Raw genomic sequence first — 60948 nt, forward strand, 5'->3', positions numbered from 1 at the left:
AGTTTTTTTTTTTTATTATTCTGGGTTATTTGACTTACTAAAAGCTTAACGTCTCCCCTGCCATTGGAATAGATATTTCTTGTCTTTTAGGAGTATTTATAGATCTATTGTGTTTTAACAGTATATTGCTAGAAAGTCGATTAGTGGGCGGTATTGGCCAAAATATTCACAAGGGTTTTTTTTTCTTTCTTTTTTTCTTTTTGATTCTTGTATTTTCCTTATTGGGTATTTTTGTTGTTGTTGTTGTTTTATTGCTTTAATCATTTTGGCAGTTTTTGAGCTGAACCATGGTAATTAGTGTGGAGTGTTTTTTTTTTTTTTTTGCTTTATTGGGTTATATATATGTGTGTGTGTGTGTGTGTGTGTGTGTGTGTGTGTGTGTGTGTGTGTGTGTTTGTGTGGGGTGATTATCATTAATTTTTTTAATTATTTTTAATCATTATGGTGGGATTGGATCCAGCCTGTATAATTGTCATTGAGATTTGAATTTATTTTTTAGGTTTTTTTTTTCTCTTGTGGATTATTTATCGATGCTATCTGCTAACAAACTTCTTATATTTTTTTATTATTAATAAAGTGTATAAATCTTGCTCCAACTTCTGTGCTGTCTCCCCTCATTCAGTGAGGCTTTTTCGGGGATGGGAGAAAATTAGAATTTTGAGTCATTGTGGTGCCATTTAGGTTAAAGGGTTGGGATTGTTATGATAGCCCTTGATAGAAGTTGAAGTTGGTGAGCACCCGATGCAACATCTGGCAACATAGACACACACACACGGTCGCCAATCCACCTACCAACGTGTGATTTTGGACTGTGGGAGAAAACCAGAGCACCGGGAGCACACGGGGAGAACACACCAACTCCTCACAGACAGTCACCCGGAGTGGGAATCAAACCCAAAATCCCCAGGACCCTGGAGCTGTGTGACTGTGACACTACCTGCTGCACCATCGTGCCGCCCCACATGACACTTACAACACCTTTTCCAAAAACTTTGGGAAACTGTCAATTTTAAAAAATGCAATGATGTGCAAACCATTTAATCCCTTTAATCAACTTTTAATCCATTTAATCAAAACTAAAGACAGTACAAAGACAACATTTTAAAAGTTAAAACTGAGAAAGTTTATTGTATTTGGAAAATATTTGCCCATTTTAAATTTGATGCCAGAAACACATTCCAAAAGGACAGGGACTTGTTTACCATTGTGTTGCATCACCTTCTTTTAACAACACTCAACAGAACAACGACACCAACACAGAGGTGTCGTATACAAACTTAAGGATTTTGCAAGAAGTGGGGTAGAACAGCCATTTGTGTGCAGTGTGTAGCAGGCACGTGCACAGATAGACAGACACCTAGTGGTGCTCAAGCACCTACCCTTTTGCCCTGATGAGAAAAGTGCCCTTTCGTCTGAAGCCCAATTATTTTTATCATTCATCAGTATTTAAAAATAAAAATTACTCTCTCTGTCATCAATTACCCCACAGGTGTTTTGAATTCTGACGGGCATTTTTTGTGTGTTCTTCTTTGAATTCTGCCGCAATCAGATCCGCGGCGCGCACAAGCTCCCGCCTGGCCCCTTCCCCCTCCTCCTCCGGTTAGCACCCATGCAGTGCTGAAGGCCGGGCCAAACCACTGCTACACACTTCTCCTCTGACGCACAGCATCAGACAGAGAGATAATGACAGTGTTGTGCAATCCCTGACGTTGTTTACTACAAGAGTAACCACAACACTACATTATAGCTTTGGAAACATTACGTGGCTACTTGCCCGAAGTTTCCTTTAAAAAATAAGGGGGGGTTGCATGAAGGCGTCACACCCACTGAAAATGCTTGCATTACAAAGAGCATCTATGTATAACTTTTATTTATTGTGTTAACAAAAATATATGTAAGTAAATTATCCAACTGTGTTTTTTTATTAATCGTTTTGGCGATGGGTGCCCTTTTTTGGCTTGAGCATCTACCCCCACAAATGTCTGTGCACGTGCCAGGTGGATAGAGCAGTAGGGAGAGCACACTTGGAGGCACCAGTGCTGATTGTCCCTAATGTGCAGACTTCAGAGAGTCCTTCGTGTGGTATGTGATGGCCTTTAAGTTGTCAGGACCAATGTCTTAAAGTATGTCATGACCACAGATGTAAGAGCAATGGGTTTGTAATCAAGAAGAAGAAGAATCATCCTAAAAATTGTTATAGATTTTCAGCACTACGTCTCTGAAAAAGAGTGAGTGCTACTTTAATATAACGTAGCGACTGTAAGTGTAGGGCTCACGTTGATTGGCTCTACCTAGGCCGTGGTGGAGAACGCTCATTGGCTGCAGCTTATATTGACAGCATCGTTGAACATTGAGCGCTGCGCTTGAAAGGTAACAGCCCAATGAGAGCAGAGGGCGGAGACCAACGGAGAAAAGGGGGAGGGGTTACGGCGTCGAGATGGTGGCCCACAGAGAGAAGTTGAAGAAATATCACGGGTTTTGTTTACGATTTGCAGAGATTTGGGGCGTTTTGGGGGGAAACATGTGCGTCTTCTTTGTGATATTTATGTATCTTTTCGGTTTAAGCTGCGGTAATAACGCATACGAGCCTGAAGAGTTTCTAAAGCGGGAATACTCGCTCATAAAACCGTATCAAGGTAACGTTAACCGCCGTTAGAATTCTCCTTTCCACCTTAAATGGTAACTTGCTGCTGTTACAGTGTTCCTCTGCACCATGTAAGATTTAGAACTAGAAAGCTACAACTTCTTGTGTATGTTTATAACAACTCATGGTTAAGTAGAAGTACTATATTTTTTAAACTGGGATTTCTTGCCGAGTGTACTGTGATTTCGCAACTGAACGACGGTGTTGTAACGTCGATGGAAATCAGAGTACAGATTTGTATCACCTTAGTTTATTGTTTAAGTATGGCTAATGTCGTGGATTAATATTTTCTAATGTAAAATATGTTACGTTTCCCGAAAACAATTTTGTGTAAAAGTTCACAAGCCACGTTGCCGGTTCAAACGAAGATTAAAATGGTTACCAATAAGTTAATATAATGTACTTTTGGAGTGGTTCAATGGAAATACTAAGTTCAGAATAAACACTGATGTTAGTGAATGTAATATGACGTCATAATCGAAGAAATATATGTATATACTCTGCATATAGAGTTGACAAATAAAGAGACCCATCCCGAATAGTTATTTTAACCCATCCACTTAATTAAGTTGAAGATTTGAAACTTTGGCAGAGATGGCTATAGCTTGAAATGTTAAATCTAATTTATTTTTACTGCATTATTTTCAAAAATTAATAGGCTAAATTTATTGAAGTATGGATTTAGTTTATAAAAAATACTTCTCCTATATATCTTCATGTCAAGTGAAATGTTCCTGTGTTTGTATTTGTGTAGGTTTGGGCTCCTCTAGTTCTTCACACTGGGACTTACAGGGAAATGCCATGATCTCTCCTGAGCATGTGCGACTGACCCCAGATCTCCAGAGTCGACAGGGTGCTGTATGGAGTCGACTTGTGAGTGTGATTCACACTAGTACAGCATACCAAATTTTGCATAACTCCTGCATAATGAGTGAAATTTGTATAAAATGCATCCATTGGTGGGAACAGTTGTTGAGTACACACAGTTTATATAATCCCCAAAATAAAAACTAAAATGAAATGGGACCCCAGAGCAGCTGAATGTGAGCTTCACTTCACCATGCTCAATGGCAAGCACAGGCTAGAGGGGTACATCCCTGTGTTCTTGGTCTGTGGTACAGTGGAACTTTGCTATCTGGACTTATAGAGCTCCATCAGATGTCTTTAGAATCAGATGGGAACCTGAATTAATTCTAAAATATCATCATGACCTACTACTAATTTTGGCTGAATTTAGCTCAGTAGCAGCACACTATGTCCAAAACAAAGCATGATTAATAATTTTTCTTTCTGTCTGGATTTATGTACACACAGCCATGTTATATAAGGGACTGGGAGCTCCAGGTTCATTTTAAAGTCCACGGACAAGGGAAGAAGAACCTTAATGGTGATGGACTGGCCATATGGCTGACGAAGGAGAGAATGCAAGCAGGTATGCTTTTATTTTTTAAATTAAAACCTCATGAGCAGTGGAAAAGAAGTGAAATAAACAAGACTAAAGTTTCTAAAATCTCTAGAGGGGCCCAGTGGAATTGTTCCTAGAAAATCTAACTGATGCAAATTGATTTATTTGAGAGTCTAATAACTTTGCATATACAATACATTTTGAGTTGTGATTTAAAAAAAAAAAAGAATTTAAATACATAACTTGGAGCTGGACGATATGGCCAAAATTTATATCATGATATTTGTTACTTCAGGTTGATTACAATTTAAATCTGATATCGATATGAATAATATGAAAGCGAAAAACGTAAAAGCATAACAGACACTTTTTTAAAAATACCCTTTTACTTTAAAATGTATTGCCAAGAACTGATGGCAGTGCCCTGTAACTTGTCAGTTAGTGACAGATGCTGTAATAATGTGTACTAAAATATTGAACGTGTTTAAAAGTCATATATAGTTTTTGTTGTTGAATTATTGCCCAGCCCTAATATAACAAAAGTGACAGTTTTATCAATGCAATATGAAGTTATTTACAGATGTATTATTTATTTTATTGTTTGAAATGTGTAAACATGCTCCCTATAGCTGATATGTTCATGTTCTGTGAATTGTTTTTTATTCCCCCCTGCTACACACATCCCATCAAGGCCCTGTGTTTGGGAACATGAACCTTTTCACTGGTCTAGGCATATTTGTGGACACATATCCTAATGAGGACAAGCACCAGGAGGTATGTAATTATTTATCAGAGAGCTGTGTTCTCTTGCACTCTAGATTTTTTTTTTTATTATGTACATTTTAATATAGCCTCACTTTTATAACATGCATCAGTCACTCTATTTACTGGGTTGAAATAGGTTAATAGTTACAGTTTTTAATGTTTCCACAAGATGTAATTTTTGGCCTTCTTTTACATCTGTTCACAGTCTCAATAGTGCATTTCCCAGTCTGAAGTTAGAGGTGGGTATGTGTGTTTATCGTAAATAAATTACGTTATAATATAGGTCTCTCTCTGTGTCTCTGTGTCTGTCTCTTTGTGTGTGTAGAGGGTGTTTCCCTATATCTCAGCGATGGTGGGGAATGGATCATTGGCTTATGATCATGATCGAGATGGAAGGGATGTGGATCTTGGTGGCTGCTCAGCTTCTGTCCGCAACGTTGACTTTGACACGTTTTTGTTGATCAGATACATCAGAAACACTCTCTCAGTAAATATATATATACACACACACACACACACACACTTAATCTTTATCAGACTTTCTCACCTGGTGGGTCATGATTAAAAAGTTGGGGCATGGACTACTCCTGAATAATTTTATTATTATTATTATTATTTTTTTTTTTTTTTTAAATGCTTAGCTATTCAGATATCTTGTAATTTCTGCATAAGTTGTACATTATGTTAGCTGTTACCATGATAATGTGGACGTTTAATGAAAAAGTAGCTGGAACAGAGCTTATCTGACCTGCTGCCATGTGGATGGTCAGAGAGATCAATACTCACTGTTGTGTTATAGTCTGTCTCTCGCTCTGTATTTGTGTGTCTCTGTCCATTATTCACATCTCCAGTGGTTGTGACCCACCTGTAGCATTTACTGGCGCTACCTTTTGTTTGTGAATTAGGATCCATATGTAACAAAAAATGAAGCATAAACTGTGAGCTCATCTTTGTCCTTAAGGTCAAATGGCCATGGAACAAATAAGTATCTGAGATAATGGTGGTGAAGCTGAGGTGATCTGATTCAGAAATATCCTATATTTTTCTATTCCCAAACGATATGGCAAAAATGTAGACCGAATACACCAAATGTTCATTACTGTACAATATTTATATTTTATATATATACAGCTCTGGAAAAAAATAGACCACTACAAAATTATAAATTTCTCTAGTTCATTGTCTGTAACCATTTATCCAGTTCACGGTTCCGAAAAAGTTTCACCCTTGGGAGTGTTTATTTAAGAGATGCAGCCTGATCTATGGCGTCAGATCCCGTTAAAAAATTTGCGAGTGGAGAAATTAATTTAATGCTAGGTAAACCACGTCAAGCAACGAACAGTGCTTTCGCAAACAGGAAAACATTTCACAGGAGGAAAATACATTTTGAGTGAAAGAAAAACCTACCAGGTTCTCCCTGCGCACGAGGGAAAGTTTCTGCACGTGTGTAATCACCATACCAGACAAAATACAGCCCAAAACAATAAATACACACACAAGCATTTCAAACCTGTTATAGTCTTGTATACATTCTCACATTCATGCGGTCACCCGTTCATTTTCTGCAATAGCATGAGTATACGCACCTGATAGCGTTTAGCTGGCTGTGCTAACCGGAAATGGAAAAGAAGGTTTATTGAGCTCTGTTATCGTTTTTGAGCAAAAATTTATCAAATGAAACAAATCGATATCTTATTATCGCCCAGTACTAGTTTAACAGCATTAAATAACTCAATTAAAACTTACTGCTGGTGTCTTCCACACAGATTATGATGGATGTAGAAGGAAAGCAGGAGTGGAAGGAATGTCTGGAGGTCCCTGGTGTCCACATGCCTCAGGGCTACTTCTTTGGAGCCTCATCACTTACTGGGGACCTTTCAGGTTTGACCAGAATTTCTTTCTTTTTTCTTTTTTTTTTTTTTTTTTGACAACCAGTGTTTCTTCCCCAGGAAATACCACTACAGTACATCAAACACATCAGATGTGCGTCACTTCTGACTTGTAATGTAAATAATCAGATTAAGAAAAAAACAGTGTGTAATACAGAATGTTCAGCTTTTCAGCAAAAAAAAAACTATTAAGAAAAAAATGTATATATAATATTTATATATTATGAAATTTCCAGACAACCATGACTTGATTTCCTTGAAGCTTTTTGAGCTGAGTGTGGAGCGGAGTCTGGAGGAGCTGGAGAATGAGGAAGAGGTTTTGATTCCCAGCGTCGACTACAGAGATATTCCTGGTAACTCACAGGCATCATAAACATTTGAAATGGCAATTCACAATATCCATTTATCTTTTAAAATTTTTATTTTGGCTGTAGTTCTTTTGTGGTAAAGATCGAGAAAGATCATCCTCAAAGCTGAAATTCTGAGAAAGTAGTTTATGCATTTTTTAATTATGATTTTTAATTGGTTGAAACTGCTTGGAAAACAATAAATAAAACACTTCCTTAGACCAAGGAGTGACGTATTGTACACTCTTAGGACCACTTTTAACTTTATTAAGATTAAAAATGCCTGTTTATAAAATTCAAATTTAAAACTTGTATTAATTAGGCTCAGTTATTTCATATTACTCATAAACCCTTTGCTCTTACTTTTGTTGCAGTGGAAGTGGTGGACGAAAGGATGAGCACACTCACACTCCTTTTCCTGTTCATTTTCTCCGTGGTGGGACTGGTGTTGCTGATTGTTGTGGTGCTTATCATCTACCAACGCTGGAAAAACCGTAGCCGAAAGCGTTTTTACTGAGTGTGAGACGGACTGTGGGTGCAAGGGAGACAAACTGAGGGAGAGGTAGAGAGGGTGTGTATGTGTGTGTGAGTGAGTGAGAGAGAGAGAGAAACTAGTCACTGCTGCAACAAACTGACCGTTACCTCTGAAGTGCAAACTAGATACCGAGCCATATATGACCCCTACTGAGAGAAAACCAGCCGCCTTTTAAGTTACTAACATTTTATAGCACATTACAATGTGAAGAAGTGTGTGTGTTTGATTGTGATTGTGTGGAGATCAAGCCAAGGTGAGGTAAAAGCAGTTTCCTCTCTTTTTTTTTTTAAATTTATTTTAAAATTTAAAATTATTTTAAAAATTATTTAATTTTATTTTGTGTGTGTGGTGGAAATGTGAACAGATGTGGTTAAACAATGTATGGAATTTCCCTTTAAATGCTGGGTTTGTGTTAGTAATCTGTAATCATTTTGACATGAAAGGGTTTAAACAAACGTTTCTGCTTTCTGCCAAAAAATTTGTGTCTCCTGCTGTGAACCTGGAACCCCACCACCCTCCCCCAAAACCCCCAAATTTGCTCTGGTTCAGCTGGAGTATGTGTTTTGATACCAAGTACTAAACTTTCTCTTTTTTTGTTTTTAAAGTGTTGAACAGGGGGCAAAATGCACTGAAATCAATGTTTTTGTCTGTCCCAGTCATGTTAGTTATTTTTAACAGCTTATAGTCTGTGAATTGCAGATGAAGTTATTTCTTTGATCCACATTTTTCTTTGGGCTGGAATAGATTTGCTATGGTGATTTAGAAGGGCCGGGTCATTATAGTCAAACCTATGATTTAAAAAGTTTTATGTTAATACTGTGAAACAGGTGGTTTTTTATTGAACAGTAAGGTGTGCGCAGGGTTGAACTGGGTTAAATGGGTATGGCGAGCTAAGAACAAATGAATCTGGCATATTGCAAGTCACATATGTCCCTCTGGGGCCTTATTTCAATGCTCTGCTTGCACAAAGTGCATGAAGTGAAAATTTCTACTAGTTATTTTGTTATAAGTGGAAAACAAGTATTATTGGGCTGATTCATGGGCGTGCCTACAGGTGGAATTCTGTACCCATCCAGAGGTATCTGCCTGTCCAACAAAACAAAATGAATGAAATTAAATTGTCGTCGTCTGTGTTAATCCTTCGTTTGTCTGCAACACCCCCAGGTGACAAATGTGTTTTTGTGGTATTCTGTAACTCTAGCTCTTCTGGATTTGTAATGAAATGGTCTATAAGAGAATGTGTAATTGAAAGCAGGACAGATAGGTCACATTACTTGGCCACTTCTATACTGCGCAGATCAGAAGGATGGTAGAAAGGGCAGCTTTAGGAAAAATTTAGAGGACACCCCTGAGTGTATGATTTACATACTTTGGCTACCAACAGTTTACGATGCATCTGTTGAGGATTGTTTAATCTACACGATTTAAACACCACCAACCCCCCCCCCCCCTTCGAAAAAGTGTGTTCCATGCATGCAATTGTTCGGATTGTCACTGTTAAAATGGTTTCACTTTTCAAATGAATGTTTCACAACAGCCAGAGGTGGAACTTTTCCAGTGAAAGCACCTCACCGGGTTGTTTTTGTTATTAGTCGGCTACTTGCAAGTCATCTTGTCTTCCTATGACCTCTACTACCTCGGCATCAGCCTTGGTTTTTTTAAAGCTTCTCAGGACCTGGGCAGATGCATCCCTAAATATTGTTGATCCATTCAGTGGTGTGTCCATGCGCTGTTCAGAGAAGGATAATGTTCTGTCATAGTGAGCTGGAAAGTTGTTGCCATTTAAAAGCCTTAAACAAAAATAAAACTGAAGCAGATCTGTAGCTACTGCCAGCATCTAATCCAGTTTGGATTATCAAAAGGAAGTTAGCCTTATGTCACTAAGCTGCACATGGTTCATTCGCAGTGGAGTTGTAGATGTTTTTGTCATTGTCTATTTACTTGAGTTTTGTTTAATTTTGAACAAGTTGTATGTTCAAGGGCAGATTTTATATCTCACTCTCATCAAATCTGTGCTTTCTGAAGTTGCTGGATCTGAAAATGAAACAGAATATATTTGGCCAAAGTTTAGTCTTTTAATTAATACCACTATTGTAAAATCACGTGTCTGTGTCAAATCGTTCTAACGAATTTTTTTTTTTCATAGAAACAAAAAGTTTCAAAGCCAAGTTAATTTAATTAGCATTTTACTGAGAATTAAAAGCCCAAATTCGTCCCATAGGTTTAGCTGTGTCTTGTATGTATTAGTTACAGGGTCATGAAAAAAAACTATACTACATTATGAATAATTGTCCATATTTATCAAAAAAGGAATAGGGTAGTTAACGTTCCCTTGCAAGTTTGTTGAAATTAACAAAAATATCTCCAGCCAAATTCTTAACAGTAAATCTGCCTTTGTCCACCAGAGGGAGCTGATGTAGAAGTTCCATTTGCAAAAATGTGGACCAAAACTTTCTCAGATGTATACGAATGAGTTTAAGACTTGGCTAAATCAAAGAAAACCAATAAGAGAGTTTACAACTAAAAAAATGGAAAGAACAGACCATTTCTTTAATTTCTAAATGATCTCATTTGTATTTGTACAGCGGCTTGGTACAAAATAAAATGACAATACCGAATTAATAAACACTGTGTTTTTCACTGTGCCATGTTATTGCAGTTGTAAAAAAAAAAAAAAAACAGCCCATTCTTATTTGGCCTTGCTTGTATTTCTCTGCGTTTTGTGTGATAGGCCACTGCTAAGTCTGCATCCTTGCAGTCCTTGCCAATGGCCATTGTAAGTGCACTTGGAGTCCCTACAGCCTCATTGTCCTTGTGTGCAGGTAAGAGGTATGTGGAGAATGTTAGGATGTAACTGACTGGGGCCCTAAATTTATTACAACATTCGAGGTGTCACACCTACTTCTCTGCACTGGTAGTTATGTAAAAGTGCTAAATGTGTAATATTTGGGTCTAGGCTATGAGCTTAATATTTTAAAAGTTTCTGTCTCACTTTTCTGTGAACGCCCTGAAGCCCAATATGGGGGAAAAATAAATGCAAAATTGTTTAAAGTGATATTAGAAATATATTTTCCATTGTTTTGATGTGTTATACAAGCAGAAAAAAATGTGGAAAATAGACTCAAGAATGCAGATTCTACTTTTTCGTTTCATCTTACCATTCAGGGCTTCAGTATTTATTTGTTTTAAAATTTTGGGTGATCATTTGTGCGGTGATTCCATATTTGTCAGGGGTTGCTTTGACTTTGGCCAAAATACCACAAGGATCAGACAACACAGCTCCTTTCTCCCCCTTTGTCTAAACAGCCGTGTTCAAAAAGACCAGTTTCAATTCACTGTGTAATTATAATCATACACAAGGTGTATAAGATGTAAAATATCCTATGCCAATCCTTTAGAGCTTCACATAGGGCCCACCACTCTCTTCCTACCTGCAGCCACCAAAATTACTGCTGAATCCTACACCTCAACACTAAGGATGCTGTGGGCGTTTATGATCCAGTCAGCAACTGGCTATTCTTAACAACTTCTGTTACTCATTGAGCCCAGCCCATGAGTACCCAAACCAGCTGAATTAAGCCCACAACACCTCCGGAAGGCTCAACAGTTAAGTCTGGTGTCCCAGACCCAGCTTTACAGTCCTACCTTACTCTTTACAATCAACAACCGTAAATCCACACTGGCCTCCCTGGTGACTAAGGCTGTACCTAGCCTCACTGGCACCGTTAAAGCCTGCTCAGTGCCACCAGTTCCATGTGAACTTACATGCATCATTATCAGCAATCACAATAGCATCTCTACAGTGCGTTTCCCCAAGTAATCTGTGCTCTCCTTATCCACAACCACTGACTAGACCTTTCAGCTGTTTCTAATAACTCCTTCAAAGCCCAGCTGCCATTATTTTCTGGCCCCTGATGCCGAACTGCACCAGCAGGGATAATAAAGGGTTATCACAGAAAAGAACTGAGCAGGGTCATTTGCAGCATGTTATTTTGTCCTTGTGTGTGTGGGAACCAGAACCCCGATGGGTCTGTGTATATTTTCGTTTGGATTTGGAAAACGCTTTTCCATTTTCTGAATTGAGAAATCAACGGAAATGAAAACAGGACAATATTCCACCTCTGTGTTCTTTGGGGCTGTAGTGAACACCTCACAAGTCATGTGGCCAATTTTCTCTTCAAGCTCAGTGTGATGGCTCTGGAACTTTACTCAGAAACAGGCAGAACTCAGCATCATTCCACACACACCATATATCACTATGATTTCAACCTGCTGCGTAACTTCACATGACATCTGTGGGCCCTGCCGTCCCCATGTAGCAGCTCCTGGATATTTGAGGTGACTGATTCAGCACAGACTTTTACTAAAGTACAAACTCCAAGGCTGTTTCTACTTGTAGTTTTAAACTATTCCACCATGCCACTAAACCATTCTACACACTTAAAGAGGACCCTAATTGCCAATTTTTGTTACATCAGCTATCCTAGATACAAGACAATTATGATCTCTTGGATTCTTGATTTTAAAAATCTGTAGCATCACCAAAGACCAAAGCTGTGCTCTGCTGATATACTGTAGATTCATTTTTAAGGCATTTCTAAGAAACAAAGCAGATGTATGTATCTATGTATTGTACTGTGCCCACCCTGTTGATCAGGGGACTTTTAGAAATAGCCCAAATGGGAACAACAAAGGTTAATACCACAGATTTTTTGCATTTTTTGACAATTCACAGCTTCTTAAGGGCATCATCTTTTGAAGAAGAGTTAAGAACAATGTAACAAATCTATTTAGTAATTTGCTTCTACTTCTGTCTGTAATGTAGATATAGCTTTTGGCCCTTCACTGCTGTTGAGTAGGCTAATTTGGCTTTACACCTTCAGGATTGTTTCACTTCTCCTTTGGCCCTGAATGTTCAGAACTGGCTGATGAAACTGTCACCACTCAGTCACCCACTGAGTTACGAGATGGACATCTAGGGGAAACTTGGGCTATTTATATCTTTGTTTCTGGCTAACAATGTTCTGGTAATGTTTAATAAGTTTCCCAAAATTGTATTCAGGAACTGTTTTGTTCTAGCAGCTCAGCAAAGTTGTAGCATTTCACACGCAGCTTGTAGTTAGATTAACTTGGACACTGATCAATTTTTCTGTAAAAATGACTGTTGAGCTGCTAGTGAGAAGTGAGTGAGAATAGGAGTTTTGAGAACAATTCATACCCACCCACAAAGATGTGAGCCATTCTGAGATTAAAAAAATTTAAGATTGTTGACATGTTTTCCAAAACCAACAATGGTTTTTGTTTGCATTGGTTAACCATAGCTGTAATGTAATTTTAAGCAGGATTGTACTGTGGCATCTGATTCTGTCTACTAAACATGTAAAAGCTGTTGAAAATTGTCTGAATGCAGTTAGGTTTTAAAGAGCACCGCAGCAAAGCTGCGGTTTTCCTTGCTGCACTCTGCAGCAACCAGACTGTTTTTAGACATGCAACTAGCCATTTCTGCTTTTTTCTTCTACTAGAGGAGAAGCTAATGTTAGCTATCCAGTTACATTAGAGGCATGACGGTAATATATTGGGTGTGAATTATTTGTGGTCTGTTTTTCACTTTTTCCATGGTATGTCTGTCAGTGTGGGTCACCATGGTCTTTTTTTGACGACTGTGTCATACAGAGGGTGGTTTGGAGGCGTCATTTTTCTCACTGATCTGTGGTCAGGTCTAGGCCCACGCTGTAGCCAGAGAAGGTAGAACCGAGGTAGGGGATGTGGCTCCAGTTCAGCATAAAGAAACAACCATGAAGGAGGAAGTGAGCTAAACTGATGAGTTCCCACAGACGTCTGAGCAAAAGATCGAGCCAGCAAAGTTGAACCCTCACACTCCATAACCATTTAATTTTGGTGTCCAATCATCTGAGGCTTCTTCTGTGGTCTGAGGCATCTTTTTAATCAACAGGTGAGAGAATCATTAATTTTTTGGCACTTTATTATATTGGGTAAATAAATATTAACAATAGCATGAACCATATCTGAAGAGTCTATAAACACTTTTGGCTCCAAAAGGAATTTCAAAATGTACACATTTTTTAAAATATCCATATTTCACTGGTTGAGATATAGTACTTAATGTAGTGTAATATAATTCTTTCACTGGTGTCATTTTAGAATCCTAATCCCACCAATGGATTTCAAAATTCTTCTATAATCCAAGGTCTGTGACATAAAGAATGATGGACAGCATTATAATGTGAAAAGATTGATTGTAGAAAAAGTTGTGGGCCTGTGGATTTCTTTGCAGTGGTGGTAAATGTGACTAGACATCTCCATATGTACTACACCATTATAGCATTTCATTTCCGCTAGGCAATTGGCAGTGAACTCCACCACATTAAAGATTTTTATATGAAATAATGGTGATGGACAATAATGGAAAATGTAGCTTGGATGTCAAAACCATTAGCAGTATTTTCATCACCAATTCATGTATATATTTATTTTTTTGAGTTAGACATCTGGATCCTTTCATTACTACCATCACCAGTTCTGACTCTGTTCTTCTGTAGAAAGGAAATATTTCACAACAATGAACTTGCCTAACTCTGTTTATATCTTAACCTTGTAATTACGGAGAAACGTTCATGTCTGAATGTTGATCGGTTCTCACTGGTAGAGAATACGTTGTTCTGTAGGATGGTCTTTACCTCACAACTTTGACAGCGGTACTTTAACTTTATGTATCTTTACCCAAAAAAAACAGTCACAAATGTGTCCATTTTTGAGTAGTCTGAACACCACAGTGGCATAGACTAATGATCCAAATTAAAAAAGTTAAAATTATTTGGTTTTTAATAACCATTTTTTTTACTTTGTACCCTTGAAAAGACCTTCCTTTCTCAATAAAAGGAGTACTGTCTCTCTTGAAAAGGCCAAAATGTTCATACAGGGTATTTTACATTTGACAAAGTTTGTCAAGATCATCTCTGGGGACTTTTTTCGTTTCATTTATGTGTCCAAAAAAAGTACAGAAGCTGCAAGAATATTAGACAGGAAATGTGTCATTTAAAACTTTTAACACATAAAATGGCAGTAAAATGTGTCTGAATGATATGACTCCACCCTTAATGTGAGAAAAGGGAAGTCAAGTTTCTGAGTCAGTTAAATATCCTGTTCTTTATCAGCAGCTTTGTTGTTTTTGGTGCTGTTTGTTAACTTCTAGGCACATGACTTCCAGCAACCAACCTCACTTTTGGTTAACTTATTTTACACATGACGTCATTTAGTACAAATTTAACCCACTCTTGTCTAAATGTAAATGCACAATATTAAAGCTAAGTCCCATCAAAATCCTGACAGTAGAGAAAACCTTCACGAAAGTGTATGAACTTTATTTCCAACAGTGTTGGATGAGTACATGCCCAAATAATTTTGGCCATATGGTAAACTGCCTACTGCCAACATGAAGGTGTTTCTGCACCGTTTAATGTCACTAATGAAGCTGATCTTGTTTTTTTTTTCTTAGGGCTGAACGGGAGAAAGAAAAATGTCCTGTCTTAAGTGCCTGAAGTACACCATGTGTGTGGTGAACTTCGTCTTCTTTGTATGTATTCCTCAATAAAACCCACACAGATTCACAATAAACTGTTCTCATTCAGGAGTGTTTAGTTATGTTCACATGAGATTAGTTTAACTACACTTAAAAGTAATGTAACATTTTGTTACGTGAGTTAAATTATGATTGACGGTCAAATTAAACCTTAATATAAGAACGTAAATGCAATAAAAACAAAATAATAATATTATTATCAAGTTTAAAAAATATATTGTTTTAGCTCAAATCTTGATTTAATTTAGAAAATACAAAGAAATAGTTCCAATGTTCTTACTGACCAAGCTGAATATATTTTGTAAATATAAAAAAAACGTAGAATTTGATTCCTGCAACACACCTAAAAAAAAAAGTTGGGACAGAGGAATGTTGACCGAAATGTTACACTTTCTTTCTTTTTAATTGCACTTTTTAGTTTAAAAAATGTAATTATTTTTCAGTTTTACATGAGAAACTTTGGCCCATTCTTGCTTAATAAAGGCTTCTGCTGCTCAAAAGCACAACAGTTGAAATCTGATTCCTCTCATCATGATGTGCTACAGGAGATAGATCAGGACAGGCTTTGTCTTGCTGAAATGACCAAAAACATTCCAGAAAAAGATGTTGCCTTTTTGGCAGCACATTTCTATATAAAATCCAAATATAACAGGCTTTTGTGCCTATTGTTGATAGCAGTCTGGATGATCCACTTTGTCTTTTGCCCAGACAGCTTGACATCCTCTTTTCATGAAAAGTGTTGTTTTTTTATATAAAAAACCATGGACTCCTCTGACCATCTGAGATGATCTTGGGCCCATGAACTCAGTGGCACATAATTGATGTATACCTTTCTCCTAGTATATCAGATTTGCTTTTTTGATGCAGCTGTGAATTGTTAAGTGACAGTGTTTTTCTGAAGCACTTCCGAGCACATGTAGCTTTATTTAAAACTGTAACATGACAGTTTATCTTGCAATGTCATCTGAGAGCATAGAATAAGAATAAGAATAATTGCTGGCCTTGCTTTACATGGACTAAGTTTGGGTCTTTGTGAGACACAAAGAGGCACGCCACAAGCAATGGCTAAACCTTTGTCGGATGATGGTGGGCCACTGCCATAAACAGTTTAGGGATTCCTCTAAATGAGCTAATTAACAACTCCTTCCAAAGTTGAAGCTGGTGTGATGGAGCAAGGAGAAAGCTACAACATACAGGACAGTGGCCCACCAGGATCAGGACTGAAAACCACTGCTGTATACATTTTATATTCACAGGATTAGTGTAATGCAGGGGTGTCCAAAGAGTATCTCGTTATTATGAGATTCTTTATTATGAGATAAGCATCTTATTATGAGTTTATATCTCGTAATTATGAGATGCATATCTCGTTTTTATGAGATATGTCTGTCTCCATTCTATCAGTAATACCATTACTGTTCTGACACAAGAGCCACTGTGATGGCGATGATCCACCGACATAATTGCCGACATAATATGTCGTTATTATGTGAGAAGTATCATGAAATTACAAGATACTTATAATTACGAGATATTATATTACGACATAATATCTCATAATAACGAGATGAAATTGAAATTCAGTAGTATTCGGTAGTATTGAATTCAGTAGTATTGAAATGAAATTCAGTAGTTATTAAATATAAACTGTTTTGTACATTTGTGTTTTTAATATTTTGAATACACTGTTATAAATAATTTATGAATAATATATTTGAAAAGAGAGACTGGCCCTTAAGAATTTTGTTATGATCCAGTCCGGCCCCCTTTGAAAAAGGTGTGGACACTCCTGGTGCAATGCTTAAAGAGTGTGACATGACTTCTCTATAAATTATTAATTATGTTGTTAATTGTCTTAATTACTTTGCCCTTTACTATTTTTAACTATGTATCCAGCATTAAATTGCGTATTTGTTTATATTTACAAAACACAAACAAGTTAGTCGGTGAAATTTTTTTGTCTATTAAAGAAAGCTTCAAGAGAATGAACAATTCAGATTCATGTTTTTGTTGCATTTAAAATACTGTCCGAACTGTTTTGGATATGTGGTTTGTTAGTCATTCTGTCTAATAATAGCCCTGTGAAGGGTATCTTACTCCCTTGCACCCAATGATTCCGTCCCTGAACAGGACAAATTGATAAGAGACAATGTATGAATGGATAAGAACATCTGGCAGTTGGTAAAAATATTATACCTCTGTGTTAATTTAAATTTGTAATAATTCTGAATTTGTTGTTTTGTTACACCCGTCGGTATGGCTCTTACAGATGTGTGGTGCTGTGATCTTCAGCCTGGCGATCTACTTAAAGACAGCATTTGATTTCTCATCCCTTGTGCCATCATTCCCAGCCGTGAATGTGGTCAGTGCACTCTTTATCTTGGCCATCTTCATCACCTGTGTGTCCTTCCTGGGCTTCCTGGGAGCTCTCAAAGAAAACCGCTGCCTCCTCATTTCTGTAAGTCCAATTTCTAAATTCATCATGTGTTAGACCTCCGATAATCTCAAATTACCAGTCTCTCTAGGGAGATTGTGGTAACTTCTTACCCTTAGCATGTCCAAGAACGTTCTACTATATCAGAAAAATGGAATTTTGTCTGGCACACAAAATAACCAGGCACTGCTTTTATGGTACTACACATACAGAAAGAAGCATTCGCATTTAAGGATATTTCAATGCGAAGAAAGCACTACACAAAATTGCAGTTACACAGAGGCACAGATAGCCAATCAGAATTCATGAGGCAGAATCTAAACAGACTGGTTAATGCACCAAGAATATCAGACAACAGTTTCAGAGTTAGCAACTGTGGCTAAGACTAGCTCTGAGAATTTATTTTTACATATTAAGCATTGTACACATAAAAAAGCATGAGGATGAGTGAGTGAGCTCCAAAGTTCCATGGATTGTGCCACATTTTACAGAAAACAAGGTACTGTACAGGCACATTACTGTTACTAAAAGTAAAGACAGTTTAAATGTACCTTTAAAATGTGGTTTTAAAGTACAGTTGTGTTTCTTAAAGTTACATTAAATTCTCTTCTTCAGAAGTAGTTGTAAATTTTCATTATAGAACTATGTCAAATTAAATAAGAAAAATATTTCCTGAAATCAATGCAACTTAAAAAATCTACAATTAATATAGAATATGATACAATTATGCCATCTATATACGAGTACTGGATGTTGAGGATACCACCACTTGACAGTTTTTCTGAGTGTGTGGTGTATAAGCACCCAGAAAATCTGGAATTTCTAATAACATTATTTATCTTGTTAATACTGTTATTATTTATCATGTTAATACCATTTGTCAACTATATACAGAAACACTGAAATATATAAATATATAATTTATTATTTTACACTTAAGACAAAAAAGCAAAGTTTTTTTTTTGTTTGTTTTCAGTTTTTCATCTTGTTGTTCCTGGTGATGCTGTGTGAGCTGGCCCTGGCAACTGTCCTACTCATGTATGAAGAAAAGGTAAGACATCCATAGAAATCAGATAAATCATCATCTTCTTTGCCACTTAATCCACTTCAGGGTTGCGGTAAGATGTACACTAAGATCTGAGACTTGTTTACATACTGTGTTATGTTAACATTTTGATTCTTCTGACACTACTGCACTAAAATCTGACACATGAATCTGTGATGTAAGTAAAAATGTACTATTTACACTTGAGGCCATATGTCCCTATCAAAGGGATAAAGTACCATCTGTCATGGTATGGGATTTATTAGTGTCAATTGATACCAATATACAGACATAGTTCAAACAAATTTAATGGTAAAACCTCATGTTTTCTTGTTTAATAAATATCAAACAGGTTTGAGGTTTCAATGAAGACTAGTTAAATGAAATAATTAAGAGTTGAGTGTTAGAGACTGGGACACAAATGACGTTGGAGTAGAACAAAGCCAGCACAACTCAATGTATTTTTTGTCCCTTTGTAGATTGAAAAGACCATTGGTAAAGAGCTTTATGCAAGTCTTGAGAACGCAGTTCAAGCCAGAACAGAAAACAAGTCCAGCATTGAGTGGGATACTGTTCAGAATAAGGTAAGTATATGTTGGGTTCCTTCTGTTTCAAATGGACAAAATCAAATAAAAAGATGAAACTTAGGAATCTGTACTCTTTCTCCAATCTCTTTCACTACAGCTACAATGTTGTGGAGTAAAGAATATGACAGAGTGGAAACCCAACATCCCGAGATCCTGCTGCAAATCTGTAGATTGCAAAATCTACTGGGAAGAGGTGTGGCTCCATTCAATTCTTCTTCATTTATTAAACTGCAATAAAACAATGCTCAAAAAACAGGGCTTTTAACAAGATATGTATGTATTCAAGATATGTATTATTCCCTTTGTCGTGACAAAAAAATGTATATATTCATTTATATATTTATATTTATTTTTGTGTGAATTTAAGTGTTTATACTTACTATGGTCATCCATAATATTATGTCCAGCTCCATGTTTCTAAATTCAATGCCCATTCTTTCAGCTCCACTGACCATACAGAAGCACTTTATAGTTCTGCAATTACAGACTGTAGTCCATCCATTTCTCTGTAAAATTTGTTTGCCCCTTTTTCACTGCATTCTTCAACTGAGAATAGGCCACCCAACAAAAACACAACACAACACAAACTGTGCAGATGAGCTACTGTCTCTGACCTTACATCTACAAGGTGCACCAGTGAGATAAGGGAAAGTGAGTGGACACAATGTTTAAAAACCTGAGCAGAACTGCTGTGTCTGATCCACTCCTACCAGTGCAACACACACTAACACACCACCACCACGTCAGTGTCACTGCAGCACTGAGAATGATCTACCGCCCAAATCATATCTGCTCTGTGGAAGTCCTCACCATTTAAGAACAAGGTGACATGGGGCAAACAAAATATGCAGAGCAACTGGTGGACTGCAGTCTGTAATTGTAGAAGTATAAAGTGCTCCTGTATGGACGGTGGAGCTGAGAGAATGTACTGTGAGTGTAGAAACAAAGTATATATACATATACATATATAATATGTACATATATATGTACATATATATATGTACATATATATGTACATATATATATGTACATATATATGTACATATATATATGTACATATACATATATATATATATATATATATATATGAAGTTAATATGCTAAATCCATTTTTGATTACAAAGTAAAAGAGCAAAATCTTTATATTATGTAATAACTTGGATGACATGACAATGTGCATATATTGATGTAAGATTTATTTTGTAATGTTTGTGATTTTAGGGCTGTTACTCAAAAATGAAGCGTTGGTTTGAAGAAAACCTCCTGAGCACTGGGATTGGGGTCATTATTGTGTGCAGCATTGAGGTAAAGACCCATTGTTTCCCTTGAGGCTAGTGGATGAACCTAATTATTTTAAAGCTGCGTACTATGCAGGAAGTTTGTATAACTGCATCAAAGTGTGTTCCTATTCAGATAATACTGAAGGATCTGAGGGAGGGGTGGAATCCAAAAAGCTAATTTTGCTAACCACATCTTGCAGTGAAGAAAAAATTCTCATTAATATGCATGTCATGGTACTTGCTTCTACTAACTTCCTTTCATTGTAGCCACGTTTGGCTTTAAATGTTACAATTAGTTAATCTAGACAGTAGACATTCAACACCAAAGCATACATTCTAGAGTGATACAGCACTTATCATTTTTGTATTGGTGCATTCACAGCACAAGCAATGAGAGCAACAAAGCAGTCAGATGTCATTCATTTTGTATAGGACTGAGCAACACAGCAGTGAGCAGTGACACAGCACTGCAGCCATCAGAGCAATGGGAAGAGTTCCACTCCCTTTAAATTTAGGAAAATCAGAATTGACATGGAAGAAAGACAACCAATCAGGAGCTAGGTCCTTACATGTAATGTATTGTGGCTTAGCCTTCTTTATATTGACGCTTATTACTTGAAAAATATAGTTTGTATGAGCACAGTTAAATTTACTACCTGCCAACTCACCTGTCAATGCCCCTAAGTGACCCTGCAAGAACTATGCAAGCAGGGGCATGCAATTTTTTCGCTCTTGTTCTGAATGCAGAACAACACTGCCTTCACATGCTTAAAAACTGCAAGTCATATTAGATATAGTGCTCATAGAAAAGTCTGTGCTTATCATGGCTAACTTTGCCTTTATTTCCACTCAAGCAAGACCAGGTATATTTGAACGGGGCTAGACCTCTAGACACAAAGCTTAAAAGCCAAAATAATATTTATAGCATTGTGTTAAAACACGTCCTTAATGACATGTGAGACCAGTGCTCTAAGTAGCTATTCTATTGAAGGGTTTCACTTTCTTCGCCGACATTGTGTTTTGTGTTAAAATGTTTCCCTATTCATTTTTCAACAGGAGGATGTCTCCTCCTCCTTTACAAAGCTTTGTTCTGGATAAGAGCATTTGTTAAATGCCATAAATGTAAATGTTAGTGTTCCTCTGATTATGGACTAGTTTTTTTCATATATCTTGTACCTGTGTCTCCTCTCATGCAGGTTTTGGGCATGTGCTTCTCATTGACCCTCTTCTGCCACATCAGTAAATCTGGACTGGGATACAAGTGAAGAGCCACACTTTCCCTTAACTAGAAAATGTCTAGTGTGATTAATCATGTTAACTACTCTACATGCTTAAGTAGGTTAGCCAGTATAATTTCTGCATATGAAAGCTACAGTGGGATATAATTATTTTCCACTGTTTTATCATTCTCGCTGTATGCAAGCATGAAATCCTTAAGTTGTAAACAACAATGCAAGATCATTACAAAACTGTAAACTGACATCTTGGACATCTATTTAAGGTCTTAAAATGTCACTTCAGGCTTTTTACTTAAAGAAGTGATAAACTGCACGTCATCACGTCATATATTGATCGACACAGGGATTTTATAGAGACATAGCAAGCTACAGTTACAGTTATTTTATTCTTGTTTAATGAAAAACAAAAAACAATCCTTATTTAGCTTGATGTAAACGACAAAGCTAAATATTAATTTGTTGTACTACTGAGGATAACCTAGCTGGTAACCTAGCGGTTTTCTCAAAATAACCCCATGCTCTTATTTTCAGAATGTACATATTTATAAATTAAAAATGTTAACATTTCGATAAGCAACAATTGTAAATAGATAAAACATAATTACATTTTATTTCTAACAATAAATGCAATATTTCCTAAGTTTTTTGGTTTGGTTTTTAGTGTCATTTCACTAGCCATTACTATGTCAAACAGTGCGACATATCACTTCCTGTCACGTTAAGTGTTTTGTGTTGTGAAAAAATAGCACCCATACAACAGAGACCTGACTTCCTGACGGTGCTGTTTAGAGAACTCAGGCAAGTTTCATCTGAAGTAAAATTTAAACAAGGCAATATTGCTATTTACAGCAGCTCCTGTCCTTATTTAAACGTGCAAAAGACAATTTTCTTACCACTACAAATAAATTGTAAAATATGAAAACATGATTAATAAATATGCATTTGCAATGTCATATACATTTTGTGTGAAACCTCTCTGAAATCTGCACTTTGGCCTGGAGTGCCTATATTGCTCAAAGTCACCTTGAATAATGCCCTACAAACTCTGGTGGCTAGGTATTGAGCTAAATAACTGCAATAAGTATTTAAACATTTACAATATTTTAAATATTTTTATCAGATTTTTAAAACCTGTGTGTTATATTTATATGGCATTTGAAAAACCTGAAATATTTAATGGTGTACTTCATGAATGTTTGTGAGGTGGTGAAAAATTCTGAACCAAATTCAAATCTCAAATCTGACTGTTACTGATCTCTGACCAGGTCTGTACAGAAGCCACAACACTAAAGCGAGAGTGGGTATCTCAGTATTTTAATGAGGCTGTGGACTTCCATTACATACAGCACTGTCTTATCTTATTATTTATTTATTATTTAATCAAGTATATATTATTCTTGTCAAGAAATAATAAAATTGAGTTTGATAACAGTAAAATCATTACCCTTAAAAACGAATTCAGTTCTTGTCATGATCTGAAAGTTTTGTTGTGTAACAAATATAATTTAAAAATAATTTTAGTACAGGATTTTTTTAAATTAACATTATGGAAAGTTAGTTTTATTGACATTAGGGGGAAAAGCCCTGTTTAATTTGTCTAAGTAATATAACATCGGGCAGATCAGGACAGTGTACGATCGAGGTCTGCTCATAAACTACAAAAGTGAAATATACACTGTAATGAAAAGACATTCGAGCAGCTCTTGTGGTCCTGAAAGGATCTGACAAGACTACACTATAACGGTGACGTTAACTAACGTTACTAAACACAAGCACATTTACATATTAAGCAAACTATTCACTCTCTGGGGATGTGGCTTTAATAAGTCCAGAAAACCTCTTTGTTTTTATGTAAATATTAAACAGAAAAGTTGTGCAGATGAACTGGTCCGAATGGTAGTAACAGTCAGATGTGTCCAATGTGCTGGTGTAAGTTAGACAGATGAGATGACTTGCACATATATTAATATCATCGTTTACTTCTGAATTTCAATTCAAGAAACATGACATCACCTTCAAACATAAGCCTCTTGGTTTTTTTCTATAATTTAAACTAACTTCATAACTGAATACAAAGAAACAGCAGCACCCTGTAATGAATGTCAGTGAGTGACAGATGCTGTAATAATGAAAATTGAAATATTGAAAATGTTTAAAAATATCAGTTATTGAAACTTTACCTTTGTATATATTGAATTATTGTCCAACCCCACCTATAGCAGTTCATTAGATCACATGGGGCCCAGCCTTTTCTCTCTCTACCAGCAACCACAACATAGCCAGCTCTTTTCAGGGATTATCAGGTAGGCACAGTGAGGCCAGGTGCTCCAGACCCAACCCCGTCATTTAGACAGGAGAACACCGTTGATGCTACAAGCTCAAAAATAATTTTTTCTTGTCTATACATCAACACTTCTAAAGATTTTCAACTTTTATATAGTTTTCCAAAAGGTTTGTTTTCAGTTATTTAAAATCCTTTTTAAATATGGACACAAGGTCAAATAGCACAGAAAAAGCTATGATTGTATAAGTCCTAATGCACCTTTTAAGGTGGAAATTGGTGGCTTCTGGGAGGGAGGACAAGATGAAAACTTTGAATATTAAGACTAGCTTTTACAAAAATAATAATAAAAAAATAGAATTAATATTGTAATTTACTTATCTTTTTAAATAAATTTGACCTGAAAAAGAACTGAAACTCTCTCCCTTGTGAAGTATTTTGTTAAACGAGTGAATAAGAGTTGGTTAAAAGTCTGTTCCAAGACGCAAGATATAACTGCAAAAATAAACTGAAATTATGACACTTGTATGTACAAGTGGAAAAACTGCACTGGTGTCTTTTAGCCATTACCTCCATTATATTTGACCAGAAGTGCCAACATATTTAAAGTCCTGACATGGAGTGCCTGAGCACTTCCAAACTTAATTAAATAGCCCTATAGCAGATTTGGCTTATTTTAATAAAGGTTAAGTTTCAATTACACTTTTTTTAGTACATTAAAAAAGTAACTGATCTTTTATTACATTTTAGTAAACTATTTTAAAACTATGATGCAATAAAGTTTGCATGGCTTGTAATTTGATATGAACTAAAACACTTTAAGCAAATCTGTTTAGTAAGCTGCATGACTTAAACAAAAAAAACCTGAAACTGTTTTTGAGGTTATTGGATTACTTTATGTAAAATTTGAAAAAAAATTAAAAATAAATAAATAAATAAACAAGAAAGGGGAAAAAAAAAGTTAGTTGAAACCTTTGTAAAACTTTATCCACTCCTAATCTATTGGGAACAATAGATACATTGGGTAATTATAAAAAAATAAAAAGAGACTCATGATAATTCCACAGTTTTATTTTAAGAATAAAGTCCTGTCTCCATATTTTAAGACCAAATAAAAATAATAACCCTAAAAAAATACTAAGATTTCTTTTACATTTTTTTAAAATAATTTTGTTCTTTTTGAAACCATCACACAAAAATAGAAACAAGTACAATTTAAAAGTAAATCATAAAAAAAAATTGTAACTGTACACAGCAGAATACACAGTTTTATTGCAAATGTAACACACCCCTTAAACCTCTTCGACTATACACACAAATTTTATTGCAATTCACTTAAAATATGCGCAAAAAACCCTAAGTTGATCATTCGTGGTGCTCTGCTTTAAAATAGGAAAAGAAAAATTTAAAAGTTGAACTGTGGATTGGTTTCATTTATTTATTACTATTACACTTTTTTTTTTTTTTTTTAAATTGCGAGTCTGACACATTCCCCCTGTGGTCTCTTACAGCAGAAGCTTTAAGATGGAGTTTCATTAAAAGCTACACATCCCTCCTTCTGAGAGGTTGCACAATGCACAAATGTACTACGTGCTTTCGCTTTCTAACAGGCCAGATGGAACATTCTAATGAAAGTTAATTTACAAATATAAGCTAGTCTACATAAATAAGAGAATTTACTCAAACACGCCAAAACGGTTTCTCACTTATGGAAAATGGCTATGAACAGAAAATTCTCATTTATGCCTACAAATAAAAGCCTTGCTCTGAATAATTGCTTTCTTCCAGACTATCCCTCTTAAGTATGAAGGCTGTCCATGTAAAACGGGCAAAACATTCAATGTACAAGTCAGAGATTATCTTGTTTGTTCTTAACTGCACTTAACCCTTCCTCCAGAAAACTTTTCAAAAGATATTACACTTAAAGTTCGGGATGATTTAAAAGAACCTTGTCAATCAAGATCTCTACAAATATTGAATTAAATCTGATAGTTAGAGAGAGATTAACTGGTGTGGGTCAAGACTGATCATTTTAGTTGAAGAATAGCTTCTTAATGCCATGTAATAAGCATATTTGTGGACAACTGAGAAACCTTGGGCTAAATAGGGGTCAGAATTTAGTCTTACAAGAGTAGGAACAGACAGACTCAAACTAAGAAAACATTTCTTGACAATGGCTCAAAGTAGTGCACGCATGCACTTGTCAACTAACGGACAACAAGCCTATTGTTAGTATAAGGATGCAACTAAAGTTAGCGCAGCTAAAAATATCTTGAAAATCACATTACGTTAAATATATGCCATCTCCTCCAACAAACAAATGGTTCCAGAAGGTAATGACGGTTTTGCTAACTGCACCCTTGATTGTATTTCACACATACCAATCTACGCTCAAAATGTCTTCTCATTATACAACGGTGTATATATCTGGCCCCATGAGATCATGTGAAACATATTCCCAGTGCAGGGAAATTCATCTAAAGTCTTCAAAAGCCATATTTAACCAGCTTTAAAATTTGATTATTCTTATTATTTTTTCTGTTTTTAAAATGTAATGTATACAACCCAGGTGCAATTTTAAGATTACTCCTTTCTGCTATGAATATTCCAGAACACTAACGTACTAACCAATGCAACAGAAAGTGGGCAAACCTTTAAGAACATGGTTTGACACTGGTGGAATTTATGAATTGGGTTGGTTATGTCATTAATATATAGATAAATACAGTAATATTTTAAAAATGACAAGCTGATTTTTGCAGCTGTACATGAGCACATGTTGGACCATCTGAAAGTACCTATTATCTTCTTACTCACAAACGCACATACACAATCTGCAAAAATAACCAAAGGACAAGGCAGTGTAAAGTGTGATATGCTATTTTCTATTAGAAATAGTTAGCAATCTACACACAAAAGGCTATGATGCTACACTTTCTCATACTCTAAAATAGGACTTAATGTTCCCTGCAGTCGATCATGATGCATCTATCTTATATCTGGGGGTGACAAAGCATAACACTACCATTTCTGTTGCAATGAAATCGTCACCATAAGTATCTGGTTGCGCCTGGTACAAAGCTATACATTAATAACTACTAAAAAGCATCAAATATTCAAACCAACAGAAGCTCTAAAACTGACTTTATACCCATTGATCATATTACCATTAGAGTGCTAGATCAAAAATAAACAAGGTTCAGTTGCATACAATGTTGTGAACTTCAGCACGCTAAAATTACATTACCCACTCACTAAAACCATCAGGAAGAAGGAAGCTGTAAAGGGTAACCTGCCCCTTTCAAACAAAACAAGGTTGCAAAGTAAATTTACTTCTGAACAAAAGAAAACTGTCAGTTATCAAAGATTTTCAATTATTTACAAGTCTTACAATGTAATGAACTACACCAAAGACAAAGAAAACCTGTATGTGGTAAGGCCTCAAGTTCACGTCAGTCAAGCATTTTGCTTTGGAAAATGTGTACACACACAAGTTTAAATTGACATTCCTCCAGAATAAAAGAGAGCCTTCAAAAAGCTCACATTCACTATGAGCACAACTAGAACATCTCTTAGAAGCTCACACCAGAAACAACTATTATATTATATAAACCAAGTTTCCAATTTTAGAGCATGTCACAGTACGCACCAGTGAGATACTGAATGACGCTTTACAACATCTACTTTCTTTAACCCCTTAAACTACTGGCATATTAATCTGTTACTAATATTAAGACGTATTATTCTGTAACTACTACTCAGTGATAACTAAGAAACTATGTGCAAGATATGTCGTTATGAGTCATGAGAGTGATGGAGCCATATACAGGTCCCTGCCATTTAGGGACGTTTTTAAGACCTTGGAAATTCTTTAGTCAGAGATCATTTCCTAAGTTCATCTGACCCCTTGTGGTCAAACAAAGAATGAACCAAAAGCTGTTACAAAAAGCTGCTGTCACTAGATGGCGGCTGCTGTGCATTTCACTGACAATATCAACAGAATGAAAGAAAAGGAAAGTCTTTCTCAGCAGTTGGTCTCACAGCAGACATGAATGGTCCAGTTTCTGATTAACCTCCCCAACATGGGTTCAACAACTTCACAAATAAAGCTGTACAAATGTCACTATATCAACTAAAAGAGGATGGTTTTGTCTTTCTGCAAAACAAGACTTGGATCAAATGCAATTCATAACTGTATCCTCAGCCTAACAAAACATATATGTAATTGGCTGAAATCTCACAGTATTCAAAATGAGTTCTATGGGGTAAGAACAGCCCAAATCATATCTACACAACTTGTCTATACATAATTAATCACCACAGCCATCTGCAGTGCACCACATGACTTCACAGCACAGACTGAGAGAAAATCTCAGCCATGGTGCTGAGTCTGTGCTGAAATACATTATAGAAACTGTTATAATTCTCCTCTGAGAAATGTAGTCTGCGTTTCAGGTAGAGCCAAAATGCTCATAAAAAGAATACAGCCAACTTTCATTTGGATGAGAAAAACCTATTCAAAGCTTGACTTTTTCTAACCAGATCCGGAATGCTTTGATTACTGATATAACAAACGTCCGATAGCAGCGATCAAGTGCAGAGGCACTACATAACATCTGCCATTTGCAAGCCACAAGTTTCAAATTTGATTTCACTAGAGCAACTCATGATGAGAAGCTACTTTTTACACTGCTGTGCAGGACTAGAAGTTCTCAAACCATCCTCAAGAATATTACTATGAAGGAAGGAAGTACCAAGGTTTGTTAGCACAAAACTGCAAAGACAGAGGTGTAATATCAAATTATTAATTATGAACGTCGTTCTTATTGCTAGCGCCAAATGTGCTTTCCCTCAATCTGTGCTTCTTTATAAAATTTGACACATCACCTAAGAAACTTGTGATTTTTTTTTTCTTAAATCAGCCCTGACACTTTCAAGTCCTGCTTATGGTACACCATCTTTATATGCAGAAAACATTCACCAGAAACACAAGCACTCTATAAAATTCATTTACAACATGGTCATTCCTATTTAAATACACTGCAGAAAGAGAGGGGGAGGGGGGGGAGATATGGCTACTATAGTTGCTGCACCAAAGCTAGAAAATCACTTGACGACCACTGAATAACAGAGGCGATTTGGGCAAAGTGAGAGAATCCACCAAACCCTAGCTTGATTAGTTAAGTCAATAACAGTACACTGATTACATAAAGAATCACTACACTCCTAGTTTGAATCATATTTTGGAAAGTGCAACTCTTGCATTTCTACACTTTATTTTGTCCGTTTGGGGCAGGGCCATAAATGCTGTGAACAAGGCTGGGTATCATTAAAAATTATGCGAAAACAAATTCATCCCTTAGGAAACCATTTTTGGTGCTTTTTTAAATGAATTTCTTTTTTTAATAATTAATAATAAAAATGATAATAATAAACTGGATTGCAGTGTAACCAAACAAGCATTTAAGAAAAATGTAATTGCAGACACTAGTAATGTACAGTACAATTTGCATAGCTATACCTGGCTATTAAAATTTGGTTTTGAATGAAGCTGAATAATTTCAGCATTATATAGCGATACCCAGCCCTAGTCTTGATTGGAAAAAAGTGCAGAAGGGGGTGCGGATGCCTTTGTTTGTAACCGCGGACAGATATCGTGTAGTGTTCGTCCATTAAGGTTTTACAGAACTTACGTAGCAAAGTGCAAACCAGCTGACCACAGATATGTCCAACCTTTTCCTTACTAAACCATCTGTGTCCTATGAGGGCACAATATGAATGTTCTGAAGTTCATGGAGTAGACAGAAAATTATGTAATGCCCTATGTAGAATTTATGGGCTTTTCCAAGGTATACATTTGCACATGTGCAAAAAAAGCTATGAAACTGATTAAAAATAACCTAAATTCGCAAGCGGGGGCAAAAAAAAAAAAAATTAAACTAAAACAAAATAGTAAATTCATATCACGAAAGGCTCGTGGAACTAGAGTGGGATATCATTATGTCGATTAGACCTATCTGGAGCAGAGTGGAAGAAGAATGAGTGCTGATGAAGGTCAAGAATGCATTGCAGAGATGAGCAAGAGTCTGTGTGTGTAGGAAGCGGTGGGATTCTCTAGGCACCTCACAATTATATTCAATTTTGATTCAGGGTACCAAGAACATAATCTGATTCTCAGTGCATCTTGATGCATCTCTGTTAAAGATATTTACAGCCTAGATTAAGATATTTATTCCATAATTAAGAGTATAGACTTAGGAAACTGTACCCAGGGTAAGGCAGTATGTTCTTGCCAAGGGGCACAGATGCTACCTATCTTTTCGTTAATCCCCTTATTAGTCAGTGAAGTTTATTTCCACAAATTGTTTACTAAATTGTTCAAGGTAGCAGCAATCCATGGGTTGCAGTCATGTGATTTTTTTCTGTGGCATACATTGTCTGGTTTCATAGCGCAGAACTAATGTAAATGGATGGGAAATATGGACAAATTTGTCTCTTACACAGCTCCTTCCCCTGAGCTGTGGCTGAATCTACTGTTAGCCACATTAGCATTTTCATCATAGGATCTAAAGGAAAACCATTTCTTTGCGCTTCTCTCTTTATCTGTGCAAGTTATTCATAATTGTCATCACACAAGGTTTAGTAATCATCATTTTTCACTAATACTTTATTTTAACATGTAAGAGACGGCAGGCACAAGCCACATTCTTTTGTATCAATTTCATCACCCTGTTTACAGGGTAAATAATGTGATCCCTCTGTCCTTGCAGTATGAGAGTGGAAGATCTTCTTGGAGTATGTTTTTTGTGACCGTCTGCCTCAATTATTCCTATGGTTTGGCTTAAAACTGAATAAAGTAGTCCTCGTTGTCAGATACCTATACTTACATTTCTTAAATTTTAATGTCTAGATGAGGAATAAAAGTGTTGACAGAAACAATAAAACATTACTAAAATGCGCAGTAATGAGAAAATACTATACTATATTGCTACTATACAATGACATCACCTGCAACCCATGGATACTCAAAAGGAAAGGCATTACATAAAACACATTTGTATTTGTGTTTAATGAATTAGTAGCCGACTCGGGTCAAAAACTCATTCTTGTAATTGTGTTCCTCAAAAAAAAAAGCCAAATGTAAGAACTTTGGTTTTAACATTAACCAGATTTTTGGTAGATGTTTAATTTACTATATATTATGATTAAACCTTTCGTCTTAAAAGTTATAACTGCCAAAACACATTGTGGGAGTGTTTTCTCTTAAATTATGCACAGTTACATCTATGAGCTTCTGTTGTCGATCAAACGCAAAACCCATAAAATCTAATTGAGTTTTCAAGAATCAATCCAGAATCTTTCAAGAGAGAATCATGATGCATCTAAGAATCTATTATTTTTCCCCACCCCCACTTTGTAGTGACAGCAGAAGTCTCTGAGATGAGAGGAATGTTTGGAGGAACAGGGAATTGCAGGGGTCCTGGGGTGGAAATTGCAGCAGGAATGCGTGGGTCTTGCCGGGAGTTTCCGGGCCAGTTCAGATGTGTCTGCATGTGGTTGTTTCACAGGGGCATGAGGCGTGTGGTGTGGAAAAGCAGCGGGTTCAGGTCCTCTGCGTGAACAGCACGGTGCAGAGATGGCTCTGAGGCACTACGCTCAATCTTGGGCAGCAGGTCCTGCACTTGCTCAATGCCCACCAGAATCTGAAGAAAAAGACAAACATAAATAATATACAGATACATACATAAGAGCAGAAAAACTAAACGGTGTGTAATCTTAGGCATATTGTTTTGCTTTTAAAATATTTAAGATATTTAATATGCATCGATATATAAAGGAGCAGTATGTCATATTGACCACCAAAATTGGCAAACAATATTCATGAAATTGGTGACTTCTTTTATATTTTGTCCTATAATTTCTTACATTTCAAATCATGAGACTGTTTTGTACCCTCTAAATGAACCAGTTTAAACCCCACAGAGCTGGTCCCACAAAGTTAGGCTCAAAATTTGGTACAAAACAGCAGTTTCATAATGTGAAGAAAATTCACTGAAAATAGTTGCTAGACTTCTGAGGGTTTACTAAATGAGTACAAAGCCAATTGTGAATTTCTTTCATTTCAAAGACTGAGATCCCTGATGAATAAAAGCCAGATAATACTCTACACCCTCAGTCAGTCAGAATGACCATGCTGTTATACAATATAACTGGTGTTAACGCAAAAATTGTATACATGTCTGGAGTTCATGTTTTTGGAGAACACTTGCTGCCTTTTAAATGTGCTACATAACGCTGTCTTTTCTTCACTGAAAATGTAATGATGAGTTGTTGTTTTTTTTTTTTTTTTAAATGAAGTTAGACAGAAAACACAGAACTGAGAACTTCTGGGAGTGAGCAAGACTCCTGTCTCAATGTAACAGGACTCCTGAATAACGGATGCATACTAATAATGAACAAATTAATAATAACAACTATTATTTTTAGTTTAAATTTGGCTAATGCTGTTCAAATGAAATACAAAGTTTGTGACAATTTACTGACATTTTTGAGGAACTTTACATAAAAGTACAGCAATACACAAAGGAAAACAAACTATGGTGGTGATGTAACCTGTGGAAATAGAGGCCTTTCATCTCGTTTGAATTTCAGACAGTCAATGATGAGCCTCTTCATGGACTTGGGGCAGTTATTGTACAGCTTGCTGAGGTCTGGCGATAAGTAGCCTCGGCCCACCATGAAAATTATCTTGAGGGCATAAATGAAACAAAGAACATTTTTAGTTTCAGACATCACAAATTAATATATGGAAAAAAGAAAAAATTTTTTATATTATATATATATATATAAGGTCCAAGACACCTATCCCAAAATTTGGGATACAGGAGTGTTTGTAAAATACTTAAATCAGACCTGGTCCCGATTGTTGATGTTGGAATAAGGCAGAGTTCCCGACATGAGCTCAAACAGCACCACTCCGTAACCGTACACATCTGACTGGAAGGTGTAAGGGTTAGCATCCTGCATCCGGATAACCTCCGGAGCCTGTGAGACAAGAGCATAAGAGAAAAAAAAAAACTTTTAAACTAACAGAACAGGTCTCTCTGTTTCACCTTGAAATTATTTTTCAGTGGTTTTCTTCGATTGAACCTGCACTCGTTTAAATGTCAAATGGCCCCAACTAACTTCTGAGTTTACTGCTGCCCCTAGAGGGTCAATGTTAAAAGCAATTAAACTTCAGAAGTTACAGCTATTACCTGCTGTTCTTTATGAGGCTTTGTGTGTGTGTTTGTCTGGCTCTATCCACTTTTACTGGCAAGAAAGTATGACGTATTTGACATTGTCTCCCTCTTTGAAACAACTGAAAGTAGCTGAGATTTTTCTTTCCATGAAGTTATTGTTGTTTCTTGAGGAAAGAAACATTACACTTTACATTAACACAATGAACAAAATGTAGTTCACCAAGTACGTATCTCTGCATTTATACACTATAGAAAACCTTTATAACTCCAGGCATCTGAAGAGTAATTAAAAGCTGAAGAACAGAAAAAATCTGGAACAACAGCCAGAAGCAGTGTGTTCCACACTTTTGGTGGCAGAACAGCATGACGCTGGTTTCCAAACAAGTGTTCATCTTCACAGTTACAAAGCAGAGTGTGAACCTCACCATCCACAGAATGGAGCCGCTTGGCTGCTCCACCTGCTGAGAACCGCTCCAGCGAGACTTGACCGTGGCCAGACCAAAATCCCCAATCTTTACCGTCCAGCCTTCATGGAGGAAGATATCTGACACCATAGTTAAGAATTTTTTTTTTCAGTAAAATTAAACACATCAGATATGTTACTGTTCCAACGAGTGGATTAAGGGCAGTGTTACAGACAATTATTACAGTCTCAAAAGCTTTGCATTCCCTATAACTGTACAAAGCCTCTATTGGCTTGTTCATAGTTTGAAGAAGAAAAAAAAAATACCATATACAATACAATGAAAGCTACTAAATTACCTTACAAACATACAGCAAGCCTAAAGTGATCCAAAATCTTTCCAATATGTCTCTTGGATTTGGAGACAAAACATCACACTTGTGGCACAATGTGGGCCTGGGATATTTTTTTTTCCATGTTCCTATGTAATCTGTTCCAAATAAATTTAATTTGTAATGTGAGGATACTATTAGATTTAAGGTCCCGATGAATGATATTCTTCGCATGAAGGTAGCTGTCAAAAAGGAAATAAAGAATTACAAATGTATATAATTACCATATAGCAAAGAAAGTTGTAAAACAGTCAAAACAATCAATAAATATACAAGTGAAATTACTTTAATTCCCAGAATTAAACTGTAATAAAATTCAAAACGTAAGTACAAACAACTGGAAATAATTACAGTATATTATATAACTTTTACCACAGTATACCTTATAATACACTTCAGGTTCTTGAATTTAACACACAAATCTATAAATCTATAAGTTGTCTCTCTATGTATTTAGGGTTAAAGATTAGCATACTCCATGCCCTGTGCGGTTTGACGGGCCACATCTATGCGACGCATGGTGTCGAACTTTGTTTCAGTGACATGCAGGTGGCGGTACAGACTGCTGCCCTCGCACCACTGTGTGATGATTGCAAAGTGAGGCTTTGTCATGAAGCCCATAAACAGCAGGATGTTGACATGACGTGTCTTTCTGTATGCCAGAAGATTGAAAGAAAAGAGAAAACATGTTACAACATACATGAACCTATATATTTCAATTGTATTTTTCCAACTTATGCTCATTTTTAACTCATTTAAACAGTCAAGAACAGCACAACATTTGATACTTTTTATTGGAATTGGGCTTGTAACCGAAAGGCTGCCGGTTCGATCCCCAGAGCCAGCAAGTCATGTCAGAAGCAAGGCACCTAACCCCCAACTGCTCCCAGTCACCATGGCTAGGGCTGCCTACCGGCTGTATATGCCCCCTAGTGTTTGTTTCACTGCACGGATTGGGTTAAATGCAGAGAACAAATTCCTCTGTGCAAGAGTATTCCCCACCATTTCACTCCATAATATGGAAACAAGGGTGGCTATACTGCTGAAGCTAAAATACTGAGCATTCATATGAAAACGTGTCCATGCATTTGACATCATTTCAACCATAAGAAGCAGATTAGACAAATTTTGTTGCCATTATCCTGAAAGAAAGTTTAAAATAGTACATCAAATGCTAAAAAGAAAAAATGGTCCCAGAACATAAGCCCATTAAATGTTAGGGATAGATACTTGTAAAAAGATTTTGGTTTAAGAGATCACTGACCGTAGGACCTGCATTTCATTCCTGAAGGCCTGCAGCTGCTCGGGTGTGGGCTCTGTGACTTTCAGGATCTTGATGGCTACATCTCCGTGCCACTTGCCCTTGAAGACTGTTCCGAAGGAGCCAGCACCAATTCGCTTCTGCATGTTTACTTCTCGCGAGTGAACCTCCCAGTAGTAGCTGGAGTCTCTGTAACCTGTACGGTGCTGAACAAAGCCACACACAAAAAAAGTAGAGTTAGAAATTAAGATAAATGAGGGCTGAGGGATATTTCTAAATGTCTAATGATATGGTTTTTAGATGCCAAGCACCTCAAAGGCCTGACTTGTAACTGACAATCAAACAGGCAGACAGACAAACTAACAAAATAGGCAAACAAATTACCCATTTACTTTACCTAAAAACCAAACTCAATCACACACTCTGCTTTATCTGACTTTTAATTTGGTTAATAAAACATATTCCCATTACACTAACAATCAATAACGTAATTTACTTTAAAAATAATACATCAATAATATTTTTTAAACATTTTAGTAGATTCAATAGAGTGGAAGATAGTGGGAGATACACTGGTCACTCACCACTTTCTTTTTCTCATCTGAAGAGGACGGTTTGCGCTCTTTATGTTCTGATGGAGATTTGGGGGGTCTTCGCCCTGGGGAACCCAGCTGGGGAGGACTGGTTGAGGGTTTGGGAGATGGCTCTGGTCCTGAGGGCAAAACCTATGTTAAGACTAAATTCCACCGACATAAGCTGAGCTTCTGTTAAACATCAATAATTACTCTGTGGCATAACTCTTTAAAAAAGTGTGTGTTTATATTTGTCAGCCTTGTTTCAATTAACATGTCATTTGTTAGAGTGAGCTTGAACACTTCCTTTGTGGTGTACACAAAACAAGCGAAATTGGGCAGTTTGTCTTGGCCCATTTCTAAATGAATTCTGGCGTGTTTTAATTATGGATGTAATACAAACCAAGTGCATCTAAATAAGCTTAAAACAGGATGTGATGTCACAAGATGTGAGAGGCCGTGTCCGAAAACGGTACCCTACTAATAGTGCACTATTTTGTGGTTCTGCCATTTTGAAGTGGTGTCCGAAAACAATTACCCAATACACAGCAACATGTAGTGTACAACCAATATACCCTAGCTTCCAAGGGATATCCATAATACACTTTGTGTAATATACAAGTGCACTATATAGTGAGTAATAGCAGGGGGGCATTTCAAACACAGCTAGAGTGTGCTAAAAACAAACAGCATAATTTCTTTAGCTTGTGCAGAGGAGGAATTTCTGAAGCCATTTTGACTCCTTTATCCATTTCTTGATGTTTTTCCAGTTGGTAAAAATGCCACCAGGTGTACACAACACCAATAAGTGCATTAAGCTGAGATTGGGGCATCTGACAACTGGCCCACAATGTGTCATGTGCCTGACACTTCCCATTATTTTATTTATTTTATGCTTATTTTGGTTTGAATGTAAATTTGTCATTGTAAACACTAACCAGGATTAAAATATAACAATGTATCATTTTCTTGGTGTGTGTTTATATATGTTATTAAGATGACTCACAAGGAAGTGAGATACAATAGATGTTATAAATGTTATGTTAAAGGCATCCCAAAAGATTTTGCTGTCCTAGCGCACCTGTGTGTATGTTCACTACCACATGTAGGTCAAATGTGGAAGACATTTTATTGTAGAAATAACTGCACATTGTTGGATAATTCTAAGCCTTCTCCTTAGATTATTTGGGTAAACTGAGAAATCCTAATTTGTAAAATAACCTCTTTAAAGTTTTAAAGAATATTCTTTACATTTTTGCTAGATTTATGACACCATTCATTATGTTAAGTAATTGTGCAAATGAATTTAGATTTTTTATTAAAACATAATTCCAAGGGTTAAAAGCCTTATTTAATGATGTGCAAAATCATAGAATGTGAAGAATGACAGATGTATGAGATAAAATGTGGCTTGAATTAAAAATGCGTGTAGAAAATAACCTCATGCTTTCATGGTGTAATGACTTGGTCATGTGACTGAAGCCAAAAATTTTGTCTTTCATGACCAAAAAACAAAACCCACAACTCACCCATTGTGTTGTTGGTTTTAGATGCCTCCTAAATGAGAGTGGGGGGAGAGGAGGAAGAAATGAATGAAAAAGAGATAGCGGAATCCTAAAATGGTGTCTTAATAGGTGAATCTTAATATAATATGTTTATAACACATAATGTTATATAGTTATCTATCAAGTGCAATTCACATGAGATGAAGAAACATACTGCCTAGAGTCCCCCAATTTGTCATTGCTCAGCAGTTCCAAAACACCCCTCCCCACCAACTAATATTGTGTATTATTTACACAATATTTAGTGTAAATATTGATAAATTCAGGGCACTAGGCATCAGTATAATGCCTTTTCATAATATTAATAATAAGACTTATTGCTGACTGCTCCTTTTAAACTACTTTAAGATAATTTTAACAACATGTTAGGAGCATGTGTGTGCGTGCATGTATATGTGAATCAGACCTCTACTTTGCCAGGTTCCAGGCTGCTGATAATGTGGACATTGGGGGTTGAGGTGGAGCGATGTCTCTGGAGTGACTGACCATCGGCACCCGGCATCGGAAAATGGAACGCTGAGGTTGGGGACAGAAGACCTTGACTAAAGAAAATGATGATTTGTTAGTAGTGGGTAACATCTCATATCTCTATGGAATGACTGGGGTTTCATTTCCCCTGTAGGCACTCAGGGTTACCTCCTGATAATAGTCACTCTACAGTTTATGAACTGTACATTTGCTAGGTGCAATTCCCATGAGATAAAGAAGCAAACTGCGTTGTAGTGCCTGAATGAACTATTTTATGCTTCTAAGAGTGGGTCCACTAGATTGGGCAGCCATATTTGAAATAGGTTAAGCATACAATTATTGATGCATCAAGACTGGTAGTTGCGGTTTTCCACTCCTGTGCTACAGTACTCAACTCTACTCAACTAGTTGAGACTTGGTACAATTTTTAGTACCCTCTTGCTTATGGTCCCAAACGAGCTGAGTAGGAATAAAACAGTGACATGTAGAACACTGATTGGCCTGAGAAACGTCTTACTCTTTGTGATGCAATGCAGACATCCAACACAAACTAGTCATTTGTAAAGTCTCCAAGCTACAGTAGCAATCACATTTGTAATCCAACACACAATGGCAGCTCAAAATTACTCTGTGGTTTTTGTATAGGGGTTCAAGGATGGGGACAATATGCTAGGGTAAAATGTTAGGCTGTAATGTTAGGGTACAAATAAAAAATACCTAGAATAAAAATACCTAGAACTGATTTAAATATATGAAAGTGAAGTACAGTGGAACCTCTAATAACGAACGCCTATACTAACAAACTTTCCAAGATACGAACCGGGCATTTGAATATTTTTTGCCTCCACCAACGAACCATGACTCTAGAAACGAACCCGAGCCTCCGCCGAGCCGGTGGCTGGAAATGGCCACTGACCCCAATCGGCAAGTCTCCCAGCGCGCCCAGACATCGAAATTCATGCTAAGTTAAGCCGTATCTACGCTTCGTCTCCCCACATTCACCCGCCTACTCTCCGTTAATCTACCCACCCCCCACCTCCCGTCATACAGCCAGTGCCTGTGTTACTCCTCCAGCCAGTCGTCACATCTTCAAGGTAGCGATATGTAAATTAAAATTTTAAATTTCTTTTTTATTACTGTTACCACTGTATTTCTTTTTTATTTTTAGTAATGCTACATGTATTTTTTTTACTAATTTGAGGGTTTTGTAAACATATCAGTGCAAAAAGGGTAACTTTCGGGGTGGGGGCTGGAATGCATTAATTGCTTTCCATTATTTTAAATGGGGAAAATTGACTCAAGAAACGAACTTTTCCACTTACGAACCGGGTCACGGAACGGATCAAGTTTGTAGGTAGAGGTTCCGCTGTATTTAATGACAGCTTTTCTGTTAGTGAATGAAATAAATGCCTAAACATCTTACCCAGGAGCGTCAGGGGTTAAGGCTATGTCACTCTGTGATATGGAGTTGGTGTCAGGCATCAGTAAAATAGGAATCTGAGGGTAATCTTCCGGCGTAGGAACACACCTGAGAAAAAAATATATTATTTAAAAAAAAATCTGGAACAACAGCCAGAAGCAGTGAATATAAAAAATATTTAAAAATGTTATTTCCCTACATCATGGTGAAGACTGAGCTAAAGTCAGAAACCATCACTATTGTTCAGTTCATGTTCAGTTCATGTTCAGTAAAGGGGTCATTCCCCCCCCCCCAAAGTTAAATTCAGACAGTCACAAAGCTACGCAACAAATCCTGTCAACTTGATGGGTAGGATTTTCAAGCTGCAGGTCAGCAGAGGAAGGTTAAGTGGAGACAGATGCCAGGATTGAGTATATTTTCACAGATCCACACATACTTAATGAAGCCAATATGTGTATAGTTATAAAATGTATAAATGTATGTGTAAAATGATTACTTGATGTTCTGACTAAATTTAATGTAAGTGTGCTATCAGTCCTGTAATGACATACATTAACAAATATGCACACACGCACTACTCCAGACTGTCAGTAACATACCGTTTGGTCACTGTGTCCATGTCCACGCAGACTGTAGGGACTTTGCTGCTGCAATGCTGGTGGAATTTGTAGCCACACGTCTGACATCTGAAGCCATTAAACAGAAACTTGTGGCAGAAGTCACAATACGCTAACTTAAAGAAGGTTTTACGAACCTGGAAGCAAAAAAAAAAAAAAAACAACAACATAAAAACACAAACATTCTTACATTAAAAATTCATAAGTGAAAACTAAAAGTCAAGAGCACATGTTCCTAACTTACAAAGTTGTGCATGGTCAAGGGGACGTCATCCAGGACCTCAACCAGAAGCTCCTCGCCCACGAGGGGCGTGATGTCAGTGTTCCACTCTGTGAGCCTTTTACGGCTACAGATAAGAAAACAACAAACGTGCACTGTTTTTTAATACAAACATTTAGATCATTATACAGGCATTAAATCTGAAACATTCAACTGACTGATACATTTCTTTAGGTTTTCATTAAAAAATGTGGAGGCTGGGAGTACACACCCTGAGTAATCAACAACTGCTAAGCAAGTTAGATGGTATTTCCACATGTCACATGTAACCATTTCTGCTGTTCTCCAAAGCAGCCATCAAGTTGCAAAAAGGCTTAAACCTAAACTTTATTTAATTACTGGAGTACCAATAGTAAGTGAAGAATATGCTTTTGAACAGCTATTATTTGCCTATAATTGATTTCAATGCTGTTTTTAGCATACAGTCACACAGCCAGATCGGAAACTCTGCATGTCAAAGTTCACCAAAGTTGAACCCGATGTGAAACTTCATAGGTGTAATTTATTCGCTGTGAAGATTTTTTTATTTAAAATTATTCTACTATCGCAAATCTCATTGAAATGAATGGAATTTCGCACTAGAAAATTCACAGGCACAAACCCAGTGTGACTGCAGCTGAAGGGCCAAGAACCAGTCATTTGGCCACAGTGAAAATCTTCCACTAATAACTTTTCCCCTAGTTGTCACTTTATAACTTAGGATCACTACATTCTTAAAACCATTTATGCAAAGGCTAGTTTAATTTGATTTTACTCCCATCTGTGCGAGATCTGTCTGCATTTCAAAGCTTTAATTCTAATTTCTGCCAGGAGGTGTGAGCAAATGTTGGCTCATTCTGATCCTCCGTTATTCAGACATGCGATTAAGATATTAACACTAGAATTGCTCCTAATTGCTTCCCTGCACAAAAAATAAATTATAAAATAGCTTCCTGGGAGAAAAGGGCCAAAACCTGTACATTTATTCTTCAAGAATTACATATTTAATGCCTACATCACTTCAGTGACTGGTATGAGCTGGTGCTTTGAGATATGACTCATCATATTTTCTTGTTTTCCTTTGGAAGTTGTGACCTGAGAAAACACATCATCTGCTGCATGTTTAGCTCTCACAAACTTGTCCATCTTTCACTGGCAGTGCTCAAACATGCATAGCTCATTTGCCTTGCCGTCTGCAATAGCTCCCCCTACTTTGGGAACCACTGCACTGGAGACAGGTCTCAACTTGGCAGTCAGACTGAGTCTGAGTAAAGTAAGTCTCAGGTTTAATATTGAGAGATTCAAAATTCTGCTCTTCATCGCCATTTAATCACAGCAGAGAGTGCAGACGCATATATATATATATATGCATGTCTAAATTAGTTTCTTAAAATCTGTGAGATATACATGTATCAATTTTTTTTTTCAAACAGATTGAAATACATATTACTAAATATAAGGGCGGCACGGTGGCGCAGCAGGTAGTGTCGCAGTCACACAGCTCCAGGGGCCTGGAGGTTGTGGGTTCGATTCCAGCTCCGGGTGACTGTCTGTGGTGTGTTCTCCCCGTGTCCGCGTGGGTTTCCTCCGGGTGCTCCGGTTTCCTCCCACAGTCCAAAAACACACGTTGGTAGGTGGATTGGCGACTCGAAAGTGTCCGTAGGTGTGAGTGTGTGTGTGTCTGTGTTGCCCTGTGAAGGACTGGCGTCCCCTCCAGGGTGTATTCCCGCCTTGCGCCCGATGATTCCAGGTAGGCTCTGGACCCCCCGCGACCCTAAATTGGATAAGCGGTTACAGATAATGGATGGATGGATTACTAAATATATATCTTTCTGTATAGTGTAATTTGAGGTGCTATAATAAAAATTTGCTCCAAAGTAGGGCAGAAAACCAATGAACCTATACAAAAATATATATATAATCTAACAAATTGTAACAAAAAAAGATCTCTCTCTGAGAATTCTTACATACTTTGGAGCATGCTTCTCTGCTGTGTTACATTTACATAATAAAGGGTAGCTAATAGTCCACTAATGTGCTTAAAGGAGGAGGGGGGTTGTCCTCAGGTTCTGAAAATTTCAGCTTTTCTAGTGTTAAACACAAACCACGACAGAACAGCACCTCATCAACTGTCAACAGCATGACAACTGACCAGGTAAGGGCTGGCTGTGATGGAAATAGTAACTGAGACTTTTAATCCCTAATTATTTATATAACTTCATTTACATGCATTAAAAGCACAATCAGAATTAAAGAGCGCTCCAATGGCATTCTAAAATAATCACTTACCCTTCAAGAAGACGATAAACAGCACAGCATTCCTGGCTTAGGCCTCGTACTTTCAGCGCCTTGTCCAGACTGTCATGAACCGTCTGGCCTGGCCGCACATTCACCTTCACACAGCAGAAATATTTAACGCTTTATTCTATTGATAAAGTCTGCTGAAATTTCAAAAAAAAAAAAAAACAAACAGTGTAGGCCATTTGTGTTTCCTCTGATATATGTGACACTCCAAAACATGTTTTCAAACTGCTGCCAATTCAGGGTCATTGGAGCTCAAAATGATCGTAGGAGAAAACTTCCCAGATCTGTTGTCATAAATACAATTACTTTCCAAATTCTAATCATGAACTACGAAAAGAAATCACAGCTTTGGGGGTCTCTGTTCAAAATAGGTCACATAATCTTCTAGGCTTGTGGGATATGTTTCCCTGAACATGGTTCACCATTTAGGGAAAAACTTAATAAACTAAAATAAACAAACTAATAATAAAATAATAATAAAAAAAAAAAAAAAAAAAAAAAGGATAAACAAACGACATAAGCCAAAGTGTCACGTGATATATACACAACTCAATGGACATCAATGGTGATGTCCTGCAGAGTTTTTCTAGTCAATTAGTAGAATGTAAAAAAGGCAGTGTGTGTGGACAATATTTATTAAAAAAAAAGCCACTGTTGTTTGTAAAAAAGATGGTGCTTTATACATCCTTACAAGTTTTCCCCACTCACCACGGTGCGCTGTTTGTTGGGCAGGAAGACACGGATGGTCCCACCGCCTCGGGGCACATCCTCGGGGCTGGTCTCCCCAGATGAGGAGCAGGAAGACGTGGAGGACATGGTGTCTCCACAAATTCAGATATGAGTTTGCAGCACTGAACGTCAATCAGCCGCAGAGACAGTAAAACAAACTGGGGCACAGCAGAGGAGCGCCCTCACCTGGAGCCTGTGAGAAACATGAGATATTAGAGATCATGTTAAATTTACAACTCAAGTCAGATAGTTTAAAAATTTTGTCAAGTTCGTATTCCCAGTTAGAGCTTGGTAAAATGATAAGCAGTACATACAAGTATCGTGAAGAGCCCCTCCCACCCACTCCATTATACACAACAAAATCAAAGGAGTATAGTGCGTAGCAGGCTTGGACATCACCCTTTTCTAAATTCTGGGTAACCTACACTACAGTATGAATATTTATTTTTAATGTCCATGCATCCAAACTACATATGATGGCCTGTAAAGGGAGGATCTATGTTAGTGCAGCCAGGAACTAGTATTTCAAGTTGAACACTGTCGGTGCCTTTCACTAAGGCATAACATATTTTATATAATGATCCAATTAACATGACCAACTATGGCTTTTTATATTATCCATTTATTTGTTTATTTTAATGGGACAAGCAGTTGATGAGTGCTCTAAAAGGCAAAGTCTACAATTGAAAGGAAATGCTTTTCTTTAAGCTCACTGGGTCTGTGTTTAATTTTATGCAGTTAGCACTCTTCCAAATTTACAGTGAGTTCCATCTACAGCAAAAATGTCAATGAGGCCCACCCAAGGATAAGGAATAGACCAGTATCCTCATTTTTGTGTTTTTTGTAGGTCTATTTGTTGTCTTAACCCCTCCAAATAGTTAGAAAATAATTTTTCTGCTGTGATCAGAAAGATAAAGCCTAGCATATCAGTTCAAACCCATTTACAGATACATATTAGACCATTTTAGAGCACACTAACTGTATAGAGAACTAGCAAATGGTAAGAGGGGGGAAAAAGGGGGTGGGGGGGGGTGTTCTTTTTATTAAAATTGTGAACATCACCTTTAAAGTACCAATAATCACTATAAGCTCAGAAAATAACTTTGCTTTTCACAGTTACACAGTTATGAAATATCCTTTAAAGCATTTGTTGTTACAGTCCATGTTCTTTATACAGAAACGGCACAATAAAAAAAGAGAACAATCCCAGTGATAATGACCAATAGATTCAAACATTCTCGCTGTTATATCCTTGCCTTTCCCATTTATGTTCATAGCAGAAATATTCCTTTGGGCTCACGCATTCTCTGAAGTGTCCTGTGCACATCTGGATACATGTTATTCAAATGTATCAAACCAAGATGAAACGTCAGCAACAACAAATAATGCATGCCTTCAACCAACTGACATTTCTAGTAATTTCACTTTTGCAGACAAACCTCCAATGTTGGGGGGTGGGGAGAAAACATGACATTTTCGTTAGCGGCATATCACACTGAAATCATCTGAATGCTTTGGTACAAGTGACCAGGATAGCTGTCTAAATTCAGTGTTTGTTAGTCTTGTCTGAAAAAATAAATCATGTGTTTAATTTCATCCTAAATATTCAGTCTTGGTTCACTTAAATAGTTCACGATCCAAAATCTTTGCAAAACTATAGTCAATGACTAAAATTGTCTTTAACACTGAAAGGATGTCAGAATTTAGTTTTTAAAAGTCATATGTGTGTCCTTTCAGTCTTCAAGTGTATTATAAAAGGTACAATACCATTCGAAAATGACACAAGTATTACACACTGTCCTACAGACATGAACCATTCTTTCATTTTTCCCAGTCAAAATTAAATGTTTAATTTATAATTGTTATGTTCATCTAATATTTTTTCAGGATTCAATGTTCACAATATTCTGTACAATTGCTTTCAGCATTCCAAAAACATTTGCATAGATATTTTAATGAATGCGCCTCCCTTTTTCTCTCTGACAGCTCCAGATTCTTTCAAACCCACAGCAATGTCTTCTAACAGTAGAAGGATGGACACAAACACTTGATGGAATTTAATAGCTCTAAAGCTTGCACTTTCTCCTGTCTTGTCTCAGTTATTAAAGCTTAACGTCCCTGTGTTATCTCCTAAAATCTGAATCAATATGAACGGGAACAGGTTCGGAGCTTCAAGTTTACCTTTTGTTGTGAGCTTGATTTTTCCTCTTCTTTATGCTATATTTAATCTCCTCGGAGTGAACATGTAGCATTTCATGACTGGAGACTTAATACGTGAAGGGGAATGAAGGGACTTTTAAGCTGTAACGTTAACTTACATTCATTCTGAGCTTGTTAGCACTCAGGCCCATTTCGGCAGGGAAGAAATAGAATTTCTCGCCGGGATGAAGTTTAAAAAGGCGCCAGAACGAAGAACAGCTGCTGTATTTAAGGCGGAACCGATAAGCTCAAAGAGAAACTGTTGTAAATTACTCTAAACTCCAACCTCGTAACGGGATTAAACAAAATGTAACTACAATGCTAACTAATGCTGGCGTCTATTGCCTGTTTTTGGGGGTTAAAAAAACTCTCGCTGCAGGCATTAAACTCACTTGTACACAACATTAAACCATTTTCACCAAAGACCGAAAAGCTTATAGATATTTCCGACCAGCTGACGTCTCCTGAATACCCGTCATTATTAGAGAAATAAGATATTTTCCCGCATTGCTCTCTTCTGTCTCTGAAGTAAATACTCACCTGAAGCGGCCATCTTGAATTCTCTCAATCTGAAGTCGGATCAGAAGATTTCACGCTGAGAGCCGTGCGTTGTGATTGGTCCATTCTTCACAAGGCACTGCTCTGATTAGCCAAAGCTGTGGAACACCACCAACCTCCCGGGTTTCGACGGGTCCATTCTTTAGCAAATCGCCGCTGTGATTTGCTGTTCAGGTTGCCCAAGCAGGAACAGGAACGCCCATCGCACTCTGATTGGTCTGTTTTTACAAATTGCCGTGCGGATCCTTCGTTTTTTTTCTATAAAGCTTTTCTGATTGACCCGGTATTTTCTCTGTGCTGCTCTGATTGGTCTTTTTTTACAAGCCGCCGCTCTGATTAGGCTGTGCTTACGAAGCTACTTTTCCGATTGGTTAATGATGCTTGGAGCGTTACCCCGGTCTGTTTCCGCAAAACGTAGCTCTGGTCTGTTAAAATGTTTCTTTCAAAATAAAAACAGGCTGTGGTTGGAGCTTTATTCAAAACCACTGTTTTACTGGTTAAATAGATGAGATCAAGTGTATTGGTGACATCCCATACTCTTGGGTACTGTGTTATTTTTTCTTGCTAATGTTATTCTGTGGTTGTTGTGAAAGGACAATGGTTTAACAAAACAACCAGCATAAAAATTGCTAATTCTGAAAAAAAACAGTGTGAGTTTAAACTTTTTTTTTTGTTTATAACATAGCAAAGCATATCAAGTCCAGAATTTATCAAAAATACTTGCATGTATTAAAGTACACGTTTTAATGTCCTCATTAAATACCTGTCTTTTTTTTCTTTTCTTTTCTTTACTGTCATTGAGAACCCTAGTCATTTGATAGGAAACTGTGTCTTATTAAATTTGGATGTGGACCAGTTTACCGCTTTCTCCCAGTGTGGGTGGTGCTGAGGTCACCTGAACTTTCACTTTGGGTGAGCCTTCTCCCTGCATGCCTTAAATTCTACCCAGTGTGGTCAGGGCCCGTGGGATTACCCACTGCAGGTAGGCTCCATCCACTGTAGAGAGGCTAGCTGGCCTGCTCAAATTTGCCTAATTCTCTGCCCACTCTGGGCCAGAGTGCATCACTTGTTCAGTACGGACCAGAAGGTGTTTCAAGCCTGAGTGAGAATGTTTTCCTAAAGACATCAAGGAGAATAAGGTCCCCCCCCCCCAATCTGGAAACACCATACCAGTCCCCTGGAGGGAAAGTAGGGTCAAACCGATGAACTCAGCTTTTGGGAAATGGTTGAAAAGAGAAGTCTGCGTTCTCTGCAGATACTTATTGTGTGGAACTTCTATCGTGGCAAAATTTTCTTAAGTATTTTTTTTTCTTCACCATTATTGAGAATCCTGGTAATTTGGAACCACTATCTTATTAAATTCAAATAAATATTCACTTTGCGTGAGCCTTCTGCCTGCACGCCTTAAGCTTAACCTAGTGTAGGCAGGGCCAGTGGAATTACCCACTGCAGATATGCTCAATCCATTGTAGCTGGAAATGCTAGTTGGCCAGCCCAAATTTGCCTCACTCTCTGCCAGAGTGCATCACTGTTTCTATATGGAGTAGAAGGTGTCTCAAGGCTGAGCGAGAATAAGGTTTTCCAAAAGATATCAAGGAGAATTTGTTTTCCCCCAAATAGGGAACACCACACCACTCCCCTGGAGAAAGAGTAGGGTCAGACTGATGAACTCAGCTTTTCGGAAATGGTTGAAAAGAGAAGTATGCTCTGATACTTATTCTGTGGAACTAGTTTTCTCTATTGTGGTAAAAAATTGTTTTAAATATCTGTCCTTTTGTTGTTGTTGTTCTTTGCCATCAATGAGAATCCTGGTCTTTTGATAGGAACCGCTATCTTACAAAATTTAAATGTGTGCCAATCTGCCTCTTTCTCCCAGTGTTGTGCTCAGTGTTGGGGCCAGAGTGCATCACTGGTTCTGAATGAACCAAAAAGTGCCTCAGGCCTGTACGAGATGTGTTGTTCCCATTGAGTGCCAGTGTACTGTCACCCAGGAGAAAGAAAGAGATGCTCCTCCCATTTTCCTTCCATTCCTTCACATCAGTCCCCTGGTGAAAGGGTAGAGTTAGACTGATGAGCTTACCTTTGGGAAATGGATGAAAAGGGGAGTCTGCGAGTCTGAAATTCAATCTGTGGTATTTGTATTCCCTATCATGGTAGAATTTTCTTAATCCTTGTATGGTTTTCGAGTCAAACTGACCCGCTTCTAATTTTTACGAGAAGAAAAGTGGTACAAGTCATTTTTATCTCTACCCGAATCTCAATGTCCTTAGCTCAGTTTCTGTGATAAACTGTGTATAATTTTTACACACACTAGACGTCCTCACTAAGAAGTGCACACTCTACAGATGAAGTGCGCGATTGGAACGCATCCAAAAAACGTCCGTAGAACAACAAGTGCACAGTTTACAGTTCCGTTCTGTGTAAAAAATGCCGTGGTGTAGACACCAGGCCTCCGACGAATTGCTTCGCGACTTTTTAAGCACGGGTTCTTCTGCCAGGTTCGTATATCAGAAGACGATTAACAGCATTCAAAGCGCTTAAGCTACTTGTTTTACAATGGTAAACCTTTTAACATGCGAGCTTTCTCATTCGTTAGCTTCTTGTTTGGAATTTTCCGTTCCGCCTTAAATGATACTGTAACTAATAGACAATTTAAGGTGGAGCGGAAATCTCTAAAATTAAGTCGCTTAGTACAAATAACAGTGCCTTTGTTTTTTATTTATATCCTCTTGAATTTACTTAGGCTTTGTCAAGTCGCATATAGCACCAGATTGTTTTAAAGTGGTTTATTTGGGATTTAAACGTTAATCCTTATATTTATGTGAATATAACAACACTACAGAAGAAATGCACTGCGTTATAAATTAGTTTAACGTTATTTGTTTTTACTTATAGTAGTTTATCCTAGCTGCCATGGCTTTTCTGTCTAACAGAGGTATGTAGTGAAATTCTCACGTATTTCTGCTTCATTTAGCTTTTTCCTCACTTTAGATTTATTTTTCTGTTTTTAGAGCCTTTGCATTGTAGTTCACTCCAGAATGGTCCCTTAAAAATTAGAAATAGATAAAGTCCCTAGCATTTGGCTGGGCAAATACAATTTGAATGAGTTGGTGTGGTGTGTTTCATCCAGAATTAAACATCCACAATCAGCACCATATTTCATGAATGCTGTGGAAGTCTCAATCAGATCTTCACAGTAAGGTTCCAACGTGTAATACAAAGGCTTCCTTAGAGAGCAGACGCTGCAGCAGAAAGAGACAATGTTTTGGTTAATACACCCATTTTACTCAGTCTTATTAATAGGTGAGTTGAAACGGGCTGATTTTGCCACTTAGCTACTGAATCTGACTTTGAGGGTGAATCGTACATAATGAAGCATTTCTCAATGTCTGCAGGAGTAAGATGATGAAGAACTGGGGCGTGATTGGTGGGATTGCCGCTGCCATGGCCGCTGGGGTTTATGTGCTTTGGGGTCCAATCACAGACAGGAAGAAGAAGAGGAGAGGTAAACAACGAAGACAATGAGTGGAGCTCATTTCTTTTTTTGCTCCAACATGGTTTCCTTTCCTTGAGTCTAAGTCCCCCCCCCCACAGAGTTTCTCTCTTGCTCTCTCTTGCCTTCTTCCATACTCTGTCTTCCCCATATCTCCTCTCTCTCATCCTCTCACTCTCCCTATTTCCTATTCTCCTGCTTCTTGGAGTTTTCTGTTCCATCTGAAATGAGTCAACAGTAAATGTGAGTGTTTTGGTGTTTTCTTTAGGAACTGTTCCTGGGCTCTTGAACCTTGGAAACACTTGCTTCATGAACTCTCTTCTCCAGGGTTTAGCTGCATGTCCATCCTTCATTCGGTGGCTGGAGGACTTTACGAAAAAGAGCAGTATCAGTCTAACCAGCACTGAGATGGACACTCTGTTATCTAGAACAGTCCTACAGCTGCTTAAAGGTACAGCCTGTCTGTCTGAACCGGTTTGGCAGCCTATCTTTGTTTGGATGTCTGTCTCTAAATTTTATCATTAGTTAAAGGGGCCTGTATAATGGAGAAGCATATTTCTTGCTGTTTTTTTTAGATGTTTATACTGAACATTTTTCTTTCTTTTTTTAATAGACACAATATTCCATATACACAATATACAGCATGTATGCTACGAAAATCACCGGTCTCTGATTGTGTTTTCTTGTGCACAGCCTACAGCAGTTTAACCTGGCCAGTTCAGCCTGCAGTAGAGTTATTAGGGAGGAACATATGGGAAAATGATTAAGCGTTACGCTTTTCATGGCTGTCAGGCAGCTTTTCAAAAGACCCACAAATCCAAAAGCAGTGTCTGAATTATGACTGGTTTATGCATAAAAAAATACATTTTACGTGGATGTCAGTGTGGAAATACTAGACAATTTTAATATACAGGCCATTTAATTCCTCCCTACTTTGTCTTCCCTTTATACTGTGCAGCTCTGTCGAGTCAGGAGCCAACGGAAGATGATGTGCTAGACGCAGGATGCCTTTTAGAAGCTCTTCGTTTGCACAGATGGCATATTAGCTCCTTTGAGGAACAGGTGAATTGTGTTTTACTCTTCAGATACAGCAATATACAAATGTTTTAAGAGTCTTTTTAATATTTGCATGCATTCTCTGATACAAAGCTCTGATTACAATACACCGATCAGCTATAATATTGTGATCACCCTATTGTTTCCACACACATTGTCCATTCTCTCTGCTCCACTGACCATACAGAAGCCCTTTATGGTTCTACAATTACAGACTGTGCTCCTTCTGTTGCTCTGCATACTTTATACGCACCCATTTATCCTGTTCTTCAGTGGTCAGGACCACCAGAGAGCAGTATTCATTTGCCTTGTGGGTCTTTCTCTGCTTTGCAGTAACACTGATGTGGTGGTGTGTTAGTGTGTGTTGTTCTGGTACTAGATGGTCATATATAGTAGGGCTGCTGGAGATTTTTTAGGGACACCTACCTTGCTGGTCCACCTTGAAGATGTAAAGTCAGAGACAGTAACTCATCTGTTGCCGCACTTTTTGTGTTCTTTGTCCTTTAGCTTTTCATCAGTGGACACACTGTTAGCTTGATATTTTTGGTGTGTTGACCTTGCTTATTTTCTAGTATACTACTTTAAATGCTGTGAGAGTAAAATGCTCTTTTGTTTGAGTAGTTTGCATTACTCTTTCATACACAAAAACGTTAGTGATCAGGATGCTGCACAGGTGCATTTTGTTGGGACAACGGGGCCAAAATAAGTGCCTCTTCTTTTCCAAAATCAATTGCAGCAGTCTGAGTTTTGACTCACGATGACCAGCATAAATTAACACAGACTCTTAAAATGTGTTAGGGATGTGAGGTCAGAGCTACATTTGTGTGCTCTTCACTGGAATGAGCTGCCTCCTGTGGAAAGAAGGGGCCTATATCCCTATTTATTTCTAGAATTTCCCCATCTTTTTTAAGATGACTTATTGTGAGGTAAAATATACAGAGAAGACATTAAATATTTTCACTTTATCAAAGTGTAAATATTTAAGTCACTATCACTTTAAATACTTGTGATGTTTGCTTCCTGTTGTTTCTGTAAACATATTTCACAGAGGAGAATGTACTGGTTGTGTTATTTATTTACTCATTAATTAATTAATTAATTAATATAATTCCTTTCTCAGGATGCTCATGAGCTCTTCCATGTCCTCACATCCTCTCTGGAAGAGGAGCGAGACAGGCAACCCAAAGTCACTCACCTCTTTGATATGGAGACACTGGAGGTGAGACATAAACACACAAAGACATTTATTACTGAAATGGTGTGTCATTCTGTAGTCAAGCCCATATTATGAATTCTAGGACTTTAAAAAATTCTGTTAAGTTTTTTTATAAAAGAATCTCACTGAGACTTGGAATTCCATATATGGGCAAGGCACACAACAGAATGACAACATCTTCAGTGGTCTGTGATTTTGTGTCAGAAACAAATTTCTATCATTTGTCTGTAATTCCTCATGCTTGTCATTACAGAAGTCTTCAGAATCCACTGAAAAAACAATAAGCTGTCGGAGTAGAGGTGACTATTGGACTAATTTTTACATTGTAAATTGTGTATATATAATATCAGTTCATTACATAAAGTGGAGCCATAAGGCTTATGTAACTAAAAGGCAATGGAAAATTGAGAACAAATGGCAAAATAATTTTGCATTTTTTGTGGTCAAGCACACATTCACTCAGTCACATTTAACAAAGTGTTCTGTCAGCAGTGGTATTCACTGATGTGCATCATTGACACCACATGTTTCTTAAGTGATTTTTTAAAAAAATATTTCCTTGTGTCTTAGGGCCTCTGCACCCAATCCCAAGTCTGTGGAGAACTCGGCACCCTTTTCATGGACGTCTGACCAGTTACATGGCCTGCAAACGCTGTGAACGACAGGTTTTTTTTACACAGCACATATTCTCAAAGAATACAGCAGTTTTCATTTTTTTATTCAAGTACATACCTCATTTTCACAAAATTTGGGACAGTTTCTAAACAATATAGGGCCTGGCTCACATTCTCCGGTCTAATTCATCCCAAAGGTGTTCTCTTGGTTTGAGATCAGGACTCTGTGCAAGCCAGTCAAGTTCTCCCACACCAAACTCGCTCATCCATGTCTTTACAGACCTTGCTTTGTTCACTGGTGCGCAGTCATGTTGAAACAGGAAGGGGCCATCCCCAAACTTTTCTCACAAAGTTGGGAACATAAAATTGTCCAAAATCTCTTGGTATGCTGAAGCAGTAAGAGTTTCACTGGAACTAAGGGGACAAACCCAACTCCTGAAAAACAACCCCACACCACAATCCTCCCTCCAAACTTTACAGTTGGCACAATACTGTCAAACAAGTACCGTTCTCTTGGCAACTGCCAAACACAGACTCATCCATTGGATTGCCAGACGAAGAACTGTCATTCGTCACTCCATAGAATTTGTCTCCACTGCTCTAGAGTCTAATGGCGGTGTGCTTTACACCACTGCATCTGACACTTTACATTGCACTCTGTGATGTAAGGCTTGGATGCAGGTGCTCGGCAATGGAAACCCATTCCTTGAAGCTCTCTACACACAGCTCTTGAGCTAATCTGAAGGCCAGTAGTGAGGTAATGTCACGGGTGCACAGGTGGTACATCCTATAATGGTACCATGCTGGAATTCACTGAGTTCCTGAGAGCGACCCATTTTTTTTGTACAATGTTTGTAGGAGAGGTCTGGATGCCTACGTGTTTGATTTTATACATCTGTGTCCATGGAAGTGATTGGAATAGTGATTTCAATCATTTGGATGGGTGAGTGAATACTTTTGGCAGTATAGTGTATCTGCAGATCACCAATGCACAGGCAGTGATGTATCCCCAAGACATCACAAACGCTGGCTTTTGCACTTTTTTATTGGTAAGATTTTGAATGGTTTCCAAGTCTTCTATCTCTGGTGGTTTTGGGCCTGGAGTATATGCCAATGTTTACTTTCAAAATTAATATATGGCTTTGCATAATACAGTTTCATGTTGCATTTCTTGATGCAGCAGTGGCAGTGTTAAGTGACAGTGATTTTCCAGAGTACTCCTGAGCCCAGGTGACTATGTCCTTCATGATAGCATGACAGTTTCTCAAACAATACCACTGGAGGGCTGGGAGCTCACCCACATTCAGCAGCTGTTGCAGCCCTTGGCTGTTTCACACTGAGATTTCCCCTGACTCCCTGAATCTTTTTATGATATTATGAACTGTAGATGGTGAAAGACCTACATTTTGTGTTTTCTTTGAAATAACTGGCAAAATGTCCAACAACAACACAGCCTTGTCTGCAAAGACTAATCCTTTGGTGGATGTTCCTTTTATACGCCTTTATACTGCTGGCACCTTCCAGAAATGTTACTTATGTATCTTTTCTGTATTAATTCACCTCTGTTACAATGTTTTGAGCATGTAGCAGGAATCACATAATTTAGTTTTTTTATATTTACAAAATACAATTGAGCTTTCCAGTGGAAACGCAGAAAATATTTTTTTGCGCTCATTTCAAATAAATAAAAGTTTGAGCAATTTAACAAATTGCAGTTTTTAAGTTTTGCTTTTTTAGAAAGTATGCCAATTTTTTGGGAAATTTTGCTAAATATAAATATTTTAATCAAAGGACTGTCACCCCTTCCAGGGTGGCTCCGGACCCAACGTGACCCTGAACTGGATAAGCGGTTACAGATAATGAATGAATGATTTTTAATGACTTTGAAAATTTCTTTATAACTGGTTAATAATCTTGCACTATTATTTGTTGTAGAGTCCTGTTCGTTATGATTCGTTCGACAGCCTTTCACTGTCCATACCTGCAGTTCACTGGGTGAGTTAAACAATTTCTTGATAAGGTATATATTAAAGGGCATTTCACAACAAAGCACACATTTTTATCTACTACATGATGCAAAAAATGTACTGAAATTGGATTTACATTCATGTGTACATGTGTGTAAAGATAAGTGTATATAGATTAGTTTGCCACATTTAGATAGTTTGGTTTAGTTAATATGGCTGTTGTTTGTTGTCCAGGGTCGTCCAGTTACTCTGGATCAGTGTCTTCAGCATTTTATATCTTCAGAAACCATAAAAGAGGTGGAGTGTGAGAACTGCACCAAGGTGATTTACCTGTTTGTGTGTTTCTGTCAGTAAGTACTCCTGAACTGGACAGTTGTCATTAACAACATGTCCTTGGCAACACATCCTGGGACACCTTAACAGTGTGTCCTTGGCATTTTGTCTTGAAAATGTATTGCAACATGTCATTAAACATAACAACGTCATTAAATCCAACATATCAGCATATCAACAACACATATTTGTCAACACGTCCTGAGAAATAGTCCCTTTAGTCCCTGAATTTATATTTATTTATTTATTTTATTTGGTAATTTTTTTGGGGGTGAGTACTCAAGACCTGGACAGTTGCCTTGTTGAAGATTTTTACAAAATATGTATTTTTGAAAAAAAGTGTGAATTTTTTAAATGTTTTAGTGTGAATGTAGTTTTTAATATTTGTTTGTTTGTATACAGACACAGGCTGGAGATCTGGTGAATGGACAGATCCCTGAGAGCCAGAGAACGACATTCATTAAGCAGCTTAAACTAGGAAAGGTGGACATTCCTCTAGTACTTTACTATTCTGTGTGCACAATGCCAACTGTGTGACTGTTTGTTTACCTCCTTTTAAATGCTCCAGTGTCTGGAGATTAATTCTGTCTTGTCTGGACAGTTACTAAATCTGTACTTTCCTTTCTTACGTAATTGGCATGCACTTATTTTAAACAAGAAAAGAAATGAGCACTGGGTACTGTTTAGTAACGTTTACAAAACATTCAGTACTTCCTCTGTATTATTCAGTCCATCTACCCTCTTCTGGTATGATGTACGTTTGGAACATGTCAATAAATTTAATCATAATTATATTTTTGTATATTTCCACTACATTTCTGCTATTTATAAAATATTTCTGCTGTTGTTGAACTTAGTTATGTTAAAAGTTTTAAAGTATTCCAGAATTTTCTTCCAGAAAGTTTCGAAGGCCTTTAGATGGTGATCAATATTTTGAACTATTAAGATGGAATTTTATGTAGGTTCTTTTGGATGAAAATATAGCTTTTCCTTATTTAGGACATGGCATTATTTGAAGCAACTATTGGACATTTTACCCCACAAAAAAACATTTAGGCCACAGTGTGTCATTACAATTATTGGTTAATAATGAGGAGAAGAAAGCGTAGCCTAGGCCAGTTTCCCAAACATATCTTATCTTATAATATGTTAAGATCATCTCTACATGTAGAGAGAGTGTTCATGCTCACTCTATCATCAGAATCTTCTTTGTTGTAAGATGCTTTTGGGAAACAGTCCTGATTAGCACTCCTGGAAAATGCTGATTATATTATGTATGTATATGTCTGAGAGAGTTTTTATTTATTTATTTATTTATTTATTTATTTATTTTCTTTCAGCTGCCCCAGTGCTTGTGCATTCATCTTCAGAGACTTACTTGGTCCCCTGAGGGATCTCCCATAAAGAGGCAGGAGCATGTTCAGTTCTCTGAGTATCTGAGTATGGACCATTATAAGCACTGCAGTGCAGCTCAGAGGTTACAGAAGCCCAGCAGGGTCAATAAACCCAACAGCACAGACACAGCAGTGGACACACTCAGCCATACCATTGCCAATGGAGTTGGTAAAGGACAAGATGTTTTTATGTTTTTGGCATCACTTGTTTTTTTAAAGCAATTGTTCAGAAAGAAAAATAATTTGCACAGTATTTTTTTTTCACAATAGTAAACAGCCATTGTTCTGCCAACTATTTTTCATTATGTTTCAGAATTTCCCACCCATATGTAGGGGACCTGCTCTTCATCTTATTTGACTTTTACAATATTGCCTGAATATTGTTACATTTTTGGTAGCACGGTGGAACAGCAGGTAGTGTCACTGTCACACCGCTCCACCAACCTGGGGTTGTGGTTTCAAGCCTCACTCCCGGTGACTGTCTGTAAGGAGTTGGTGTGCTCTCCCCGTGTCCGTGTGGGTTTCCTCCGGGTGCTCCGGTTTTCTCCCACAGTCCAAAAACACACGTTGGTAGGTGGATTGGCAACTCCAAAGTGTCCATAGGTGTGAGTGTGAGAGTGAATGTGTGAGTGTGTGTCTCCCTGCAAAGGACTGGTGTCCACTCCAGGGTGTGCTCCTGCCTTGCACCCAGTGATTCCGGGTAGGCTCCGGACCCACTGCAACCCTGAACTGGATAAGCAGTTACTGACAATGAATGAATTGTTACATTTTGGTGGTAAAATAACAAATTGCTTCTTTAATTACAGGGTAATATAACATTAACTGTAAATTGAACTTTAATTTTTTTAAATGGTGTACTGTACTTTGTGGGTTTCTTTTTTTTGTTTGTTTGTTTTGTTTTGTTTTTTTGAGATCCAGAGCACCACAACAACAACAAGCCACTCACAAATGGAGCATTCTCCTCTGTCTTTATCCACTCTCCTGGACTCAGTCCTCAGCTCAACCTCACAACTGATTACAGGTAACAAATCTGTTTTACTGCACAACTGCTGTTTGTGATTTTTTTAATCTCAATAGAAGCTCAAATCAGCTGTTAAAATTTTTGGATATGCAATGGTGTCCTAAAATCATTAGTAGTAGTAAAATCACATTAGTGTTCTTTATCAGTTGATAGACAGTCCTTTTTCCACCCAAAGAACTCTAGTTCTTCAACCAGATCCGTTCAGGATTCTTGAAACCTTGGTGCTGTCCAACAAACCAACCCAGGTTTCCACCAGATTGGATGGTAATCAAGGATTCGTCATCACTGGGGGCATTGCGGTTCCCTCATTGCTATGGCTATGACAGACAGAGTCATGGTTTATCCAATAAATACAGCAGGGCCAAAGAATACATTATTCTGTCTGTTAAAATATGAATAATTTGAAGTATGGTTCCAGAGCAGTCCTCCTGAGCCTGTGAAATATAGCAACAGAGAAATGTTGCCAATATGCTTTGAGTCAGGCTGACCACAGCCTCAGAAAACACACAGATGGATGTGTCTTGTTTTTATTTCCTTTTATTTTGAGTTTTTTTCTTCGGAAACTGTTTTTTCCCTGGTTGTTTTTTTGTTTTTTTTTTCTTTCTTTAAATCCAGTGAACAATCAAGGACAGTGTTACAGGCTGTAAATGACCATGTCCAGTTCCACTGTGCCATTATGCTTTATTTGAGGCTCTGTGCTATTTCTGGAATTTCTGTAGCTTGGCATGCACATGAATTGAAGAATTTATCTTTAATTATTATTTTTTTAATTATTAAAGTTTAATACCTCTGCTATCTAGACTTATCTTGCTAGGAGATGAATCTGTATTACAAGATTGAAGAGGAGTAAACCTTTATTAAGATGATTTATTTATTACCTTTGATAATATGATTTATTAAGTTGGCACTCCTGGCTGCCAAAAAATGTTATCCCTATAAAAAAGAAATCATCTGAACCTCCTAGTTTCTCTTTGTGGCTGGAAGAGTTGTCTTCCTATATCCCACCAGAGAGAATCCTTTTTAATATAAAGAAAACATCTAACGTGTTTAATAAATATTGGGGAGATATTATCACATATCTAAAGTCCAGGACTATACATGTAAGTGACATATGAAATATTTATTCATGTAAATGTTTCTAATGAATACTATACTTATTGACCTGCAATTTTATTTACTTTTATGCTGGCTCTGCTCTGTATTTTTCGTTTCATTTTATTTTTTTGGGGATTGTTCATGTGTCGTTTCTTCTTCTGTGGACTTTATTGATGGCACTGCTTGGGTAGAATGCGATGGGTAGGGTGGGAGTGGGCAAACTGTATTGGAAATATATGTTACATGCAATTTTATACATTTGTTGGAATGTAAAAATAATAAACATTTTTTAAAAATTATAGTTTAATTTATATTTTCAGTTATAATTACAATATATGACTAATTTTGAAATATTAAAAACAATACATTTGGCATTGGATGCTTTGAAATGTGCCTGAAATGTGTTCCTCTTTCCTGCAGTTCCTCTGAGTATCTGTTCCGGTTGACTGCTGTCCTGGTGCATCATGGGGACATGCACTCGGGTCATTTCATCACTTACCGGAGAGGACCACCATCCACCCGCAGCCCATTGTCCTTCAGTCCCCAGTGGCTGTGGGTTTCTGATGATGCAGTGAGGAAGGCCAGCCTCCAGGAGGCACTCTCCTCAAGTGCGTATCTGCTCTTCTATGAGCGAATCAGAAGCAAAGCTGGACTCAGAGCTGAGGAGTAGCCCAGGAACTGTCCACATTTGGCCAAAGTCCTCTGTGTGTGCTGCTGGGAACAGTCCAACCCAAACAAAGTGCGCCCTAGTAAACTGGAATGGCAGGCTCTGAAAACGGACTGTTTTTAAATGAAGGAGGGAAGCCCCAATAATTTTTCAAGCAGTCACCTGTCTACTCTTCAATGGTGGTATTTGTAGGGGAGTTACAAAAATGCATAGTCAAGTAAAAGTACTGTTCGTAACTGCAGTAAAAATACAAAATTCAAAAGTAGCAGCTCAAATGTACTTAATTGTTGAGTATTGTATGTAGTGGAATTTCTTCATATTCTGTCTGCCATCTATTGGAACAGGACTTGAAATGTGTATCACATTTCTGATAAATTTGGTCAACTCAATCATAAAGCAACACGGCGACAATACATAATTTAAACAAAGAGCTAAATTTAAAAAGATAAACCTGAGTTTAGGAAAAAAAGTAGTTTCCTTTGCTTTTTAATATATTTTAAGCATTGTGAACATACTGCAGAGCAGTCAGTGTTTTAATTACTTGAGTAAATGTAATTGGTTACAACCCACCACTAGGAACCAAATATGCTATATCAGATTGTGTTTATTTTGATAACTCATGCATTTTCTCATGTTTTACAGGGATTAATGAACCAGTGCATCAGACTTTAAAAAGATTAATGGGATTGCCACAGATTTTTTTTTCTTCCCCCTGCATGATTAAATTGTTCAGATATAAACAAAGGTATTACGAGTATTATGGTTTGTTGTGAAATGTTCCATTCTAGATCATTTTCAGAACTGTACACACTGATGTTAAATGGAACCAGACATCTGTCTCTAAAACGTATTGAATCATTCGGTGTCTTTGTTTACATCTGAACCATTTAATTTTAAATTGAGATTGGAAAATCAATTAAATTCACTTTTAATTACGCTGCTAAAATGTGAAGTGCTCCATCATTTCCAGCTGCTAAAGAAGTTCATATTGTGTACAATATCATACAATAGAAATATTTTACGTAACAATAATTCAGCCTCCTGTGACAAAACCGGTACCAAACTTGGGTGTAAAGATTTTGAATGTCAATTTTTCATGAACCATAGCAATTTGACCAGTAGTTCTGGTACATTTTCTAATTAACCACTGTACAGCTGTCTATCAAAAATGTGCCATGAGCATATAACAGCTGCAGAAGACTTTCAGTAAAAGTTACACTCTTAGACAGTAGCAAAGAAAAAAAAACACACAAAAAAAAACAATGGATTTTCCTTTGTCTCAGATTGTGTGAAGATCTACATTTGCAGATAAACCGTGTGGAGATTTTTAAAATTGTTTGACTTTCCCTTTGTGCCACCTTCAGGGCCTGATACAATCCTCTGAAGGAGAATTCCATTCCTTATAAAATATTGCATAATTTAGTGGTTATTTAAAATGTTATGTAATATATATCATTGAGTGGCTAGATGTAAAATGGTTCCTTGACTAACTACTCCACAGTGGTGATGGGGACCATTTTGCTTTCTATTGCCCTCCATGTAACACTCTGCCACAAATAGCTTCTAAAAATCAAATCAGTTTTTAGGCATTAACAAAGACTTGGGCAGTCTACTCAATTTATTTTACGGGAGAATGTCTGGTTCTATTAATATTTCTATGATTTAAATTTCTCCAGAACAGAGCATTTCACACCAAAAACCCAGTAACATCTCAACATATACAACAAAGAATTTATACAAAATCTGTGTGTGGAATTTCTCTTTTCTTCTCTGAGAAGATGAGAGAAACCTAGGACTGTTTAATTGTTAAAACTCTTAGGCCCAGAATTATGTTGACTACTAAAATACCAAACAAACCTCTTTAACTGACCTTTCCAGTAGTCTGGTCAGTGCAGGAGATAGTAGCCCACTGCCAGGTGTGCCCATGTGTAGTACTCTTGCAGGAAAAATGACCTTGTATGATAATTGTATGCTAAGCCATTTGCACTGAGATATATTTTTATGATGACCTATTGCTATGTGTATGATTGTAAGAATGAATTTTGAATGTTTT

At 37.2% G+C, this 60948-nt stretch overlaps 4 protein-coding genes across 12 annotated transcripts; 3 read left to right on the forward strand and 1 right to left on the reverse strand.

Moving 5' to 3' along the window:
* Positions 1–2397: 2397 nt before the first annotated feature.
* LOC136678881 (VIP36-like protein) lies at positions 2398–10525 on the forward strand. The gene is made up of 8 exons (XM_066657056.1): positions 2398–2636; positions 3399–3517; positions 3959–4076; positions 4741–4823; positions 5140–5301; positions 6581–6695; positions 6940–7056; positions 7425–10525. Exons 1-8 carry the CDS (start codon positions 2438–2440, stop codon positions 7565–7567), a joined length of 1056 nt encoding a protein of 351 aa, XP_066513153.1. The 5' UTR covers positions 2398–2437; the 3' UTR covers positions 7568–10525.
* A 2739-nt stretch (positions 10526–13264) lies between these two features.
* Positions 13265–22690, forward strand: LOC136678840 (leukocyte surface antigen CD53-like). Its single transcript, XM_066656996.1, has 8 exons — positions 13265–13538; positions 15102–15179; positions 17455–17643; positions 18596–18670; positions 19144–19248; positions 19349–19444; positions 20473–20556; positions 21728–22690. The coding sequence occupies exons 2-8, from the start codon at positions 15123–15125 to the stop codon at positions 21794–21796; spliced, it is 675 nt and encodes a 224-aa protein (XP_066513093.1). The 5' UTR covers positions 13265–13538; positions 15102–15122; the 3' UTR covers positions 21797–22690.
* Positions 22691–25133: 2443 nt separating this feature from the next.
* LOC136677752 (serine/threonine-protein kinase A-Raf-like) lies at positions 25134–46144 on the reverse strand. 3 transcript variants are annotated; one of them, XM_066655360.1, is made up of 16 exons: positions 46022–46144; positions 43262–43475; positions 42539–42642; positions 40235–40337; positions 39973–40127; positions 39377–39481; positions 37892–38027; positions 37450–37477; positions 35933–36060; positions 35352–35554; positions 34563–34739; positions 34223–34269; positions 33718–33836; positions 32964–33095; positions 32664–32798; positions 25134–31753 (listed from the first exon to the last, which is right to left on the reverse strand). In XM_066655360.1, the coding sequence occupies exons 2-16, from the start codon at positions 43367–43369 to the stop codon at positions 31613–31615; spliced, it is 1821 nt and encodes a 606-aa protein (XP_066511457.1). In that variant the 5' UTR covers positions 43370–43475; positions 46022–46144; the 3' UTR covers positions 25134–31612. The 3 variants fall into 3 exon arrangements, with proteins under 3 accessions (XP_066511457.1, XP_066511458.1, XP_066511456.1); XM_066655361.1 differs by lacking the exon at positions 46022–46144 and adding an exon at positions 45601–45988; XM_066655359.1 differs by lacking the exon at positions 46022–46144 and adding an exon at positions 45464–45988.
* Positions 46145–47718: 1574 nt separating this feature from the next.
* LOC136679364 (ubiquitin carboxyl-terminal hydrolase 30-like) lies at positions 47719–60199 on the forward strand. 7 transcript variants are annotated; one of them, XM_066657846.1, is made up of 13 exons: positions 47719–47739; positions 49435–49544; positions 49801–49983; positions 50491–50594; positions 51709–51807; positions 52058–52103; positions 52375–52469; positions 54354–54413; positions 54620–54706; positions 55121–55201; positions 56059–56281; positions 57025–57133; positions 58649–60199. In XM_066657846.1, exons 2-13 carry the CDS (start codon positions 49442–49444, stop codon positions 58896–58898), a joined length of 1440 nt encoding a protein of 479 aa, XP_066513943.1. In that variant the 5' UTR covers positions 47719–47739; positions 49435–49441; the 3' UTR covers positions 58899–60199. The 7 variants fall into 7 exon arrangements, with proteins under 7 accessions (XP_066513943.1, XP_066513945.1, XP_066513939.1 ...); XM_066657848.1 differs by lacking the exon at positions 47719–47739 and adding an exon at positions 48152–48171; XM_066657842.1 differs by lacking the exon at positions 47719–47739 and adding an exon at positions 48402–48537.
* Positions 60200–60948: the final 749 nt, after the last annotated feature.

This window comes from Hoplias malabaricus, chromosome Y (genome assembly GCF_029633855.1).
Source record: "Hoplias malabaricus isolate fHopMal1 chromosome Y, fHopMal1.hap1, whole genome shotgun sequence".
In the NCBI taxonomy this organism is placed as follows: domain Eukaryota; kingdom Metazoa; phylum Chordata; class Actinopteri; order Characiformes; family Erythrinidae; genus Hoplias; species Hoplias malabaricus.

Bases quoted from the DNA above. Each gene is read 5' to 3' on its own strand.
- LOC136677752 (XM_066655360.1), bottom strand. From the start codon at position 43,369: ATGTCCTCCACGTCTTCCTGCTCCTCATCTGGGGAGACCAGCCCCGAG. The intron at 36,061-37,449 runs GTGAGTTGTGGG...TTTTGCCCTCAG, and splicing joins TAAAACCAACAACACAATGG to GACCAGAGCCATCTCCCAAA. The intron at 34,740-35,351 runs GTCAGTGATCTC...TCTGGCATACAG, and splicing joins AATGAAATGCAGGTCCTACG to AAAGACACGTCATGTCAACA.
- LOC136679364 (XM_066657842.1), top strand. From the start codon at position 48,467: ATGCCGTGGTGTAGACACCAGGCCTCCGACGAATTGCTTCGCGACTTT. The intron at 54,707-55,120 runs GTGATTTACCTG...GTTTGTATACAG, and splicing joins AGTGTGAGAACTGCACCAAG to ACACAGGCTGGAGATCTGGT. The intron at 56,282-57,024 runs GTAAAGGACAAG...TGTTTTTTTGAG, and splicing joins TACCATTGCCAATGGAGTTG to ATCCAGAGCACCACAACAAC.
- LOC136678840 (XM_066656996.1), top strand. From the start codon at position 15,123: ATGTCCTGTCTTAAGTGCCTGAAGTACACCATGTGTGTGGTGAACTTC. The intron at 17,644-18,595 runs GTAAGTCCAATT...GTTTGTTTTCAG, and splicing joins ACCGCTGCCTCCTCATTTCT to TTTTTCATCTTGTTGTTCCT. The intron at 19,445-20,472 runs GTGTGGCTCCAT...TTGTGATTTTAG, and splicing joins GCAAAATCTACTGGGAAGAG to GGCTGTTACTCAAAAATGAA.
- LOC136678881 (XM_066657056.1), top strand. From the start codon at position 2,438: ATGGTGGCCCACAGAGAGAAGTTGAAGAAATATCACGGGTTTTGTTTA. The intron at 4,824-5,139 runs GTATGTAATTAT...TTGTGTGTGTAG, and splicing joins ATGAGGACAAGCACCAGGAG to AGGGTGTTTCCCTATATCTC. The intron at 7,057-7,424 runs GTAACTCACAGG...CTTTTGTTGCAG, and splicing joins CGACTACAGAGATATTCCTG to TGGAAGTGGTGGACGAAAGG.